At 43.4% G+C, this 72089-nt stretch overlaps 1 protein-coding gene and 2 long non-coding RNA genes across 4 annotated transcripts; 2 read left to right on the forward strand and 1 right to left on the reverse strand.

The window, feature by feature from the left end:
• Positions 1 to 4253: 4253 nt before the first annotated feature.
• LOC148139749 (uncharacterized) lies at positions 4254 to 33087 on the forward strand. 2 transcript variants are annotated; one of them, XR_015753423.1, is made up of 3 exons: positions 4254 to 4528; positions 7543 to 7663; positions 32503 to 33087. It is a non-coding gene; the product is annotated as an uncharacterized LOC148139749 (long non-coding RNA). The 2 variants fall into 2 exon arrangements; XR_015753424.1 differs by lacking the exon at positions 4254 to 4528 and adding an exon at positions 5003 to 5172.
• Positions 28869 to 32507, reverse strand: LOC148139750 (uncharacterized). The gene is made up of 2 exons (XR_015753425.1): positions 31572 to 32507; positions 28869 to 31351 (listed from the first exon to the last, which is right to left on the reverse strand). It is a non-coding gene; the product is annotated as an uncharacterized LOC148139750 (long non-coding RNA).
• Positions 33088 to 58401: 25314 nt separating the features above from the next.
• On the forward strand, positions 58402 to 61947 carry LOC148139751 (uncharacterized). The gene has a single exon (XM_087980252.1). The coding sequence runs from the start codon at positions 59414 to 59416 to the stop codon at positions 60173 to 60175; it is 762 nt and encodes a 253-aa protein (XP_087836378.1). The 5' UTR covers positions 58402 to 59413; the 3' UTR covers positions 60176 to 61947.
• The last annotated feature ends 10142 nt before the right edge of the window (positions 61948 to 72089 follow it).

Consider the following 72089-nt stretch of genomic DNA (forward strand, 5'->3'; position numbering starts at 1 on the left):
GTCTAACGGAAACAACTTCCCTGCGTCCACCCTTTCTAAGCCATGCAGTATCTTGTAAGTTTCTATTAGGTCTCCCCATAACCATCTAAACTCTAATGAATACAATCCCAGGATCCTCAGCCATTCATTGTATGTTAGGCTCACCTTTCTAGAGATCATCTGTATGAATCTCCGCTAGACACGCTCCAGTGACATTAAGTCCTTCCTGAAGTGTGGACCCAAACTGGATACAGTATCGCAAATGGGGCCTAACTAGAGCTTTATAAAGTCTCAGAAGCATGTCGTTGCTTTTATATTCCAACCCTCTTGAGATAAATGACAACATTACATTTGCTTTCTTAATCACAGACTCAATCTGCAAGTTAACCTTTAGACTAGAGACTACAGACAGATGGACAGAACTCCACTTTCCTGTATCCCCCTATAAACATTGACTCCCCTGAAGTCAATTTTTAAATGAATCAGCCTCCAGAGTTTTCAGGGCAAGAGAATATCATAGACTAATAATGCTTACAGAGAAAAATATCCTCTTCATCTCCATCTTAAAAATGAAACCTCTTTTTCTTAAACTGCATCCCTAATTCTAGCCTCTTCTACAAGGTGAATTGTCCTTTCAGAATCCACTCTGTTACGTCTCCTCAGGACCTTACATTTTCGATTCTTCTTTCTCATTTGTCTAAACTCCATCAGATAAAGGCCCAACCTGCTTAGCCTTTTCTCATAAGGTAAGTAATTCATCCAAGGAATGAATCAAATCAACTTTCTTTGATTCCTTCTAATGCAATCATATCATTTTTCAAATTGGGAGACCAAAACTGTACATAGTATTTCCAGATTTGACCTCACAAAAGCTCAGTATAGCTGCAATAAAAGTTTGCTACCTTATATTCCATACCCCGTGTTATAAGCACCAAAATTGCCCTTGTCTTTCCAACCATGTGCTGGACCTGAAAACTAACTTTTTGAGATTTGTGTACCAGGAAACATAGATCACTCCAGATTGCACAGTTCTGCAATCTCCTCCCTTTAAACAGCATACTGTTTTCTATTCTTCTGGTTAAAGTTGACAAGTTCATATTTTCCTACATTAAACTCTATCCGTCAATTTTTTTCCCTACTCACCTACTCTGTCCATATCCTTCTGCAGGGTTCTCTATCTCCTCTTAATTATTACCCATCTTAGTGTCATTGGAAAATGTAACCACCATACATCCAAAACAATAAGATGGACTGTAAACTGTTGAGGCCCCAATTCTGATCCATGTGGTACTGCATTAGTTGCAGCTTGCCTTCCTGAAAAAGACACATTTATCCCTACTTTCCTACACTTATTTGGCATTCCACCCATAGCAGTCTCCCACCTCTAGCTGATGCCACTCCCAGCTGGCATCATACTTCACTGGAACCCAATTCTCCAATCTGCACCTTATCATACTTACCTTGTGTAAGGTTTCATGGCAACTGTCAAAATGGCTGTCAGGGCCCTTTATTTTCAGGATATGGCAGCTGAATATTGTGAAAAAGGGACATGGTTTGCTTTCTTCAGACAGTTCGGTGTGACAAAAGAACTGTCAGAATGGAAGTATGAGTCCAGCTTTCTGTGGGAACTCTGAAAGGAAACTCCAGACAGAAATGCGACCGCTCCCTTATTTCATAAAAAAAGACCAGAATGGTAATCTGCAGAGATTGCCAATCATCAGAAAATTCAGCCATAGATAAGTGATTTGGCTCTGTGAGGAATGACTGTAAGATTTCCAAAGTTGCTGATTACAAAACTGGGTCGGAATGTAGTAGCATTAAGGGAGATACAAGGAAGCTTCAAAATATTTTGAGAAGCCAAGTGAATAGGATGTAGCAGCTAGAACATTGTATGATTAAATATCAAGTTATCTACTTTAGTAGAAAAAAAACAGAAAGACAAAAATTTTCTTAAAATGTAAGAGATTGGGAAGTATGGGCATTCAAAGGACCCTTGTGTCCTCCGTCGTAACGTGCCAAAAGCTGGCATGCAAGCAATGAGGAAGGCAAATGTATGTTGGCACTCATTTTGAGAGTATATGGGTACAGGAGTTAAGATGTGTTGTTCCAGTTGTATAAAACCCTGTTGAAACAAATGGTGTGCAATTTTGCTCTCCTCAGGAAGAGACAGCGACGTAACTGAAATATCATGAGGCAAACAATCCAGAGGCCCACACTTGTCAAGCCTTTTTTTGTTGATTTTATTTCCCCTTTATTCTTTCATTGCATGTGGACATCACTGGCCAGAGTTGTCTGCCCAGGGTATTTAAGAGTCAAACACTTTGCTATGGATCTGGACCAGGCTAGGATAGCAGATTTCCTACTCTAAAGGACATCAGGGAACCAGTAGGGTTTTTACAACAATTGGCAACGTTTGCATGGTTACCATTAGACCAGCTATTTTTTAATTCCAGATCTTCACTGAAGTCTAATTCCATCAGCTGCCATGGTCGGATACAAACCCATATCCACAGAACATTATTTTGGGATTCTCGTAATAGTCCAGTGACATCAGAACTATGCCATTGACTCCTTAGATGTGACTCTGCATTCACAGCATAGTGATTGAACCTGTAAACAATGGTGCACTTGGCTAACTACAAGTTAAATAAAACTGAAGTCGCCAAGGAAATAAATTACTTACATATTAATGGGTTGTGTTTGGCTTATATCTACCTACATTCAGTAGCTTAATGGGCAAGTACATAGTGGATGCTACTGCACAAACATTGTATCGACTATTAAATTTTAAAAATCAGAGATTGAAGTCATGTTGCAGTTAAAAGGGTAGTAATGTATTGATTAAAATATTCCAACATCATGAATATGTCATGGGAAATGTATTAGCTTTGATCTTACCATACAAACATAGGAGCAGTACTGGACTATTAAGCTCAAAGAGCATGTTCTGTCATTCAGTTAGCTTGTGGCTGATCATCTAACTCAAGGGCAATTTCCTGAACGACCTCCGTATCTCTTGATGTCTTGAGTATTTAGAAGTCGAGTGGTTTCTGTCTCAACAGATTTAATGACCAATCTTTCATATCCCGCTGGAATGGACAATTCCAAAGTCTCACCACCCTCTTCAGCAGGCAATATTGCTGAGAGTCTGGACGCATATGTAAACCTGACAATGTAAAGATGATAGATTCCTTTCTTTCGTTAAGATTAGTAATGAAACAGGTGGTTAATTGTAAAAATTGATGATAGTTCAATGGTCATCATTAAGATTAGCTTTTATTTCTGGATTTATTAATTGAATTCAAATTCTACGAGCTGCCAGGTGAACCCTTACCCCCACAACATTTGTAGTGTACCTCTGCATTACTAATCCATTAACATCACCTTGACAGTCAAAAATTGATTATATTTCAGGGAGAGAGAAAACAATGGGACAATCATTGCAGAACTATAGAGAGTGGAGCTAGATGACAGCCAGCACGGACATAACAGCATAAAGAGTCTCTCTTTGCTGTTACCATTCTCTGATTCTTTTTTTCATCCTAATGCTGTTAAATCATTAAATATTTTCACAGCTCTCTATAATGTTTTAGATTTATACAGCATCCCTTGTATTTTGTCAGCACAGATGCAATTTCGCCAAATGCGAGGACTGCAGATGCTGTCTGCAGATGACGGGCAAAAGCCTGATGAAGTAGCGGCGCTCCAAAAGTTAGTGTTTCCAAATAAACCTGTTGGACTATAACCTGGTGTTTTGTGATTTTTAAAGTTAAGGTGTGTTTGTTGCTCTTGATGCAGTCGCCTCTACATTAGGGAGGCAGGACACTAACTTGTGAAATGTTTCAGAGAACATCTCTGGGACAGACGCACCAAACATACCCACTGTCCTGTTGCCAACCACTTCAACTCCCACTCCACCTCCCCCTCCAACTCCACCAAGGACGTGCAAGTCCTGGGCCTCCTCCACCGCCAAATCCTAACTACCCAACACCTGGAGGAAGAACTTCTCATCTTCCGCCTTGGAACCCTCCAACCACAGAGCATCAACGCCAATTTCATCTGTTTCCTCATCCACCCTCCCCCATCCCCATCCCCATCCCCATCCCCATCCCAAATCCAACCAAACTCAGCACCGCCCCCTTGAACTGTCCTACCTGTCCATCTTCCCTCCCATCTATCTGCTCCAACCTCCGCTCTGACCAATCACCATCACCCCAACCACCCCCGCCCCCCCCATTCTACCTATTGCTTTTCCCTTGACATTTGACCTCATCTGCAGACAAGATTTGAATATTTGAATTTAAACCGCCATCAGCAAACGGCAGTTTCGTGACTTCCAGCAGGAGGCAGACGTTTATTTCTAATCTTCAGCATTTCTGTGTTCTCTTCAAAGTTCGTTTGGTATACATTCCTCATCGTTTTTATGCTCATATATTAATACCACCGAGGTTACTGGAAACGTGAAATAAAAACAAAATACTGGAGAAACCCAGCGGGTCGCCGTTTCTGTCGATGTTAAAGCTCCCAGAGCCGCACCCAAGACGTTCATGTACGCTTTCTCTCTCTCTCTCCACAGAAACCTCAGAGACGCTGAGCTTCCCCAACATTTTCTGGTTTTGTTCCGTTTGTTAAACTCGGATCAAATAATAACGTTTCCTCCGCATTTCCCTCTATCTCGCTCACCTCCATCTCTATATAAAAACAAAGTAAACTATTCGTCTCCTTCGCCCTGCGCCACTTCGTGCGGACGGACGGGCCTGAAGATCCCGCTCAAACGCCAGGGGGCCCCGGATGACCCCCCGCTCGAGCTCCGGGAGCCGGGCTCACACACAGTTACTCACCGGAGACATGGACAATCCCCGAGGGGCCGGCAACCCCCTCAACAAACTGCGATTTAAACCACCCCAGATCCGCAACCGGTGGCCTTCGATCCACGTCAAGGATCAGAAGAACCTTTCACTTTCATTTCCGCCTTCAGTCATAGGACACGCCTTCCACCGCGGATTAAAGTTTAATCGTTGAAAATTGCTGCTGTTTTAAACAAAATAACCTTGCTCTCCTGCAGCCTCCCAGTTGCGCAGGGGGTACATGAAATGGGTGTTTAAAACAAAATCTTAAACGTGTTCAGTGGGTGTTTCCTCACTGCTTTGTCTTTTAATAAGTTTCCATCCCCGATAATGATCAAGTCTGAAGGTAAAGTGGGGGTTTGACACGCTGTGGTTTCCTAATTTTGGGCTTTCAGTTTGTGAGGAGCCTATCAAGAATACCCACAGTTTAGGGTGTAGGTTTGCTCACTGAGCTGTAGGTTTGATATCCAGACGTTTCATTAACTAGTTTTTTTTAATTTCAAAAATATACTTTGTTCATAAAATATTTTAGTACAGTTGGACATACCATACATTTGTAAACATTCCATTTGTTTGCATACCGAAAACAGAGTAATCATTCCTATTTACAGGTCTGTACGATTTCATTTTTTTAAATTTCAAAAATATACTTTATTCATATATAATTTAATCTACACAATTGGACATGTCATCATTCTGTAAACATTCCATTTCTTTGCGTATCGAAACAGGGTAATCATTCCTATTCACAGGTTGGTGCGATTACATTGAGCTGAGGCACCAGCGGAGCCCAAATGACTGCGTGGGCCCCCTGTTCTTCTTAGGCAGGTAGATGTTAGACGGTGGTCTTTCCCCACCGCGCCTTGGCGGCAGCTGCCCCAAGCTTCAGCGCGTCCCTCAACATGTAGTCCTGGACCTTGGAATGTGCCAGTCTGCAACACTCAGTCGGGGTCAACTCCTTCAGCTGGAAGATCAACAGGTTTTGGACCACCCAGAGAGCGTCCTTCACCGAGTTGATGATCCTCCAGGCACAGTTGATGTTCGTCTCGGTGTGCGTCCCGGGGAACAGGCCGTAGAGCACGGAGTCCCGCGTCACGGCGCTGCTCGGGACGAACCTCGACAAACACCACTGCATTCCTCTCCAGACTTCCTCTGCCTAGGCACATTCCAGAAGGAGGTGGGTGACAGTCTCGTCCCCCCCGCAGCCGCTTCGAGGGCAGCGTGCGGTGCAGCTGAGAGTCCGGGCGTGCATAAATGATCTCACAGGCAGAGCCCTTCTCACCACCAGCCAAGCCATGTCTTGGTGCTTGTTGGAAAGTTCTGGCGATGAGGCATTCTGCCAAATGGCTTTGACAGTCTGCTCAGGGAACCGCTCGACAGGATCTGCCCTCTCCTTTTCCCGAAGGGTCTCAAGGACACTATGTGCTGACCACTTCCTGATGGACTTGTGGTCAAAGGTGTTTTTCTTGATAAATTTCTCCATGAAGGACAGGTGGTACGGAATGGTCCAACTACTCGGAGCGTTCCGCGGCAGCGAGGCCAGGCCCATCCTTCGCAACACCGGGGACAGGTAGAACCTCAGTACGTAGTGACACTTGATGTTTGCGTACCGGGGATCCATGCACAGCTTGATACAGCCACAAAGGTGGCCATCAGGGTGAGGGTTACATTGGGTGTGTTTTTTCCCCCATTGCACCGGTCTTTGTACATTACATCTCTTCGGACCCGGTCCATCTTTGATCGCCACACGAAGTGGAAGATGGCCCAGGTGACTGCGGCGGCACAGGTTCTGGGGATAGGCCAGACCTGTGCCACGTATAACAATACTGAGAGTACCTCACACCTGATGACCAGGTTTTTACCCGCGATGGAGAGCGACCGTTGCTCCCATCTGCCCAGTTTCTGTCTCACCTTCCTGATCCGCTCCTCCCAGGTCTTGGCGCACGCCCCAGCCCCACCGAACCAAATACCCAGCACCTTCAGGTGGTCAGTCCTGACGGTGAAGGGGATAGAGGATTGGTCGGCCCAGTTCCCGAAGAGCATGGCTTCGCTCTTGCCTCGGTTAACCTTGGCCCCCGAGGCCCGTTCGAACTGGTCACAGATGCACATGAGTCTGTGCACGGACAGCGGATCCGAGCAGAAAACGGCGACGACATCCATGTACAGGGAGGCCTTAACCTGCAGACCCCCGCTGCCAGGAATAGTCACCCCTCTCAGGCTCGCATCCTTCCTGATGGACTCGGCAAATGGCTCTATGCAACACACAAACAAGGCAGGCGAGAGAGGGCAGCCCTGCCTGACTCCAGATCTGACTGGGAAGCTATCTGATTCCCACCCATTGATTGAGACTGCACTGACAATGTTGGTGTAGAGCAGTCTGATCCAATTAGCGATTCCCTCCCCGAAGCCCATTTTGGAGAGGACATCCCTCATATATGTATGCGATATCCTGTCAAAGGCTTTCTCCTGGTCCAGGCTGATGAGGCAGGTGTCCACCCCCCTGTCCTGCACGTAGGCAATCGTATCTCTGAGGAGTGCGAGACTCTCAGCGATCTTCCTGCCCGGTACAGCACAGGTTTGGTCAGGGTGAATCACCGATCCCAGAGCAGACCTGACCCGGTTGGCGATGACCTTTGACAAGATTTTGTAGTCTGTGTTTAACAGTGAGATCGGTCTCCAATTTCTAATTTCTTCCCTCTCCCCCTTCTGCTTGTAGATGAGGGTGATGATGCCTTTCCTCATGGATTCACTCATGGTACCTGCCCGAAGCATACTGACATACACCTCCAGCAGGTCCCGACCAATCAAGTCCCAAAGAGCGGAATAGAGCTCGACCGGTAAGTCGTCGCTTCCGGGAGTTTTATTCTTTTTGAAGGACTCGAGGGCCTTGGTCAGCTCATCCAGAGATAGCGGCTGGTCCAGCCTCTCTCGTGTTCCGTCGTCTAGGACCTCCGTGATAGAGGACAGGAACAACTTGGAGGCCGCGCTGTCGGTTGGCTTCGAGTCATACAGACTGGCATAGAAGGATTTGCTGATCCTCATGATGTCAGCCTGAGATGACGTTACCGAGCCATCTTCTTCCTTCAGGCTGCTGAGCACAGAGCTCTCCTGTACGATTTCATTTTTAGCTGAGGCGTCAGTGGCGACCTCCAAGTGAAGTGAAGCTGTTGTCTCCTGCTTTCTATTTATGTATTTGTCCTGGATCGGGTTTGTGGTGATGTCATTTCCTGTTCATTGCCAGGCCTCTAGGAATTCTCTGGCATGTCCTTGCTTAGTCTGTCCCAGGATAGATGTGTTGTCCCAGTTGAAATGGTGGGGTTTTTTTATCCGTGTGTAGGGATATGAGGGAGAGAGGGTCGTGTCTTTTTGTGGCTATCTGGTGTTCGTGTATCCTGGTGGCTAACTTTCTTCCTGTTTGTCCTACGTAGTGTTTGTGGCAGTCCTTGTATGGAATTTTATAGATGATGTTGGTCCTGGTGTGGAGTTTGCACATTCTCCCCTTGTCTGCGTGGGTTTCCTCCGGGTGCTCCGGTTTCCTCCCACTGCCCACAAATGTGCAAATTAGGTGAATTGGCCGTGCTAAAATGCCCATATTGTTTGGTGAAGGGGTAAATGTAGGAGAATGGGTCTGGGTGGGTTGCTCTTCGGAGGGTCGGTGTGGACTTGTTGGGCCGAAGGGCCTGTTTCCACACTGTAAGTAATCTAATCTCAAATATTTACCCCTGACTAATGCAGCTAACCTACACATCCCTTAACACGACAGGCTGACTGACCTGCAGTGCTTTCCCAGCACCACTCTAATCTAGACTCTGGTTTCCAGCATCTGCAGTCCTTGTTTTTACCCTGCTGTGAGGGAGCAGTGTTAACCACTGAGCCACCATATGGCTAGGTTGAGGCAGAAACTGTGCGTGAGGGACTCCATTGCAGGTAAAAACCTGGTCATCAGGTGTGAGGTGCTCTTGGCGTTGTTACATGTGATGTAGGTCTGGCCCATACCCTGAACCTGCATCGCAGTATTCATCCAAGCTATCTTCAACTTCGCCTAGAACTCAAATTGTTTCGCATCAGCAGGACATCACATAGAGCAGATGGAAGAACATAACCAATATTGCACTCATCCCGATGGCTACATTTGTACTTGATTGATGGCTGTACCAAACTCTGTATAGACCCTTTGCTGCACAAATACCAAGTGGCACTCCATGCTGACACCTCCACCAGTCCCTGTGATTGTGAAGGATGGGACCGGCCATGTTGCCACGGAACATTCATGTCGTTGGACTATACTGTACCTCTACCATTTGTGGAAAAGCTTGTACTTTCAAATAAACCTGTTGGACCATAACAGGCAGTGTTCAACACATAAAGACTTTGAGCCTATGAAGAAAGGAAACGTTTGATCAGACTTGGAGCACACTGTCAAGGTTGTTTGGCAGAATGCCTCATCACCACAAGTTACCAACAAGCACCAAGATGTAATGTGGCTGGTAGAGAGAAGGGCAAAACCCGTGAGATCTTTCATCCACAACTGGACTTTGCGTGTCACTGCATTCTGCTCCTGAAATGGCTGCAGTGGTAAAGAAACCTTAGCATAGCCGATTCTAGAATGTGTCTTGCAACGAAGGTTTGGTGAGAGATGCATTGATTTTTGTTGAAGCCCATCGCGAGCAGCTCCATGATACAGGACCCTGTGCAATACAAGCTGATCCCTGGGATGCAGACCGAGCCAAACATACAACTATGCCTGGAGCACCTTCAACTTGGTGAAAATGCTGTTACATCTGTCTGAAACTTATTGATCTTCCAGAGCAAACTGTTGCCCTCAACCAAGTGTGAGACACAAACAAACTGCAGATGCTGGAATCCAAAGTAGACAAACAGGGGACCAGAAGAGCATCGCAAGACGGGCAGCATCAGGAGGTGGAGCAGTCAACGTTTTGGATATAATCCTTCTTTCAGACTGCTGTATTTCAAGGTCCAGAAATATGTGATAAGGGACACACTTTGTCAGTGGACTGGTCAGACCTTTCCTGGGGCTATCTGTTAAAGTCAGTCATGGCAGATGATGTTTGATATGACAATTGTGATATTATCCATTTTGGTCAGAAGAATTGAAATGCAACGTTTTATCAAAATGGAGAGAAATTTCTTGCAGAGAGATATGGGTGTCCTTGTGAATGAATTGCAGAAAACTAATATAGAAGTACAGCAGCTAAAGGAGAAGGCATGAAAGTAGGGAAGTGTTGCTGCAAGTGTTTCTTTACTTGAGGAGAGATATTGTTGTTTTGGAGGCAGTTCAGAGGAAGTTAACTAGTTTGGTTTCAGAGATAAGGGGTTTGCCTATACTCTGGATTTAGAAGAAGGGGAGGAGATCTAATTGAGGTAAATAAGATGGTGTAGGGGATTGGCAATGTTGACCAAGAGAGAATATTTCATCATGTGGGGCTATCTAGAATGAGAGGTCATTGTTTTAGGATAAGGGGTAGCAGATTTAAAACAGAGATGAGGAGAAATTATTTCTCTCAAAAGGGCATGAATCTGTGGAATTCACTATCCTGAAGTATGGTGGCTGCTGGGAGATTAAGTACATTTAAGAAGGATATAAATTTTTAATTAGTAATGGGTTCAAGAGTTTTGGAGAGTGGGCAGGAAAGTGGAGTCTGAGATTAACCATAATCCTATAAAATGGTGGAGCATACTCGTGGGCTGAATTGCCTACTCCTAATCCTAGTCCCTATGTTCTAATGGGGCTGGAAAGCTCTAAGTCCTGGGGAGTCCATATGTTGACCAGTGGAGAGGGGGGAAAGACGTTTGGGATTGGGTGCTGTGCAGCAATAGTGGTGGGCTTATTCAAGGCCTGATAGGCATGTTGGGAAGCAGAAGCAGAAATGTATTGAGGTATGGGCAAGGAAGTCTGGGGGAAAATTGAATTATAAGGGGAATAGTGGTTCATAATGGAAGGTCAAGAATAGCTTTAGGGGATCTATTGACAGTGACCATGCTGTGGTCTCCAAGAGGGAAAGCATGCAGGACCATGGTGGGCATCATTAAAGTATAATGTCAGATCTCAGGGGACAAGGAGGAATATTGATGGGCAATATGGAAGATTTACACATCCAATGTTGGGGAGACAGAATTTGTCAAAATGGACTGTCCAGGTACACCAAGAAAAATGTGTACATGCAGATTCTTTATTCGGTGATGGATGCCTGACAACAACGTGGAACTCAATGCTGAGGGTGTCCATTACAAGCTGCATCCCTGCCATCTCTTGATGTTTGCGAAATGTGACCTACAAATGCTGCACTTGAAAAATACAGCCACACTTCATTTGCAGCTATATCAACTGAATTGCATGCAGTGTTAAAGTGTTTGTGGTTCAAATGCTGCTCACAGATGATGGTCCACCATGTCATTGGCTCATGCAAATGAAGCACATTTCATCGCTTCTGACTTTAAACAAAGTAATTCTGGTCATAACCAACACAAAATTTGCAAGACTTCCAAGGATGGTATGGAGCATCCCCTCTAAGTGAAGCTGGGATAAAAAGGACTTAGAGCACATGGAACACTCCAAATGTACTGTTATGTGTTGATCAATCAGTCGGTGCAGCACGTCAGCCAAGTAGATGGCTATTCCCAAAGAGCCATGAGAAGTCCCTGCATGCCATAGCGTTGGGGCAGTACATGTCTCATTGTATTGAGGAGTGTTTGCAGCTGTCATAGAATCCCTACAGTGTGGAAAGAGGCCATTCAGCCCATTGAATCCACACTGATCCTCCAAAGAGCATCCCACCCAGACCCCCACCCCACCTATTTTTACCATGGTCAACCCAACTAGCCTGCATAGCCCTGGACACTATGGAAAATTTAGCATGGCCAATCCCCCTAATCTGCACATTGGAAACTAGAGCACCCAGAGGAAACCCCCCAAGCAGACATGGGGAGAATATGCAAACTCCACACAGGACTGGAATTGAACCTGGGTCCCTTGCACTGTGAGGCAGCAATGCAAACAACTGAGCCACCATACCAACCTAAATTTCTTTCTCCTTGCTGCCTTTGTGGGAGGAGGAAGCGCTGGATGTCCTGAAACGCATAAAGGTGGATAATCCCTAGGACCTGATCAGGTATACCCTAGAACTCTGTGGGAAGCTAGAGAAGTGATTGCTGGGCCTCTTGCTGAGATATTTGTATCAGCACAGGTGAGGTGCCGGAAGACTGGAGGTTGGCTAACGTGGTGCCAGTCTTTAAGAAGGATAGTAAGGAGAAGCCAGGGAACTATAGACCAGTGAGCTTGTCGTCGCTGGTGGACAAGTTGTTGGAGGGAATCCTGAGCGACAAGATGTACATGTATTTGGAAAGGTAAGGACTGATTAGGGATAGTCAACATGGCTTTGTGCGTGGGAAATCATGTCTCACAAACTTGATTGAGGTTTTTGAAGAAGTAACAAAGAGGATTGATGATGGCAGAGCGGTAGATGTGATCTATATGGACTTTAGTAAGGCGTTCGACAAAGTTCCCCATGGGAGACTGGTTAGCAAGGTTAGATCTCACGAAATAAAGGGAGAACTAACCATTTGGATACAGAACTGGCTCAAAGGTAGAAAACAGAGGGTGGTGATGGAGGGTTGTTTTTCAGACTGGAGGCCTGTGACCAGTGGAGTGCCACAAGGATCGGTACTCTACTTTTTGTCATTTACATAAATGATTTGGATGCAATCATAAGAGGTCCAGTTAATAAGTTTGTAGATGACACCAAAATTGGAAGTGAAGTGGACAGCGAAGAAGGTTACCCCAGATTACAACAGGATCTTGATCAGATGGGCCAATGGGCCGACAAGTGGCAGTTGGAATTTAATTCAGATAAATGCGAGGTGCTGCATTTTGGAAAAGCAAATCTTAGCAGGATTTACACACATGGTAAGATCCTAGAGAGTGTTGCTGAACAAAGAGACCTTGGAGTGCAGGTTCATAGCTCCTTGAAAGTGGAGTCGCAGGTAGATAGGATAGTGAAGAAGACGTTTGGTATGCTTTCTTTTATTGGTCAGAGTATTGAGTACAGGAGTTGGGAGGTCATGTTGCAGCTGTACAGGACATTGGTTCGGCCGCTATTGGAATATTGCGTGCAATTCTGGTCTCCTTCCTATCAGAAAGATGTTGTGAAACTTGAAAGGGCTCAAAAAAGATTTACAACGATGTTGCCAGGGTTAGTGGATTTGAGCTATAGGGAGAGGCTGAACAGGCTGGGGCTGTTTTCCCTGGAGCGTCGGAGGCTGTGGTTATAGAGGTTTACAAAATTATGAGGGGTATGGGTAGGATAAATAGACAAAGTCTTTTCCCTGGGGTGGGGAGTCCAGAACTAGAGGGCATAGGTTTAGGGTGAGAGGGGAAAGATATCACGCAGAGGGTGGTACGTGTATGAAATGAGCTGCCAGAGGAAGTGGTGGAGGCTGATACAATTGCAACATTTAAAAGGCATTTGGATGGGTATATGAATAGGAAGGGTTTGGAGGGATATGGGCCGGATGTTGGCAGGTGGGACTAGATTGAGTTGGGATATCTGTTAAGCATGGATGGGTTAGACCGAAGAGTCTGTTTCCATGCTGTACATCTCTTTGACTCTGACTTTGACCATATTTGCTTTAATAATACGTTTATACATTGTGTCACTTCCTGTTCCACTCTCTATTATCACCTAAATAGCTGCCTTGCAATGCCTGATGAAGGGCTTTTGCTCGAAACATCGATTTTCCTGCTGTTCGGATACTGCCTGACTTTCTGTGCTTTTGCAGCACCACTCTAATTTAGAGTCTGGTTTCCAGCATCTGCAGTCTTTGTTTTTGCCTTGCAATGCTGTCATGTCCTTCTGTTTCGGAAGCCAGCGTGTCCCTCTCCACAATTTCATAACTATTTGGCAGTTGCAGTGGCCAAGGCTCATTGAATTTTACCTCCAGGTCTCCATATCAGCCTCACTTGCTGACACTCTTTCCTGTCCATGACCACAGACCAAATTTGAATGATCCAGCTTGAGGGATGTTGGAGCAAAATGTCCAGATAACTATCGCCTTCAGTGAGTGATACAATGTCTACCACTTAAGAGTCCAGCTCATCAACTCAGATTCAAAGTTCTTTAAACTGCACACACTTGCTATACATATGTTCACTTAGGATCACCTTCATGTCCAAGAGCTTCCCATATGCTGCATGACTCATCCTGCTTTAGCTCCCCCACCACCACCCCACCCCCATAACAGTTGCTATATGTAGGACAAAGATTAAATCAGGAGAGAATGAGGACATGTTTAAAAAAAGCACAGTGTATTAATTATGGATGACTTTTAATCTTGATGTAGATTGGGAAAATTGAATTGGCAGAGATAGCCATGAGGAAAGATTCATAGGGTATTTTTAGGACAGTTTCCTAGAACCTGTGTGAAATATATTGTGGATCCAGTAAGAGATCAGGAGAAAGTGAGGACTGCAGATGCTGGAGATCAGAGTTGAGAATGTGGTGCTAGAAAAGCACAGCAGGTCAGGCAGCATCCGAGGAGCAGAAGAATCAACATTTCGGGCATAAGCCTTTCATCAGGAAGGTTGCTGCCTGACCTGCTGTGCTTTTCCAGCAATGCTCTCTTGACTTCAATCGGAGATCGGGCTATTTTGAATCTGGCAATGTGTAATGAGGTTTAATGTATCATCTCAGTGTAAATGATCGCAAAGGAAACAATGGTGTTAAATTTAAATAAAGGGAATGCAAAGGAATGAGGGTAACATCGACTGGAATGGACTGGAAACGGAGTTTATCAGAAAAGACAATTGATTAACAATGGCAGAAGTTTAAGAAACTAATTCATAATTGATAACTCAAAAACATCACCAGTAAGAAGGAATTTAGGAAAGGGATAAACTGACAATTAACCACAGGAATTAAGGATAGCACCAAACTGAAAGAAAAATAAATACATAATATTGCAAAGATCAGTGGTAAGCTAAAGGATTGGAAAAATTTTAAAAATGAACAGAAGATGACCAAAAATATAACAAAGAGGGGGAAAATAGACTTTGAGGGTAAACTTGGGAGTAATATAAAAGTGGACAAGAAGTTGTTCTCTACAATATATAAAAAGGAAAGGAAACACCAAAGTGAACATAGGCCCCTTAGAGAATGAGGATGGGAAATAATGAATTGGATCCAGGAACCTAGCAGCACTGAAGTGTCAGCACAGACCCTTCTCCAAGACAAGAATGTCTTCTGTTCATTATGATCCCAATTTAGGTTTCTGCCAGTAGAAGCAATGAAGTCATCCACAGATTGCATATTGGTTCAAAGTTTGGGAGAAGATTTGTAGCTCGGGTGCTCGTTGTTGTGGTTCTGTTCGCCGAGCTGGGAATTTTTGTTGCAAACGTTTCGTCCCCTGTCTAGGTGACATCAGGTGACTGAGGATGTCACCTAGACAGGGGACGAAACGTTTGCAACAAAAATTGCATATTGGTTGCAGTGGCTGACTTGTGAAGAAGATGAAAGTGGATGGTGTAAGAACAGGTCCAACGGCAAGTCCAGCGGTAGCAGCAAGCCGTCAAGTAGGCCAAAGAGCGCCAAGCTCGGGCAGAGGCCAAAGCTACAAGGCACCTCAAGATGCATTGGGAACACATGAAGGTCAGAGTCTTTCACCCATGAATTAGTTCCTTTTGGATCAGCAAGGCACAGTGTCAATGCAGGCTCCTTGTGACCCAGAGCACTGTGACAGAACTGTGCCAGTTGCTAGTTTGGGACCTGACATCTGTAGGAGTGGGATCTCATCATTCCCCTTGGCTTCAAAGGTGACACATCCCTTAACGCAATTCATTGAAAATGCATAATTAAATGACTTTCATTGGCAAAAATAAAGATGCATCATCCTTTTACTGGAAATAAGAACAAACTGTCTTCTGCAAACTTCCTGCCATTCTACTAGTTCTGGTAATCAGACTGTAGAAAATTTGGGGAAGGGATGAATTTCTAAAGGAATTTTGCAAACTTTTGCTAAAATATCATTGCAACCCCGAAGACACAGGGCCATTTAGGTTATTGCTCTGGGGATTCCTTCAGTGTTATGCTAAAGTTCAGTCAAGAAATTGTGGAAACCCTTGGGAATATCAGTCTGGGTCTTCAGAGGATACATTAAACTGAACCAACTGTTATTATTTTTTCAAGTATTTGTGCTATCATTATCAGCTTCATGCTTCCTTCCAGGTGACAAGATATCCTGGCTTATAGATGTGTAAACATCATTGCAATGTTGCTGGATCAAACATTTTGGAATTCTGCACTTAACAACACTTGGCAGTACATTCTGCACATAGTGCAGCAGTTCAAGATGGCTATTTGCAGTCTCCTCTCAAGGGTGTGAGTAAATAGCACAAATTCTCACCTTGCTAATAACATCCATGACAGATAAATCAACTATTTATCCTCCTATGTCATATCATTGAGTGATATGTCACAGAAGAAAGTCATTGTTACTCCTTTGGATAGTCACGCATATTCAAAATGTGTTGCCTGTTTTCTTTAATTTCTTGACTCTATTTTTGTTATAGTCAATAGTAATGTGAGACTTTGAAGTGCTTCCATTTCATGTGGTAAGCTGAGCCTGAGGGCCTGAAGCGTCTTGGTATGGTCCAGTAAAATTCAATAAAGCTTACTGTTCCTTTAAAACTTCTACTAACAAAGCTTTTTAAACAACTTTGGGCATCAGCTACATCATGTGAGATTTTCTAACTGTCTACGTCAGTCCAGATAAAAACTCTGTCTCAAAGCATTTTGTATTCTGCTAACAATATCATATTAATATCAGTTGTTGTTAAGGTACTAAATAAGTGCAAGTTCTTGGAAAAAGAAGTTAAGGTAATTCTCTGAGTGGGAGTGAGAAAATTGAGAAGTGTTTTAGGATGCGAAGGTATACTAGAAGGGGAAATGTTTGTCTCCAGCACTGGGGAAATGATGCTGAGGACACATGAACTGTGTGGATAATGGCATGCAAATTAGAGTGCATCAGAAGCAGAACATTACATTTTTCATATATTTGTGATTGAGCACATGGAGAAACTGAAGTTGTTGTTCATTCCTGTCTGGCACAAAAATACATCAGGAAAGATGGCCTGACCATGACTAACAAGGGAAATTAGGGAAGGTAGAAGATACAAGGAAAGTGCAGACAAATTGACCAGAAAAAGTAGCATACCTGAGGATTGAGAGCAGTTTAGATGTCAGTGAAGGAGGACAAAGATTGATTAAGAGGGAGAAATGGAGTACATGAGGAGAATATGAGGAGTATTGGACAAGCTATGATCTTAGTGAATGGTAGAGGGAGTTTAAGGAGCCGAATCGCCTCCACCTGTTCCTGTTTCTTATGGTCTTATGGAATGTATAAACTGGTTGTAAAACTTCTATAGGTATGAAAGAGGAAAAGATTATTTACAACAAATGTAGGTCCCTTCCAGTCAGAAACAGGGAAGTTATAATGGGAACAAAGAGATGCCAGACCAATTAAATACATATTTTGGTTCTGGTTTCAAGAGACGAACACAAATAACATCTCAAAACAATTGGGGAACACAAGGTCTCATGAAGGGAGGAACTGAAGGAAATCGGTGTTAGGGAAATAATGTTGTGGAACGTGATGAAATTAAAGGCCTCCAAAACCCCCGGGATCCAATTAATCTACATCTCAGAGTACTGAACAAAATGGTCATGAAAATATTCGAAGCATTGGTGGCCATCTTTCACGATTCTATAGATTCTGACTTTGATGGGAAAGTAGCTACTGTAACACCACTATTTAAATACAGAGAGAAAATGGAATTATAGACTGGTTAGTCTGATATCTGTAGTGGGGAACATTTTGGAATCCATTATAAAAGATTTATAAGCAGAACACTTGGAAAACAATGGTGGGATCAGACAACATAGCATGGATTTGTGAAAGCAAATCATATTTAACAAATCCACTGGGATTTTTCTTGGAGCTAGTAGAGTTGATAAGGGGAAGCCAGTGAATAGGGTTTACTTGGGCTTTCAGAAGGCTTTCAATAAATACCCTTCATGCAAGATTAACATCTAAAATTAAAGCACATGTGATTGGGGTAAGTGCACTGACATGAATAGAGAACTAGTTGGCAGACAGGAAACAAATTATAAGAAAAAAGAACAGGTCTTTTTCAAAGTGGCAGGCCGCAACTAGCAAAATACCACAGGGATCAGTGCCTGGTTTCTAGTTATTCACAATATATGTTAGTAGTTTAGATGAGGGAACGAAATGTAAAAGCTGGGTGGGAAGGTGAACTGTGAAGACAATGCAGAGATGTTTCAATATGGTTTGAAGAGATTGAGTATTAGACAAATGCATGGCACAGAGGATAACGTGGACAAAATGTAGGTTTATCCACTTCGGTGGCTAAAGCAAGACAGTAAATTATTATCTGCATGGCAATAGATTGGGAAAGGAAGAGGTGCAAGACCTTGCCATTGTATGCCAATCACTGGAAGTAAGCATGCAGGTGCAGAAGTGGTGAAGAAGGCAAATGATGTTTTGGCCTTCATAGCAAAAAGGTTTGAGTACAGGGGCAGGGCTATCTTGCAGCAATTATACAGGGCCTTGGTAAGACCATACCTGGAGTATTGTGTGCAGTTTAGGTCTCCTTATCTGAGGAAGAGTATTCTGGCTATAGAGAGAATGCAATAAACATTTACCAAACTGACTCCAAGGATGGCAAGACTGATGTAAGAATTGAGACTGGATTGGTTAGCACTATGGAGTGTAGAAGAATGAAGGGGGACTTCATAGAAACCCATTAAAATTCTAATAGTCCTTTTTAGGTAAACACAGAAAATTGTTCCTGATGGCAGAGAAGTCCAGAACTGGGGTTTAAGGTTTAAGGATAGGAAATAGGACTGATTTGGACTGCGATGAGGAGAAATTTCTTAACCCAGAGAGTAGTAAGCCTGGGTAATTCTCTGCCACAGGAAATCATTGCAGCCAGACATTGAATGTTTTCAAAAAGGAGTTATATATAGTCCTTTTGCTAAAGGGATAAAGGATAAAGCAAGTGGGAAAAGGATACTAAATTGAATGATTAGCCATGGTCATATTGAATGGCAGAGCAAGCTCAAAGTTACAAATGGATTACCCTGCTCCTATTTTCTATAATTTGAGGATGGTCGTAACACAGTTATAAACAAAAGTTACAGGTTACCATGTGCTCCTGCCACATAGATTACCGCAGTCTCAAAGTCAGAGAGATCTACAGCAAATAAAAAGGCCTTTCAGCCCTTCCCATCCAAGCCAGTCAAAAACAACAACTGAAGTATTCTAAACCCAATTTCCAGCACATGGCCCTTAGCCTTGTGTGGCTTGGCATCGCAAGTGCACATCTAAATACTGAGGAGAAAGTGAGGTCTGCAGATGCTGGAGATCAGAGCTGAAAATGTGTTGTTGGAAAAGCGCAGCAGGTCAGGCAGCATCCAGGGAACAGGAGAATCGACGTTTCAGGCATAAGCCCATCTTCAGGAATCCTGAAGAAGGGCTTATGCCCGAAACGTCGATTTCCTGTTCCCTGGATGCTGCCTGACCTGCTGCGTTTTTCCAGCAACACATTTTCAGCGCACATCTCAATACTATTTAAATGTTATGAGGATTTCTGCCTACACCATGCTTATAGGCGGAGAGTTCCAGATTCCAACCTTGGTATTTAAATTCTGGCTAAAAAAGTATTTCTCACATTTCCTTTAAATCTTCTGCCCCTTGTGTCAATCTAACTCAGTACTGTTGGCCAAAGGGAAAGATTTCATCTTCTCTACCCTATCTATGCCCCTAGTAATTTTATACATCTCAATCATATCCCCTCTCATCTCCTCTGCTCTAAGGAAAGCAACCCCAGTGTGTCCAATCGCTCTTCATAACCAAAACTGTACAGCCCAGGCAACATCCTGATAAACCTTCTCTGCATCCTGTACAGTGCTATCATATCCTTCCTACAATTTGGATTCCAGAACTGCAACAATACTCTTACCTGGGGACGAACTAATACTTTACATAGTTCCAGCATAACCTCTGTGCTCTTAAATTCTATGCTTCAGCTAATAAAGTCAGGTACACTGTATGCCACCTTAACTACTTTCTCCACCTGCCCTGATACCTTAAAGGACTGATGTACATGCACAGCAGGGTCCCTCTAATTGACGGTGCTTCCCAGAGTCACACTGTTCATCATGTATTCCCTTGTCTTGTTTGAATGTGAAGAGATTAGAAAAAGAATTAATGCACCTATTATACTTCATTTCTTTTAAGGTCAGGAGAGAATATTGAATGATATGATAGTTGTGATAGATTTGGATTTCTGGTTGCATATGCATGGACCAATGCCCTGGAAGTTTTGAATAGAACTATATTTGAGTTAGCTCCAAGAAGACTATCTGTATTATTCATACAAGTAGTGAATGTGGGGGGAAAAAGTGTTGTTAAGTTCAGCAGGATGGATGGTGGTGGGATCTCATGGTGATTAAATTTGCAGGAAGACAGAGTTGGCAATCATGTACATACTTATTTTGTAATTTGCCCTAAGATATCTGTTCAGCTTCAGGTGTGGAGATGTTGAACTGATCATAATTCTGCCTCCATTCAATGCTTGGGATAGGAGAAATATTAGGGCACACAGAAACACCTCTGAAAAGGAGAGAATGACTTCAGCAGAGGGGGAGGTAGAAATCCTTTCTGAATTACTATGTCTTTCCACCCTGTATATGCAAATGTCTTTGGCTGGAGCCTTACTTTAAACTCCTACTATTTTCCGACAAATGCTTTCATTTATGGTTTCAAGAAAAATAAAGATAAAGGAACTTGAGAATGACACCTGATGCTTACAGCATTGACGTTTTCATGACTTAATTTTGCAGTCTTTATTTGAGGTGCAGATATTGCAAGGTGGCCGCAACTGCAAATGTGAATTCATTCTTAAATATATTCAAAAGCTTTTGTGTTCAGAGATCATTTCATTGTATGTTTTGCCCTGCTACCTGGAGTGTGACTGACCAGGATTACCCCCTCAATAGCAAGTTTAAAAAAAAGAACATATTATTCCTCTTAATTGTTACCTGATGACAATTTAGAAAGTGCATGAAGATGGGGATGGGATTTGCAAAGAATCACACTGTCGATAAAGTGTGACGTTGGAAAAGGCACAGCAGGTCAGTTAGCATTTGAGGAGCAAGAGTGTTGACATTTTGGGCATAACCCTTCCTCAGGACAGTACTGATTAATGTCCTGTGTTTCAGAATCTGGAATTATTGGCCAGAACTGTACTTCAGGTTGTCCCTCATCATCCACTTGTGGAGTTGGTGGTTACATTGTCTATGCTGTGTGTGGATTTGGTGCCTACTAAGTTCCTTCTTTGTGGAAGATTGAAGCCAGGATGTCTGTTGTTGGATTGTTGTTGAAGTGGTGGTTTTTACACTGCATGTATTCAACAAATCCACTGCCCCCCCCCTCAAAAAATCAAGATAGTATGTTGATTGCAGCTGAATGAATATTAGTTGATATTTCACAGATCAGTTAGTGTTCTTTTGAGGCTTTCTTGGCAGCTCTTTCAAATATTAGAAAATGGGAAGGTTGCTGTTGTTCGTTAGTCCTTCTGTCCCACAACATTCTTATGTCACTGTGAATGGCAGTTTGGGTAATATGGAACAGCATCAAGTGCCAATGTCCTGATTGGTGTCAGTCTGGGGTTTTTGATTTTTGGTTAGTGTTGATGAGATGAGGACCAGAGAAGAGAGCCCTGTCAAGGTGACACTGTGTTGGTTATGAGAGAGGATCTGGTAAGAACAGCAACTTCCTTCTCAGACATTTGCCTGTTGTTAATGATAATATGGTCATCTTGTGCAATTCATCTGGAATTTGTGAATTGATGGTGTTTAGAAGACAATTGAATAAACAATGTGCCTTCCCTACCAGAACAATGTGAAAGCATAATTTGAATGAACCAACCAGTTGCCCCTAAATTGGTGTGCTCCTTTGGTTGCAGTATATCTTTCATTATAAAGAGTGTCAACAAGACTGTCGCACTCTCACCTCAGATTCAGAAGTTGGGGATTTGAGTTCCATTCCAAGACTTAATCACAAAAATCTAGTCTGACATTCTGTGCAATACTGAAGGATTGCTGTGTTATTTGATTAATAATCTCACGGATGGGAGATTAATCCACTGCCTCTTCTGCTCCTTGAGTGGAGAATTTTGAAGAAAAGCAGAAGAGTTGTCCTTAATATCCCTCTCGACAATGCAAAAAAGAATTTTCTGGACATTATGATGTGAAGTTGAAAGCTTGCTATGTGCAAATTGGCTCCTGTGTTTCCTACATCACTGCAGTGATTACATTTCAAACATATTTCATTGGCTATAAAACACCTTGCTACATCTGATGATTTTGAAAAGTGCTATATAAGTGCAGCCTTTCTTTCATTTGCCTCTGAAATATATGTCTTCACAAATGTATGAGGTAATGCATTCCAAGGCAAGAGATTACACTTAATGTACAGAAGACCAGAACAATTTTGATGTGCATATCCACAGATCCTTGAAGATAGCAGGGTAGGTGGTAAGGTGGTTAATAAAGTATATGGGATTTTTAAAAAATGTAAAAGTACACTTTATTTTTACGAAATCTTTATATGCAAAAATAGTCACTACAGCAAATCAGTTTTGAACAGTCTTTGCTTATGGAGAACAGGCAAAGATTGGAGTTTGACTTTCCCAACAGTTTCAATAAACCAAAAAATTTCTTACATGTGCAAGATACTATTTACACATATTTCAGGCACCAGTAGGGCTCAATGCTAGTGTTTATTAGTTGAGGCTTAGAATACAAGACCAGACATATTATGCTGAAAATGTATAAAACAATGGTCACCTCATCATAGGAAGGATATGATTGCACTAAAGAAGGTGCAGGGGAGATTTACCAGATGCTACCTGGGCTGGAGGGTTTGACCAATGAGGAACAATTGGATAGGCTGAGGTTATTCTGCTTGGCACAGCGAAGGTTGAGACAGGAATTAATAGAGGTGTATAAAATAATGAGGGCAGAGATGGTGTAGATGGGAAGGCACTTTAGCCAGAGGATATAAGACTTCAGTAAGGCATTCGACAAGGTTCCTCATGAGAGATTGGTTAGCAAGGTTAGATCTTATGGAATACAGGGAGAACCAGCCACTTGGATACAGAACTGGCTCGAAGGTAGAAGACAGAAGGTGGTGGTGGAAGGTTGCTTTTCAGACTGGAGCCCTGTGACTAGTGGTGTGCCAAAAGGGTCGATGCTGGGTCCACTACTATTTGTCATTTTTATATACTGCATTTGAACATAGAAAGTATACTTACTAAGTTTGGAGATGACACCAAAACTGGAGGTGTAGTGGACAGCGAAAAATGTTAACTCAGATTACAAAGGGATCTTGATCAGGTGGGCCAGTGGGCTGAGGAGTGGCAGAGTTTAATTTAGCTAAATGCAAGGTGCTGCATTTTGGAAAAACAAATCAGAGCAGGACTTAAACACTTAATGATAAGGTCTTGGGGAGTGCTGCTGAACAAAGTACAGGTTCATATTTGCTTGAAAGTAGAATTGGAAAGAGAAGGCATTTGATATGCTTTCCTTTATTGGTCTGAATATCGGAGTAGAGACGTTATGTTGCAGCTGTACAAGACCTTGGTTAAGCGACTTTTGGAATATTGTGTGCAGTCCTGGTTTTCTTCCTATCGGAAGAATGTTGTGAAACTTCAAAGAGTTCAGAAAAGATTTACAAGAATGTTGCCAGGGTTTGAGGACTTGAGCTATAGGAAGAGGCTGGATAGGCGGGGCTGTTTTCCTTGGAGCAAGGGAGGCTGAGCAGTGACCTTATAGAAGTTATTAAAATCATGAGGGGCATGGATAAGGTAAACAGGCAAGGTCTTTTCCCTGATTTGGGGGAGTCCAGAACTAGAGGGTATAGGTTTAGAGTGAGAGGGGAAAGGTACAAAAGAGTCCTAAGGGGCAACTTTTTCCACGCAGAGGGTGGTGTGTGTATGGAATGAGCTGCCAGGGGAAGTGGTGGAGGCTGGTACAATTACAGCATTTAAAAGGCATCTGGATGTGTATACGAATAGAAAAGGTTTAGAGGGATTATGGGCTAAGTGTTGGCAAATGGGATAGATTGGGATATCTAGTCAGCATGGATGAGTTGGACCAAACGGTCTGTTTCCGTGGTGTACATCTCTATGACTCTGATTTTATAAGTGGTAACAAGTTAAGAGGAGAATGGAAGAAAGACGTTTTTTACCAAGAGGGTGATGGGAGTCAGCACCTCACGGCCTGAAAAGGTAGTTGAGTCATAAACTCCTGGAACACTTAAGCAGCATTTAGATATTCATCTGTATTGCCACAGTCTCTATGGCTGTGGTACAAGAACTCAAAAATAGAATTAGTGTGGTCAGACATTTTTTGATTAGCTCAGACCCGATGAGCTCAATGACCTCCTTCTGCTTATGTCTATAAGCATACTGAACTAATTCAATGGTGTGTAGGATGGAAAATATACTTAGAAAGGTCATTTAAAATGTGGTCAGATATCTCGGGCCGCTTTAAATAACATAGGTGTTTTTAAAAAGCGTGTACTTTTGGGGTCTTGTCAATTGCCTTTCAAGGTGCCTTTTATGTCTATACTTTGCAAAAGTGCTGCTTTTGTCAGTGTCGCTGGTTTAGTTTAGTCACAAAATGGGAGTCATTTTAGCCACTATGTTGTATAGTACATTAGCTAGTTCTTTTGTGGACTTTCTTTGAACAGTTTTTTAAGGTATTCAAACCATCTCATGTACTAGAATTAAAAGTAAAGCCCTGTAAATGCAGTACTTTGAAATACAACAGAATAATTGAAAATGCCTTGTTGTCAACCTCACCATTTGCTAGCAGAACAACAACAGGTCATGTGGGCATTTGAGAATGTGCTAAATACATGTGCAGTTGCAGGGAATATGGGGAAATCCTAAATCCATATTAACAAAAGTTTACATAGCTGCTTGAGTTAACCCACAGTCACTATGAAGATCAAGCAACTTAGAAGGCCAGCTTTTCTGGAACTTTTCATTGACTGGGATCTAGATCAGTCATACTTTCCATTACAAATGCAGTTCAATCTGTGGCAGTATTGCTCACCTGGATTCACCACACTGAGGTACAAAGTAGAGGAAGATTAAACTAATCACAAAACTGCTGACCAACCCACATATAAAACTTTGACCATATTATGGGTGTAGCCAGCAGCATCAGAATAGCAGAACCTGACTTAAATAAAAGAAGGTTCAGCATGACGCTAACCCCTTATCCCTCAAGACCTGCTTGTAAGTGATGCACAGGCCTAGAGATTGATAACATGGCGTGTCTGGTTCTAGGAACCGCTGCTGATGCAGGTTAATGGATTACCTCCTTTATTAGAGGTGGAGATTAGCGTACTGTGTAACTTTCTCATTTCTTCTTGCCACTAGTGAACTATTTAAAATGAACTTATATTAGCAAGTAATTATGCAAAATGAAGGAACCAAGTTAAAATAAACTGAATAAATCTGCACCCTATATTGTTGAAGCAAATAAAATTCAATTTAAACATGATGTCAGCTGGAAATTAAGTTTGACATGTGGACAAATCTCATTCTCCATGCAGTCGTTCTGAAGTTCTCTACTAGTACTAGTGAAGTAGTTACAAATACAGAAATTGCTGGAAAAACTCAGTAGGTTTGGCAGCATCTGTGGAAAGAAATCAAAGTTAATGTTTTGGGCCCAGTGACCCTTCCTCAGAACTAGTAGAAGTAGTTTATCTGCAACATGTAAATAGCCTCAAATTGTATTTCTTCAATGTTCCCTGTGTAGGCTTATATATAAAATGTGTGTGTGTATCCTTGGTTGGTATTAATTGGTCTTTCATGCCAGTCAGCACCAAACAACAATTAGCCTTACCTTCCTTTATAGTCAAATGATTCTTTGACCTACTTTAGGTTTTTCTGAGAAGCAGGAAAGTACATAAGTGGATAGAGTTGAGCTGGAAGTACAGCAGGTCAGGCAGCATCAGAGGAGGAGGGGGGTCGACATGTCAGGTTGGAATGTTTCACCTGGACCATGGAGGGGAAAGGGGCTGTAAAATAAATAGAGGGAGGAGGGAGGGGCTGGGGGAAAGGTGCATGGGGTAGCAATAGATGGATGCAGGTAGGAGTTTGCTGTGATAGGTCAGTGGGATGGGTGGAACATATAGGTGGGAAAGAAGATGGTTAGGTAGGATCAGGTTAAGCGGGCTGGGTGGAGAGGGAGGGCTGGGCCTGGGAATGAGGAGATTTGGAAGCTGGTGAATCCTATGTTAAGCGTGTGTGGTTGTTAGTTTCCGAGGTGGAAGATGAGGTGTTCTTCCTCCAGTTTGCACGTAGCCTTGTGTTAACGGTGGAGGAAGCCCAAGAAGGACATGCTGTTGGGGCAGTGGGAGGGAGAGTTGAAATGGATGGCAACCAGAAGGTGGGGTTATTGGAGCGTATGGACTATAAATGTTCCCTGAACTGCTCCTCGTGCTTGCGTTCAGTCTCTCTGATGTAGACGAGACCACATTGCGAGCAACGGGTGCAATAAATCATGTCTAGCAAATATTCAAGCATATTTCCCTCCACCAAGCAAAGTGCCGAACAATGTCCTTTTATTTTGTGCAGACATATGTTTGGTCATTTTAAAGGAATTGGCAATTTAGCATGAACAGAGATCCCTGTAGCCACAAAAAATACATTTCAAACCAGAATTATCTCTAACGGACCCTTTATTCCATGTCACTTTTTTCTTTTCCTCACAGTTATAGAGTCCTTGCTGAGAGATATGTCCCTTGACATGACATACTTCCTGGTTTTAAGTAGAGCATTTCAGGTCTGAAGGCCTCACAGCTGAACTGGAACTTGCTCTTGATCAGTATCTATACATTTATACTGTGATCAAGTATTAGGATAATGTGGTACTGAGATCAGTGGTGCTACCCACAGTATACCCCTGTCTGGGAGAGCCAAATTCAGCAAGGAATATGTAGAACTTTGTACCTGTAAGACTCAAATTACTCAGTTGTCACACCAGCTCGGACACTGAGGAGCTAATCCTTTAAATATGGTCATTATGCTACGTGTCCAGACAAAACCACAAAATTTATGTTACATTATATTTAAGGACCAGTAGCTTTTTTTGTTGAGTAGATAAAATTTTAGATTCCAGTAACCCAGAAGAGAACAAAGCCACAAGATTCCATGATTATTAGCAATCAAAATAATCTTCATGATATAGTGTTATAGAAGGAAACTAATATATAAAACGCAATGTGTAAAATCCAGAATTCATATGAATTTGAGCCATAAATATGGGTCAACAGACAAATTGTGGTCAAATACTTCATAGAGCAAATTGAATAGCAGATCTTTTTGAGATAGATTCCATCAATGTCTCAGTTATCCACCCAGACATTAACAATGCTTTGGATCACCAAATTGCACTAAAGATTTGTCTCTTTTATAAGAGATAGCAAATTTTTACTTTCAAAGATTCAGCCTCTGAATTTTCTTTAAGAAAACCCCTCACATTTTGACAGTTTTGGGTTACCGTTACCGGACCCAAAACATTAACTCTGATTTTTCTTCACAGATGCTGCTAGACCGCCTGTGCTTTTCCAGCAATTTCTGTTTTTGTTTCTGATTTATATCATCCACAGTTCATTGAATTGTCAAAACAAAAACTCAATCTCTTTTCCTGAGACCACCTTTATCAGGATTACAGAATCTATTCACAAGCACCTCAGTACTAGCATCATTTCAGCTTTTTGTCAACATCTCACTTCACCAAACTGCTGCTCCTTCCAAATTTTCCTGAGCACCCAGACCTAGCAATCTCGATCATTGTTTCCAGTTGAGCTGACCTATATCTGAGACAGCAGACTCCTACCCTCCAGCATCTGAACACGAGTACAGTTGCAACTTTCTAGCTGCTGTGGGTAGAACCCTATTGCTCCTTGAACATTTCTTTCCTGAACAGCCAACTGTAGCATTCTAGTAACATGGAATAATCTTCTCTGACTCTTTCACATTGGTGAATTGATGGTGTTAACTGCTGCAAACTGAGTCTTGAACTGATTTGAGCGATACTAAACGAGTTTTTTGCATCAGTGTTTAATGTGGAGAAGGACATGGAATTAATAGAATGTGGGGAAATAGATGGTGACATCTTGAAAAATGTCCGTATTACAGAGGTGAAGATGCTGGATGTCTTAAACACAAAGGTGGCTAAATCCCCAGGGCTTGATCAAGTGTAACCTAGAACTCTGTGGAAAGCTAGGGAAATGATTGCTGAGTCCCTTGCTGAGATATTTGTCACAGGTGAGGTTCCAGAAGACTGAAGGTTGGCTAACATGGTGCCACTGTTTAAGAAGGGTGGTACGGTAAAGCCAGGGCACTGTAGACCAATGAGCCTGACATCGGTGTTGGACAAGTTTTAGATTTAGATTAGATTTTAGATTAGATTACAGTGTGGAAACAGGCCCTTCGGCCCAACAAGTCCACACCGACCCGCCAAAGCGAAACCCACCCATACCCCTACATTTACCCCTTACCTAACACTACAGTGCAATTTAGTATGGCCAATTCACCTGACCCTGCACATCTTTGGATGGTGGGAGGAAACCGGAGCACCCGGAGGAAACCCACGCAGATACGGGGAGAACGTGCAAACTCCACACAGTCAGTCGCCTGAGGCGGGAATTGAACCCGGGTCTCTGGCGCTGTGAGGCAACAGTGCTAACCACTGTGCCACCGTGCTGCCCACAAAGTTGTTGGAGAGAATCCTGAAGGACAGGATTTACATGTATTTGGATAGGCAGGGACTGATTAGGGATGGTCAACATGGCTTTGTGTGTGGGAAATCATGTTTTTTGAAGAAGAAACTGTTGTGGGAAAAATCACCAGTCTCAGAGTCAGAATCAGGATTGAACGACAGAGTTTGCTGTGCAAAGAAACCGGAGTTCCTGGGGGAGAGAGAGACAACCGGCAGCACAGCTGTCAGCGACGAGCCTTCTCTCACCCTCGGAGCACGTCACAATATTTTATACATTTCATAGTATGATGGTCCAGATATCAAGTCTTCGTTTGTGCAGCATGGTTTGTTTACAGAAAATATTACAGAGTCATTGTCAGTTTCAGCAGCTACACAGAAGTTCATTACCACAATAATTGGTCGTGATCATTCTTCCTGAGAAGGAAGATTGTTTTCCATTACTGCAAATCTAAGATATTAACACTTGTATACAACCAGTCTCAGGTAGTTAACATTTCTATTGAAGGTGGTGGCTGGACTCAGACACTTGGGCAGGCAGTAGACATTACTGATGTGTATTCTCTCACCCACCCACTTTAAATTGTGTTTTGTGTCTACTTAGCTGGTATCCTGTTGGCCTCAGGCAGTAGCTGTGTTTGCTTCGCTGTACTTTTCCATGTAATGGCTCAGCGGCCATCTTGTGTGCTAAGTGACCAACTTATGGCTCAGTGACCATCTTGTGTTTGTGTGCCCCATGTCAGCATGCCCCGAGTCAACTCCCCCTTCAAAACAAAGAGGATTCATGAGAACAGAGTGGTGGATGTGATCTGTATGGACTTCTGCAAGACATTCGACAAAGTTTTTCATGGTCGACTGGTGAGCAAGGTTAGATCACATAGAATACAGGGAGAACTAGCCATTTGGATGCATAACTGACTCGAAGGACAATGAAATATTGGAAGAAATTAGGATCGTGAGTGAGGAGATACTAGCGGCTTAAGCAGAGTTATAAGTGGATAGATCTGCAGGTCCAGATGAGGTTTCTTTTTTATTTAATCATGGGACATGGGCTTTACTGGCTAGCGAGCATTTATTGCCCATCCCTAGTTACCCTTGAAAAAGTGATGGTGAGCTGCCTTCTTGAACTGTTATATTTAATCATTATTTATATACTCAATATGTTGACATAGCTTCCATGACTATGGTCAAGAGCTGCCAAATAGGCTTAGTGTAGTCAGGTATCTATTGGCCAGGGCAGATTTCTGTGCTGAAAGTATCTATTAATCTGAGTTTGGAATGTTGAAAATTAAAGTTTTATGAAGTTTGTAATTTAACGTTTGGAGGGCTTACTGGATTTCATAAGATTACATTTCAGTGTTAAAGAGGAACTTGCTATCATGAGATTTTGGGTTGGGGATTTCCAACATTCATTCCAAATTTATAATAGGAAAAGAGAAAGTAAACGTGAATCAAAATTTATTTTAGATTTGGATTTTTGTTTCCTTGCAGCAGAAACCACAAATTTTGTAAACGTTTAAACTTTCAACATTCCAATCTCATAGATTCATAGACATCTAATCATCAAGTGAGGCCAATAAGTCATCTTTAGAGCTTTGACTGTAATTAGCGATTTACTTTCATTCTAGATTTCTTTATAGATTTTATCGTCTTCGTTTCTTACTTTATTTCTTCCATTCACATTACCTATTTATAAATCCTTAGTAACGAGGGAGAAAATAAAGTGACCCAGAAGAAATGCTAACAAAACTAATCTACATAAATCTAATTGTACGTGTTAATAAGAAATATCATAGAAATCCAAAAGGGCAGCATGGTGGCTCAGTGGTTAGCACATCTGCCTCACAGCGCCAGGGGCTGGGTTCAATTCCTGTTTCGGGCAACTGTCTGTGTGGAGTTTGCACATTCTCCCCGTGTCTGTGTCGGATTCCTCTGGGTGCTCCGGTTTCCTCTCTCAGTCCAAAGATATGCAGGTTAGGTGAATTGACCATGATAAATTGCCCGTAGTGTTAGGTGTAGGGGAATCGGTCTGGATGGGTTGCTCTTCGGAGGGTCGGTGTGGACTTGTTGGGCCGAAGGGCCTGTTTCCACACTGTAGGGAATCTAATCTAATCTAATCTAATATTTTGGCAGTGTTGACTTTGGAGAAGGAAATGACTGCAGCAATTCATGAAATAAAAAATGCTGACAATTAATAGTTTTGGAAAGGCAGAAAGAAAGTTAAAATGAGGATTGTACAAAATTTCAATCTGTCTCTTCATTCTATGACAATGACATAAGTGGCTAAAGTTTGATTTTACATTACTCATTAACACCCAACTTTTGACCAATCAGCAGCCATCATATTTATAAATATTTGAGCATATTCATTAAAATCCATACAGAATTAATGTTTTTTCAGGAAATAACAATTTTTGTGCAAGTATTATCATTCAATTAAATTAAAAATTCTGCTCCATTTGGATAAATGTCCGCAGGTCTAGCTCCACTCCTCCCTGTTAAGGTTGACACTAAACAGCATTACATCAAACAGCCGTGCAAGATTCCAAACTTCTTTCTTACTCTGGCTTTCAAGCTGTCCATAACCAGAACCCTGTTATTCAGTGTCTGTTCTCTTCAACTGAGTTGCATCTGTAATTTGGAAATGAGATTATAATGATTTGCATTGTAGGCTTTTAAACTTTTGTGACAGGAATAAATTTAAAAGAAAAAGGTGAAACTAAATGTAGCTAAACGAGAAATCAATACTGATGTAATTTAAGTGAAAGTATAAAGTGGAGCCTTTGAGAAGAATCTTAACCCAAAGACAGAGTGGTGGATGGAAAGATGGAAACATTTTAAATTGTCAAACCTGAACCCCAACGCACATCCAATCAGCTCACTTCCAGTTTTAATGGAGGCTGAAACGGGAGAGTGATTGTTTGTGACCAATACCGCCCTCACAAGCTCAATCATTGAAATAATGTCCTCCAAGCCTGACAAGCTTATCCCTGTAATGTTCTGACATGTTCCTCTCCTCTCAACATCCCCATCTTATTGCCAGGAGGTGACTGATATCCAGTGTTGTTCTGTCGGTTTGTGGCGTCATTTAAATGAATTCGCTTATCTAATTCCTGTGAAGTATCTAGACTTGTGGTGTTAGGATCTCAAGTGCTTGACAAGAATTGGGGTTATTTCCTCTTTCTTCTTCTTAGTACAGGTTGAGAAATGAACATAGTCTGGTTTTTTAAAATCATCTCGTGACAAATTACATCCTAGCTGAACAGAAATGAAAGTAAGACTCACTTCTGAAGTTCAGAGTCAGAGACTTGTACGTTCAATTTCCCATCAATGTCATGTGAACAAATTAATTGGATCATTCTATTTATATTTTTGTGACTGTACTCTGTATAACTTGACTGTTGCGTTTATCTACATTTCAACAGTTATTGCTCATGGGAAACACTGTGACAATGTTATTTAAAGGAAACTTCTTTCTGTTGACTGTTCACTTTTGCAAACATACAGCTCTGTCCCAAACGTATCTAACCAACATAACAGTTTATTTGAGCTCAGCAATTCAATCTGGACCAGAAATAAAGTCTTGGTAACTTGTTGACTGGAACTTCAAACAAATTAAAATTGGAAATGTAACTCCATCCAAATGAATAGTTATTTTGTGTAAAAATACAAACGCATTTACAGCTTGCATTTGGGACTATTTCATATTTGAACATAGTTTATGAGAAAAACATTAAATAATTATTTTACTTCCACTGACTTTTTTTCTTTCTAAAAGATAGGATCTGCTTGGGAATTGCATTTCAAGAGATCTGATTGGGCCTTGGAATAGCCCTACTTCCCTGCAATCAGTCTATCCTTCAAAGGATCAATGGCATTCAACTTTGGGAGCCACCAATCCGATATCCTTTTCAGTAGGTACATCCATTGTGAGGGTGTGGAGTATTTGTCCTCTGACTATGGCACAGAACTGTTGGCCACACATGCCATTTTTCGCTGCTTTTATTGTTTGTTCCCTAATGCAAACTTTTAACTTTGTGTACAGTGATTTTACTGCATTGTTTACTGTATCTGTGACATGACATGAGTGGGTTTATGGGGTTGCTTGGTAATCCTGGCTCTGTCACGTCTGGCAACCCAACCTCAAACTGCTGACAAAGCAGTAGAATTTCAGGTAAAGTTTCTATTTGCCTGGTGCAGAATGCACACCTTCTGTCACGTCAAACATGGTTCAGTTCTCATCTCTATATGAAAGTAAATTGTTGTAAAATTTCAGGCTGAACCTGCCATGCAGTACAGAGATTATGCTGTATCTCATTATTGAATGAGAAACATCAAGGCACCTTTTGTCCTTTGATAGATGTAAAAAGTCCCATCACCATTTTGAAGAGGCGTTCAGAGGTTCTGCCTCGTGTCCTGGTCAACATTTATCGCTGAATCAACATTGGAAAATTAACAGATTTCTAATTGTAGAAGCTTGCCTTGTGCGATGCCTCACTTTCTGCCTTATAACAGTGACAATACTTCAAAACTACTTTTTCAGCAATGAGGTCATGAATATGAATGCAAGTGTTTTTTTCCTGGGGTCATCCCACTTAGCTAAGTGTCAATCTCTGCCTAAAAGATAAATGTTAAATTTGGAGGAGCATGTGCATTTGGGAGTGGGGTGGATGAACTGGTTTAACTTGGAGAAATTGGCTTACTGAAGCCAGTTCCAAACCTACTTGCATGAACAGCATATCAGGCACAGTGTGAACAATTCCATTCTGAAAAGGGGTCATACTGGACTCAAAATGTTATCTTCTGTTTCTCTCCTTGGATGCTGCTAGACCTGCTGAGTTTCTCCAGGACTTCTGTTTTCGTTAGGAGAGATTGACATTTCAATGTATTACTTTCTCATTTGCAATGGTGGAGTGAGGGGTGACCTTATTAAAATTTGTTAAATCATGAGGAGCATAGATAAGGTGAATGACCAGGGTCTTTTCCCTCAGGTGAGAGAATTCAAACTAGGGAGGAGGGGCAACATTTTTTGACACAGCAGATGGTTCATGTGTGAAACAAACTGCCAGAGAAACTGGTGAATACAGGTACAGTTAGAATGCTTAAAACACATTTGGATAAACTCATGAATCGGAAAGATTTAGAGGGATATGGGTGAAGTGCAGGCATGTGGGACTCTTTTAGTTTGAGAACATGGCTGGCATGGACTGGTGGGACTGAAGAGTCTGATGTATGACTCTTAAGAGTTGTGTTGGGAAAGAAAAATGAGATCCTGGTAAGCTCAAACAGTGTTTTCTTACAAGATTAAATGTACTTCTACAAAGTATTACAAGTTTTAACCGCAGAGTACACGTCAACCAATGTGAAAAGAAGTTCCATAATAAGCAGTGTTTGGTACTTAAATTTGATGTGGAGGAGCCATCAGGACAGAATTTGGTCTTTTCTTAGATTGCTTAATAATGTATCTGTGATGTGGAGATGTCAGTGTTGGACTGGGATGGACAAAATCAGAAGTCACACCACACCAGGTTATAGTCCAACAGGTTTATTTGAAATCACAAGCTATTGGAGCAGCACTTTGAATGTTTGTGATTTCAAACAAACCTGTTGGACTATAACCTCATGTCATGTGACTTCTGAATAATTATCAGGTTGAACTTTTTTTTGTTAGCTCGTTTCCTGATGCAACAAATTACTAACTTTTCAGGAGCAAGATTTAAAACAACAATATAAGTTGCTAAAGAAACTCTGCTTTCTCTCCACAGACGCTGCCTGATGTGCTGAGTTTCTCCAGCGATTTCTGTTTTTGTTTTAGATTTCCAGCATCTGTAGTTGTTTGTTTTAAGCAAAATTCAAATGCAGCCTTCACCAGTTTCTTCTTTCAAGGTCAATTGACGCACCATAATTTGTTCACAAGATAATACATTTCCTACAGTATTCGCTGTGGAGAGTAGTGTTTTTTTTATTTGTTCAATGGTTGTGTGAATTCCTAGTGAGGCAGTGTTTATTGCCCATCCTTCACTACCCTGGAGAAGGTGTGATGAGATAAGCTGTTTTCAGAACTGCTGCAGAACTTGAGGTGTAGATTCATGCACAGTACTGTTTAAACTGAGTTCCTGGACTTTGAACAGGAACACTGTGGGATGTGGGAAAAATAGTGTTACTTCTGCAATTCCATTTACTTATACAAAGTAAATGAACTCACACCAGTGTGTAATTCTTATAGCCAAGAGCTGAATCAACAAGAATGGAAACTATGTGGAGGAAATACATAATTGTTTTTGTATTAGCTAAAATTGTATGCCAGAATGAAACGTGACAGCAAAACAATGGTAGATATTTACAGGCGAATAGATAAGATGCTGTGAGGGGAGGAAGTTAAGCTAGATACGCCTGTACAAACAGTAGGTATAAACATCTGTTTCCCACTTTTACAGAGGCACAGGAACAAACTCCAATAAAAAGGGTCATAAGGATCAGTATGGTAGGGGAAGGCACAGATGGAGGGAGTAGATAATGATGAAGTAAGAATATGCCTAACAATGACCTACAGCGGGATGAGGTCAAACGGCCTTGTGAGGCCAGAAATAAGCATTTTGTCACAGACAAGGCCGGATAAGGCAAGAGATAAACAGGAGTAATGGGTGCCGGTCTCAGAGAAGTGGAAGATGTAAACAGGGGAGGAGCAATGTAAAACAAAAGAAACCAAATTATATAAATGTTGTGTATTAATTGAATTTGGGGTGTGTATGTCTCTGGACATCACACCCTCTTGCAAGAATAAAATAAAGGACGCTACTGATTCAGATTTTGTCTCGGACTGCAATTATTGAAGTGTGTGAGCTTTGTTTCTCACAATTGGGGGCTTGTCCGGGATATTCTTCCATCGCCGGGTGGAGTGGCTGGCCTTGGACACTGGGAAGGCGCGTCCCATTCCCAATTGAGGAGCGGTCTCGTGTCCCGGTTTAGTCCGCTCCCTTGGGCGACTGGTACGGATCCCACAAGAGAGACATCTGAATCAGACAGTGATAGGAGTTCGATAGAAAATACGGCGAAAAGGGGCCCAGGCAACTCTGTGCACAGACCAAGGTAAGAAACCTGACTTTTAAGTATTGCCTTGGTGGCCGGGAAAAGGGGTATTTACTCGCTGAGGGACTGGCGAGGGCCCCGCGAAATGGGGGGGTAGGCAGTGTAGCTGTCACGGAGTAAAGGAAGAAGAAAAAGTCCCTGGTAACATTCCTCCTGAAAGTCCGTTGGGGAGGATGTTGCGAGAATGGACAAGCAATACTTGTACAAGGGCAAAAGATAAAAAGAAAATGATTAAATATTGTTGTTTAGTATGGACCAAAGACCCAATCCTTCGTCCGGCTGTCTTCTGGCCAAAGTATGGTTCGGACGAGGAGTGGGTCTGTCAGTATTTAGATTTGTATGTGAATAAAAAACAACCTTTTAGTCAAGAGGAGGCGGACAATGCGTCCTGTTGGAAGGGCAGTTTGGGAATGATGGTAGTAAAGACAAAGGATTCCCCCTCTGCCCCACCTAGTCCCTGGGATCCTCTTGGCTGTTTGCTTCCCCCCCCCCCGTAATATAAAATCAGGTTAGGTGAGCATGGAGGAGGAGGAGAGACAGACAGACAGGGACAGGGAACAGATGACTCACAAGAGGAGGATGAAGGTGGGGTGGACGGGGATGTTGTTGTTCCTGACCCTCAATCCTCAGCAAAAGAAAGGAAAGCTACAGTAGATGTAGAGGAGGCCTCCGGAGGATCTAAATCAAAGCCTAAGGGGAGAAAAAAGGGAAGAACGTAACGACTTATCCCCTTCGGGAGGTACCAATAGGGGTCAAAAAGATTGGGTTTGTAGGTGCCCCCCTCACCAGTGGGGAGGTCAGAACATTTAAAAAGGAAATGAAGGTCCTGGTTGAGGATCCGGTGGGGTTGTCTGAACAAATTGATCAATTTTTGGGGCCCAGTCTGTATACCTGGGCTGAGTTAATGTCTATTTTGAATATACTATTTACTGGGGAAGAAAGGGGACTTATACGAGGAGCAGCCATTAAAATATGGGACAGGGAACACCCGATTGGAGATGGGGATGCTGGACAGGGAAAGGTGAAGTTTCCCCTCAGAGACCCCTCAGTTGGAAAACCAAAACCCGGAGAATTGAGAAGAAATGAGGGAATTGAAAGACCTGATTCTAAAAGGAATAAGAGAGGCAGTTCCGAAGTCACAGAATTTGACTAAAGCCGTTGAAGTTAGACAGGAGAAAGATGAGACTCCCTCAGCTTTCTTGCAAAGATTAAGAGACTCAATGCGGAAATATTCTGGAATAAACCCTGAGGACCCAGTGGCACAGGGTCTTTTGAAAGTACATTTTGTGACAAAGGCATGGCCAGACATACAGAGAAGATAGAAGGGTGGAGTGAAAAACCATTAGATGAATTGTTTAGAGAGGCACAGAAAGTGTTTGTAAAGAGAGAGGATGAGAGACAAAAACAGAAAGGTGAAAATGATGGTAGCTACGGTTGATGAGGTAGATAAGACAAGAATGGAACCAATAGTGAGCAACCGGAGCGGCGGGTGGCAGCATGTAGGACAGAGAGGGAGAGGGAGAGGACAAGGGGGAGCATTTGATAGAGGGTTCGAGCGACAGGGGCAGAGATGGAGGTCTCCACAGGCAGGATGCTATTATTGCGGAAAGATAGGGCATTTTAAGCGGGACTGTCCTGATCTACAAAGGGAAGAAAGGGCAATTCCGCTTATGAATGTTGATGAAGAATAGGGGTGTCAGGGGTTCCTGCCCTCGGGGGCCCGAGGAAAGGAAAGGGGACGTTGTCTGTGAGCGACAATATCCCATTTCCATAGAAGGTAAATGAGGATTGCAGCCAGTAATTGAAGGACTGATTAGAGATGGACTGTTGGAGCAATGTATGTCTCCTTATAATACCCCAATTCTACCAGTGCGGAAATCTGATGGAACTTATCGATTGGTGCAGGATTTGAGAACATTAAATCAAATAGTACAGATCAGGCACCCAGTGGTGCCAAACCCCTATACGTTATTAAGTAAGATCCCTCATGACCACAAATGGGTTAGTGTGATAGATTTAAAGGATGCCTTTTGGGCTTGTCCCTTGGCGGAGGAAAGTAGGAATTTGTTCGCCTTTGAATGGGAAGACCCCAAGACAGGACGGAAACAACAATACCGGTGGACTGTGCTCCCCCAGGGGTTCACGGAATCCCCGAATATATTTGGACAGATGTTAGAACAAATATTGGAGAAATTTAGCAGCCCCAAGGGGACTACACTGTTGCATTATGTAGACGACCTCTTAGTAACAGGAAAAAGAAGAGAAAGAGTAGTAGAAGCCACTAACAAATTATTGAATTTCCTGGGCCAGCAAGGACTGCGAGTAACTAAAAACAAACTACAATATGTGGAGCAAGAAGTGAAATACTTGGGACATTTAGTTAGTGAGGGAAAGCAAAAGATAAGCCCGGAACGGATAGAGGGAATAGTGGGGATGCCACTGCCCAGCACTAAACGGGAGTTACGCAAATGTTTGGGTCTAACGGGATATTGCAGATTGTGGATTGATTCCTGTGCTCAGAAGACTAAGAAATTATATCTCAAACTATTAGAGGGGGAACCAAAGTGTCTAAGTTGGGATGATGAGGAAAAAGAACTAGTTGAGGAACTCAAAAGAGATCTGATCCATGCCCCCGTGTTAGCCTTACCTTCCCTAGATAAACCTTTCCACCTCTTTGCTACCATAGATAAGGGAGCAGCTTTAGGAGTATTAACCCAGAGGTGGGGAGGAATGAAACAGCCAGTAGCATATCTTTCAAAGCTATTGGATCCAGTATCCCGGGGATGGCCCGAGTGTGTGCAGGCTGTGGCGCCACTGCACTGTTGGTGGAGGAAAGCAGAAAGCTTACATTTGGGGGAGCCCTAATAGTAAGCACCCCACACCAAGTGAAAACGATCCTAAACCAAAAAGCTGGGCGATGGTTGACAGACTCGCGGATTCTGAAATATGAGGCAATATTAATAGAAAAGGATGATCTAGAGTTGGTCACGGACAATTGTTTAAATCCAGCTGCCTTTCTTTGGAAAGGGGAAGGAGACTCTCCTCAGAATCCAGGGCACGACTGCCTTGACATTATAGAATACCAAACTAAGGTCTGCATGGACCGGAGAGATGTTCCACTTCATGCAGGGGCTAGACTTTTTAGACGGATCATCCCGGGTGACTGAAGGGAAAAGACATAATGGGTATGCAGTCGTAGACGGGACGAACGGTAGTGTGGTGGAGGCAGGAAGGTTGCCAAATGGGTGGTCAGCTCAGACCTGCGAACTCTATGCATTGGAAAGAGCCCTTAGGGCATTAGAAAATAAAGAGGGAACAGTATACACTGACTCTAAATATGCATTTGGTGTTGTGCACACTTTTGGAAAGATATGGCAGGAAAGAGGACTGATCAATAGCCGGGGGAAGGAATTAGTACATGAAGAATTGATTAGACGGGTCTTGGAATCCCTATTACCTCCCCAAGAAATAGCAGTAGTGCATGTAAATGGTCATCAGAAAGGAAATGAACCAGAAGTTAGGGGGAATAGATTAGCCGATGAAGTGGCTAGGGAAGCCGCCCTGAACCCACAAGAAATGGTGATTCATTCCCTAATACCTACTGTCCCAGGTCCTAGGGAAGCTCCTATATTTACTGAAAGTGAAGAAAAAGAATTGAGAGATTTATGGGCTGCAAAAACAGCAGACGGGCATTGGAGGTTACCTGATGGAAGGGAAATGTTAAACAAAATGATGATGCGAGAGATTATGGCCGTCCTACACCAAGGCAGCCATTGGGGAGTACAAGCAATGTGTGATTTAGTTCTTAGGGAATATGGATGTAAAGGAATATATACAATTGCTAAACAAATATGTGAGGGATGTATAATATGCAGAAAGGTAAATAAGAAAGTCTTGAGAAAACAGACCCCGGGAGGAAGAGACACGGGATTGAGACCCTTCCAGAGTATACAAGTAGATTTCACTGAACTACCCAGAGTAGGAAGACTAAAATATATGCTGGTCATAGTAGATCATTTATCTGGTTGGGTTGAGGCATACCCCCTAGCTACTGCCACTGCGAGTGGGGTGTCTAAAACAATATTGGAGCACATAATTCCCCGATATGGGCTAGTGAACCGTATAGATTCCGACCAAGGAACTCATTTTACCTCTAAAGTGTTATGGGGGAAATGAAGGGGTTGGGAATATCCTGGGAGTTCCATACTCCATGGCACCCGCCATCATCGGGAAGGGTTGAGAGAATGAACCAAACACTCAAACGACAACTCTCTAAATTGATAATAGAAACCAGATTCCTTTGGACCAAATGTTTACCTCTAGCTCTCTTACGAGTACGAACAGCCCCAAGGAAAGATTTGGGACTATCCCCCTATGAAATCTTATTTGGATTACCTTACTTGGGAACGAATGGAGAATTGCCAATTCCCGAAACTAAAGATTTGTTTTTAAAGAAGTATATACTGGGCTTGTCCTCCTCTTTGTCTTTACTCAGGAAACAGGGTTTATTGGCATAGACTCCACCCCTTGAATTCACCGTTCATCCCATCCGGCCGGGCGATTGAATCTTAGTAAAATCATGGATAGAGACTAAATTGCAGCCGGACTGGAAAGGGCCGTACCAGGCTCTTTTGACTACCGAAACGGCAATAAGGATGGCGGAGAAAGGCTGGACTCATTACACTCGGATCAAAGGGCCAGTGGACCCTCCAATTGAGGAAGAAGTCTAGACAGCCGAATCAACGCAAGAACCACTGAAACTCAGACTAAAGAGACTTTGAGTAACTGACTATTCAGTGGCGACGCGAGCGCCGGATTATTTCTGTAAGATTGTATATTAAGTCTTTTTGTGCTTCAGCATGATGTTTAGAATACTGGGAATGCTTAGAGTTATGATGCTAGCCCTCTTAGTATTGGGATTTTGTCAAATATCATTTTCATATGTGTTATTAACAGTTCCTGTGTCTGATAATCCACAAGTAATAGACGCTGATGCATGCAGCTTAGTAAATTGTGGGGATGTAGATAATCAGAGACAGTACCGCAGCTCTGAGATACATCTTAAGTCCTATGGGGATGGCCTCGGGGATGGTACTTGGTATAATGGTCTCGTCACAGCACACCGGGCCCCCTTCCGACCAGCTCGAGATTGTCCCGATAAAAAGTGTAACCCAATATACCTAACAATAAAGAAAACCACATGGCATATTCTGGGGGGGTTGCTTCTGGAGGGGGGGGGCGGGGCACGTATGACATACAATTAAATGAAACATTTGGGATAGAAATGAAAGCAATTGGGAAGGATTTCTTGGGCTGTTGTTTTCGAATTAGCGTAGGACAGGGAAAACGGGTAGAACTACTGGGTAGCGCTGAAAATGTGTTGCTGGAAAAGCGCAGCAGGTCAGGCAGCATCCAAGGAACAGGAGAATCGACGTTTCGGGCATAAGCCCTTCTTCAGGAATCTACTGGGTAATAAGATACAACCTTTCACCCCTCCCGATGATCCTAAAGTAGTAAAAATTATAGAGGTAAAGGACTTGAAACAGACTATCGAAATAGAAACTGGGTACGGGGATGCAAATGCCTGGGTTGAATGGGTAAAGTATACTGTAAAAAGTCTGAACAAGAGCAATTGCTATGCATGTGCCTCCGGTAGGCCAGTGGCCCAGGTGGTTCCCTTTCCGCTCAGGTGGAAGCGAGATAGGAAGGGCATGAAATGTATGATAGCCCTGTATCAGGATGAGACTGCATGGAATGATAGGAATTGTACCTCCCTATCTCTGATGTTCCCTCCCTTGGAGAAGAAAGATGCAAAAGTCCCCCCAACATTTTCCGTCGCAGGTGGAAATCACACGTCGTGTGTGCGTAGACGAGGTACAAGGAGCTGAAATTATGTACAGAGATTAAGAATGTTACCGAAACGGAGAAGGGAGGGAACTACTTATCACTAAAGGTTCCCCGAGCAGATCTGTGGTGGTACTGTGGAGGCAAAATATTGAGACCCACGCTACCTCCGGATTGGAGAGGGATATGTGCAATTGTACAATTGGCAATTCCATTTACCCTGGCATTTGAGAAGGAAAAGATAGTAGGGAAAAAGGGAAGGGGTAAGAGATTACTGTTAGACACTTCTTGACAGGATTTATCTCGATTCGGTAGGAGTCCCTAGGAGAGTACCTGATGAATTCAAGGCTCGTAACCAGATTGCAGCAGGCTTTGAGTCAGCTCTCTTTTGGTGGGTAACAATTCATAAAAATGCAGATTGGATAAATTACATTTTCTATAATCAACAGCGATTTATAAATTATACAAGAGATGCGGTTAAAGGAATATCAGAACAGCTTGATGCGACAAGTAGGATGGCATGGGAAAACAGAATGGCCCTTGATATGATTTTAGCAGAAAAAGGGTGTGTGTGTGTGATGTTAGGAGGAAGCTGTTGTGCCATTATTCCTAATAACACTGCACCTGATGGTTCAATTACTCGGGCCTTAAGGGGATTGACTACCTTAGCAGAGGAACTGGCTGAGAATTCAGGAGTAGACACATCTCTCACGGGATGGCTTGAATCATGGTTTGGAAGATGGAAGGGGGTGGTGGTTTCTATCCTTACTTCCCTGAGAGTAGTAGTCGGGGTATTGGTGGCCATTGGCTGTTGTGTCATACCCTGTATACGAGGGCTCACCCAAAGACTGATTGAAACAGCCTTGATGAAACAGATGCCCCTAAAAGGGAATCAGGCAGAGGAACTTTATCGACTAAATAATGAGTGAGACCAAGATGGATGAAATCTCCGGAATGATGCTTGTGAATTTCGGGGACGATGCTTAAAAGAAAAATGGCAGAAAATAACAAATGGTAATTAAAGAAAAAGGGGAAATTGTGGGATGTGGGAAAAATAGTGTTACTTCTGCAATTCCATTTACTTTTCCAAAGTACTTATACCAGTGTGTAATTCTTATAGCCAAGAGCTGAGTCAACAAGAATGGAAACTATGTGGAGGAAATACATAATTGTTTTTGTATTAGCTAAAATTGTATGCCAGAATGAAACGTGACAGCAAAACAATGGTAGATATTTACAGGCGAATAGATAAGATGCTGTGAGGGGAGGAAGTTAAGCTAGATACACCTGTACAAACAGTAGGTATAAACATCTGTTTCCCACTTTTACAGAGACACAGGAACAAACCCCAATAAAAAGGGTCATAAGGATCAGTATGGTAGGGGAAGGCACAGACGGAGGGAGTAGATAATGATGAAGAAAGAATATGCCTAACAATGACCTACAGCGGGATGAGGTCAAACGGCCTTGTGAGGCCAGAATAAAGCATTTTGTCACAGACAAGGCCGGATAAGGCAAGAGATAAACAGGAGTAATGGGTGCCGGTCTTAGGGAAGTGGAAGATGTAAACAGGGGAGGAGCAATGTAGAACAAAAGAAACCAAATTATATAAATGTTGTGTATTAATTGAATTTGGGGTGTGTATGTCTCTGGACATCACACCCTCTTGCAAGAGTAAAATAAAGGACACAACTGATTCAGATTTTGTCTCGGACTGCAATTATTGAAGTGTGTGAGCTTTGTTTCTCACAAACACAGTTGTCTCTTGCATAGCATTGAGCTGAGTGCTCTGATAATCCAGGCCCTTGTAAAAATGAACTAAGTTCATTCACTGCAGCCTTTGACCCCCCCGAATCAGCCTGAATACATACTTGGACAGTTTCTGTTGCAATCTGTACGTTTTAATTCTTGCTCAATCTTGCTGGAATAGCAGTGCAGCCAGCCCTGTTTACTTAAACACAGATGTTTGATTCCCAAGGGGTTATGATGCATACCAATCCCATCATGCATTGCCATATTAGTCCACCAATTCTGATGATCAGGTTATTCTTGCTGCTTATTCTTAACTTCCTCCAAGTGTATAATATTATTTCTTAAATGATTTAATAACAGCTTGCATTTATATAACGCCTTAAAGGTAATGAAACATCCCAAGGCACTTTGAATGTCACCAGATCAAGATTTGACATAAAGTGCCTTTGGAACAGATGACTGAGATCTGAATCAAGGAAATGGGTTTGCAAGAATGATGTAAAACATTTTGGAGTTTTATTCTCTTGTTCTATTTTAGTAATTGTCCCATGATTTGTACACAGTGTGAAGAGGAATTTCATGATATTTCTCCTAAAGTTATCGTGTACTAGTTTGCTTTCTGTGCTGTCAATCCAGCATATCTCCAGTCTCTCCTCATACCTGACCCTGACATTCATTCTGACTCATCATTAATCTGCATTGCCCAGAAACTGCACTATGGGAGTCAATAAATTAATAAAATTAGTTTTTGGATGTATTTACTATTTTTGTAACTTTTGTTTTGTAAGGAAGTCCTAAACTTTTGCAAGAAAATACATTGAAAGTGACTGAAATTACAGTCATAGAGTTGAAGAGGTCGACAGCATAGAAAAAACCCTTCTGCTCAGGACGACAGTCAAAAACAACCACGTAACAATTCTAATCCCATTTTCCAGCACCTGGCCTATAGCCTTGGCATTGCAAGTGCTCATCTAAACAGTTCTTAAGTGTTGTGAGGGTTTCAGCCTCCACACCCTTACAGGCATTGTGTTTCAGATTTCCATCATCATCTGGAGGGAAACACTATTCCTCACATCCCCTGTAAATCTTCTGCCCTTTACCTTAAAGTTGTGCCCCCTTCCACAGATCCCTCGACCAAAGGGGAAAGGTCTCTATGTCTACCCTTTCTATGCGCCCCATAATTTGATATATCTCAATTATGTCCCCTCCCTCCTCAATTTCTTCTGTTGCAAGGCAAAAAAAACCTATCCAATCTCTCTCCGCAACTGAAACTTTACAGCCCGGCAACAACTTGTTGAATTTCTTCTCCAGTGCTATCACATCCCTCACATAAAATGTGGATTCCAGAATAGCCCATAACAGTGTAGCTGTGACCAAATGGACATTTAATACAGTTCCATCATTACCCCCCTGCTTTTAAATTCTGTACCTCAGCTAATAAAGCGAATTATCCCATGTCTTCTTAACCACTTTATCTACCTGTTTCACTCCTTTAAGAGACTGGTGCACACCAAGCTCCCTCTGAAAGGAGAAAGTGAAGACTGCAGATGCTGGCGATCAGAGTCAAAAAGCATGGTGCTAGAAAAGCACAGCCGGTCAGACAGCAGATTCTGAAGAGCAGGAAAGTCGATGTTTTGAGCATAAGGTCTTCTGACATTCCTGAAGAAGAGCTTTTGCTCAAAACATTGACTGTCCTGCTCCTTAGATGCTGCCTGACCAGCTGTGCTTTTCCAGCACCACACTTTTTGATTCTGAAGCTTCCTCTGATTCTTGGTGCTTCCCAGCATCCTACTGTTCATCATATATTCCCTTGCATGTTTGTCCTGCCCAAGTGCATCACTTCACATTTATCTAGATTGAATTGAATTTGTCACTAATCAGTCCATCTGACCAGCGCAACTATATCCTCCTGTAATCAAAGGTTACCCTCCTCACTATTTGCCACTTCCCAATATTCATATTGTCCACAAACTAATTAACCCTTCTACATTCAAATCTAAATCACTTATATATATTGTAAACAGCAACTGCCTCAACACTGATTCCCGTGGAACACCACTAGACAAAAGGCTTCCAGTCACAAAAATATCCCCAACCATTAACGCCTGCTTCCTGCCACTTGACCAATTCTGGATCCAATTTGCCAACTCTCCTTGGACATTGTGAGCTCTTTCTTTGGCTATCAGTCTCCAGTGTGGTTGCTCTGCTATAGGATTTATTAAATTGGAAAGCGTTCAGAAATGATTTAGCAGGATATTGCCAGCAGATGGAGGGTTCGAGTTATAGAAATGGCTGGGACTTCTTTCACTGGATTGTAGGAGGTTGAGGGGTGACCTTATAGAGGTTTAGAAAATCATGAGGGCATAGATAATGTGAATAGCAAAGGGTCTTTTCCCTGGAGGTGGTGAGGTGTGGCGGATATCAAAAGTAGGAGGCATACTTTTCAAATCAGAGGATAAAGATTTAAAAAGGACACGAGAGACAACTTTTTTTAAACAGTGATGTGTGTCTGGAATGAACTGTCAGAGGAAGTGGTGGATGCAGGTACAGTTACAACATTTATAAGACATTTGGATAAGTACAAATGGTTTAGGGTTTAGGGGGATAAATTACTGCAGATGCTGGAATCTGTACAGAAAACAAATGCTGGAGATCATTGTGGGTCAGACAGCATCCATGGAGAGAGAGAGAGCAAGCAAATGTTTTGCGTCTAGATGACTCTTCATCAGAGGTTTGGGATATATGGCCCAAACGCAGGTAGATGGGACTAGTTTAGTTTGGTAACATGGTCGGTGTGGACAGGTTTGACTGAAGGGTCTGTTTCTGTGCTGTATGACTCTACATGGGTCTTCATCAAAATTGATGGGGTTTTTTTCTAGAATCAGTGGAAATTAGTGTTCTTCATTTCAGTCAATATTCTATAATGAACAGTAATTTATATTTAGACATAATTCACTTAAATCTTTTATATTATTTTCTGTTTCTCCTTTGATTTGTAAATTATATGTTGTGATTCATTCGCTGAAAACTTTGTATGCTGCAAAAAAGACAATGTCTTATTCTGAAGAAGGGTCACTGGACCCAAAATGTTAATTGCTTTCTCTCCACAATGCTGCCAGACCTGCTGAGTTTTCCCAGCAATTTTGGATTTTGTTTCAATAATTTGTGGGACACTCAACTGGACTAAACTTAACTTAAGCAAGAAACTTAACTTAACTTAAACTTAACTTAACAAAACTTAAGCAAGAATTAAATATTACCAACTACTACATGGTCGGAATGAAGTATTTTCCAACAGTGTTAATATTTATCAGATATTGTATTTGTGTTCATATGACAGAATTACCAAACAGAAAATTACCAGAATGGATGGTCAATTCTGATGAAATTTGTCCCGATGAAAGTCATCTTTCTGAGAGATTAATTCTGACATTCTCCCTTCATTGAAGCTGCTCGAGCTGTTGTGTTTTCTGACATATCTTTTAATTTCAGATTTTCAGGCAGTGTAATATTTGCTTTTGCATAGTTCCTGGGCACTGGTTCTGGTGACTCAGGAGAAATACTGCTTTAACTCTTGATTCTCAGGTGCAAAGTGCCCTGGTTTACTTTTTTTTGCAATCAAACAACATGTCTAAACTCCATTGCTGATGGAGGGTCTATGAGACCCAACCAAGGAGAGTGACAGAAAATCACAACTTGGAGAGGGAAGGAAGAGAGAAGAAACAGAAACTGGAGAGAAGGAGCATGGTAGTAGGTCTGTGATATATATTGACTGTTGCATAATGTATTTTATCCCAGGGTTGGGACAGCTTTGGTGCTCCTCCAAAAGGATACCGAGACACTTCTAAAGGTAATGCAAAACACAGGAAATATGGCATAATTACATATCATATGATTAAACATTTCATGAGCAGTGTGACTTGGTCACAAACATATAATGTAATGAAAAGATATGACCATGGATAAATAATTGGTCAGCTAACATGAAGCAGAGAGTAGGGGTAAATGAACCTTTTTTGGGTTGACAAGCTGTAACCATTGGAGTACCACAATGATTAGTGTAAAGGTTTTAGTTATTTACAATCTATATCAGTGATGTAGATGAATGAACTGAAAATACAGTAGCTACATTTGGCAATTGACACCAAGAGAGGTAGAAATATTGTCAAGAGGAGGTAAAGAGCCTACAAAGCAAAATAGATAGGTTTAGTTAGTGGGGAAATTATCTGTGAAGTTGTTAACCTTGGCAAGAGGAATAGAAAATCAACATATCATTTAAATGAAGAGAGGTCGTAACCTCGGTGGTACAGAGGGATCTGGGTGTCCTGATACGTGCAGGTACAGCATGTGATTCAGAAGGCAAGTGGAATGTTGGTGTTTATTGCAAGAAATAGAATATAAAAGTAGGCAAGTTTTACTGCAGCTGTAGAGCCTTCAGTACAATGTACAATTGAGGTCTCTTTTTTAAAAATGGATATGATTGCATTAAATGCAGTTCAAGAAAAGATTAACTCCACTTATTACTGGGATGAAATGCTTATTTTATTATGAAAGACCTAACAGGTTGGGTCTGGACACATTGAGTTTAGAAGGAGAATTGGTGATCTTATGGAAACATACAAGATCTGGAGAGGACTTGACAGGATATAAACATACGAGCTAAAAATAAAACTATGAAGGAAGGTTATTCCCTACTAGTAAATATCACTGGACTAGTGACCCAAACCCCAGGCTAATATTCTGGAGACATAGGTGATGAAATTTGAATTCAATAATAATCTGGAATCAAAAGTTAACCAAATGATGACCATGTAACTGCTGTTGATTGTTGTAAAAATCCATTTGGTTCTCAGCTGTCCTTTGTGGAAGGAAAACTGGCATCCTTACCTACTCTGGCTGACATGTGGTTCCAGACCCACAGCAAGGTGATTGATTCTTCATTGCCTTCTGGGCAATTAGAAATGGACAATAAATAATGGCATCGCCAGCAGGAACCACATCCCAAGAATGAATAAAAAATGGATTTCACCTCTTGAGTTTACACTGATGTGTGTTTTGAGGGGGAGACTAGATTAGGGGACACAGTTTAAGAACAAGTGACCCCCTATTAAAACAGAGATGAAAGAATTTTTTTTCTCTCAGTGGTCATTCATCTGTGGAACTCTCCAATGGAGTGGAGTCACAGAATTTATTCAATGCTGAATTGGATCAAAAAATGGTGGACAAGGGTGTCACAGGTTATGGGAGATGGACAGGAAGGTAGAGTTGAGACCAGAAAAAGTTCTCTTATCAAATAGGGGAGCAGGCTCGTAGGGTGGGATGGGCTACTCCTGCTTTAAAGTTCTGATGTTCTAAGTACTGGGTAACCACATGGGTTCATGACAGGAACTTGAAGACAATATTAGGTCTGAGTCCAATAAGGTAAAGCTGTATAGTCACAGAGAGCCATAGGGCTGCTCTCTCACTAGAGAAAAATGATTAATCATGGTTTAATTTTAGAGATACCATACCTCAGGTGAGGGGTTAGGTTAAGAACATGGAATCTTCCAGAATACTCAGGGAGTACTGCACTGCTGGAGGTTCAGGGGAAATAATAAATGGAGAACCCTCTGTCTGCAGATGCAAAAGATCCTATTGCACCATTTTTGAGCAGAGCAGGGGACTTGCCCTTCCCCAATGGCCTATCCAATATTTGTCACTCAACCAATAGCCATTAAAACATAGTATCCTCCCAGGTACTTAAAAGATGCCAATGCAATATTCAGAGACAAAAAGAGGTGTGCTCCCTTGTTCTGAATAATATTTATACCACAACAAACATCACTATCCAGTTTATCTGGCTCATATCACAGTGTTGTGGGAACTTCCTATATTATAACAGTGACAACAAAGTATTTTATTAGTTGTAAAGTCCTTTTGCCTTACAACCTGAGGTTGTGAAGAGTGATGCGTAAATGCAGGAAATTATTTTTTTCTTCAGATCAGACATGGAATGTGATAGGTGTCCTGGTCACACGAACAATTCGTGAATATTTACATGACATTCTGCAAATTAGCTTTAGGGACAACTTTATTCCAGGGTGGGAGCTTAGGTCATAATATATAGGAGCAGAGTTGGCCATTCTGCCCATTGAGACTTCTCTACCATTCAAGAGACCATGGCTGATCTGATAATCCCCCAACTGATTAAAATCTGCCCATCACAGCCTTGAATATAAATAACAATGTAGCGTCGACAGCCCTCTGCAGTAAAACATTTCACAGATTCATTAACCTCTGAGAGAAGAAATGTTGTCTCATTTCTGTCTGGCAACTATTAACCAGAAATCTGGTGCCTCTTTGTTTAACATTCTCTCTCAATTGATCTTCCCCTAAAGTGGGTAAACATGATCCTGCTCAGGTTAAAGAGCAGGTTTTGTAGTTGGTACGGTTAGAATTTGTACTGCAGAGCTGTGAACAAAATTTGAAATTGGCATAATAAATGTTGCAAGACTTTTCCTAAGAGCAGATTAAATCAAACACCTAAGGAGGTATTGGATCAGGTTATCAAAAGTTTGGTCGAAGAGATCTTATGGATAAGAGGGGGAATAATTTCAGAGTTTCGAGCAAGAACAGGAAATATTAAGAAATGAGATTTGTGACAAATAAGAGTAAATATACAATAAAAGAAGTTAAACTATGACTGCTTGTGAGGAAACACATTAGACAACTTCCACAGGGTATCTCCTGATAACTCCAATAATTCTAGTGAGAAGCATGAACCTCTGAATAAAATGGCTGAGAGATGAGTACACAATTACACTGCTTTCTTTTAGACCCTTGTCAGAAGCTTGATGAACTGAGGAAAGCCCCTTGGAATGTCAGGCATGGACATTTATCAAACCCTGTAAGTGAGATTTGACTGGTCAGTTTTACATGTGTGTGTTTGGGGAACTGGGCAGTTGCTGAGGCTCATCTCCATTGTGGTTACAATCTCTGAATGTCATGCATTGATTAGAGATTTCCTGCAGTGTGTTTGCACCATATCTGATTGAGCAAGAATAAAAACTTCACTCCAACAGTTTACGAAACTGCAGATGGTGATATTCATTACATTTTAAATAGGTTATAAAGGTGTTAGGTGTTAAACAGCTTGTGGGCGGCACGGTGGCACAGTGGTTAGCACTGTTGCCTCACAGCGCCAGAGACCCAGGTTCCATTCCCACCTCAGGCGACTGACTGTGTGGAGTTTGCACATTCTCCCCGTGTCTGCGTGGGTTTCTTCCGGGTGCTCCGGTTTCCTCCTGCAATCCAAAAATGTGCAGGTTAGGTGAATTGGCCATGCTAAATTGCCCGTAGTGTTAGGTGAAGGGGTAAATGTAGGGGAATGAGTCTGGGTGGGTTGTGCTTCGGTGGGTCGGTGTGGACTTGTTGGGCCGAAGGGCCTGTTTCCATGCTGTAAGTAATCTAATCTTAATCCTTCAGGCAGTAGAAAACAAAAGCATTCATTGTGGTAGTCTCTGTTTGTCTGTCCCAGCTGTGGGAGTGTCATCCTCTTATGAATCGTCCTCTACACCCACAATAGAGAAGTGATATATATCCGAGGCACAGTCTATAATCTCCCAAGACAGATGGGTGCTGCCTGTTAGCAACAAGTGGGATTTCATGGAATCTTTTTGAATTGATGTCCAAGTGCCTGAATCTAACAAGGGCACAACAGTGAATTGAAACAGTGCTCTCAGAATATTCAAATTGATCACAGTTAGTTTTGAATTGTGTTTGAACTACTAAACCTCTAAGATCGAGCAAATATCTTCCAAAGCCAGTCAAGGTTCAGTAATATTGGATATGCTGTAACAACAGCTTCCTCATAGACTCTTTACATCTTTTCTATCCAGAGATTTATTTTCATCTGTTTGTGTCAATTAACAAACTTGAATAATTTAGGAAAAAGGGCAAGAGAAGAAAACAAACTTTCGACTTTCCGTTTATGAAGATATTCTGGGGTGTGTTAGCCTTTCTGTCCTCCTGGGCAAAATGCAATATCCCCACTGTCCTATGGGAACTTCATGCTCTTGACTGTTGAAACTGGAGAAGCAGCAACCAGGAAGGTGCCAATCAATTTGTGAGCGGCACGGTGGCACAGTGGTTAGCACTGCTGCCTCACAGCGCCAGAGACCTGGGTTCAATTCCCGCCTCAGGCGACTGACTGTGTGGAGTTTGCACATTCTCCCTGTGTCTGCGTGCGTTTCCTCCGGTTTCCTCCCACAGTCCAAAGATGTGCAGGGTCAGGTGAATTGGCCATACTAAATTGCCCGTAGTGTTAGGTAAGGGATAAATGTAGGGGTATGGGTGGGTTTCGCTTCGGGGGGTCGGTGTGGACTTGTTGGGCCAAAGGGCCTGTTTCCACACTGTAATCTAATCTAATCTAATCTAATCTATTTCAAGCATCTGTGACAGGTGCTTGAAATAGATTACTGTTTAGCACCTCAGCACCCACAACTCTGGAGTGGAAAATTGGTCTGAAAGAGGAGAAATTGTATTCCCATCCCCGATGCCTGTGATTTAACCATTGCAGTTGGATGGTCACTGCCATTCTCCCCAAGCCAGGAATGTGCTGTACAATTGATCAAGAAGTTGTCCTCAAAAGTCACATTTTCTGATATTCCTGCCCTCTAATGTGAGATTCTGGATCAGTGGTGCTGGAAGAGCACAGCAATTCAGGCAGCATCCGAAGACAGGCAAAATCGACGTTTTGGGCAAAAGCCCTTCATCAGGAATAAAGGCAGAGAGCCTGAAGCGTGGAGAGATAAGCTAGAGGAGGGTGGGGGTGGGGAGAGAGTGGCATAGAGTACAATAGGTCAGTGGGGAAGGAGATGAAGGTGATAGGTCAGGGAGGAGAGGGTGGAATGGATAGGTGGAAAAGGAGCTGGGCAGGTCGGACAAGTCCGGACAGGTCAGGGGATCGAGTTGCTGGAGGTTAGAAGCTAGGATGAGGTGGGGGAAGGGGAAATGAGGAAACTGTTGAAATCCACATTGATGCCCTGGGGTTGAAGTGTTCCAAGGCGGAAGATGAGGCGTTCTTCCTCCAGGCGTCTGGTGGTGAGGGAGGCCCAGCACCTCCATATCCTCGGCAGAGTGGGAGGGGGAGTTGAAATGTTGAGCCACTGGGCGATTTGGTTGATTGGTGCGGGTGTCTCGGAGATATTCCCTAAAGCGCTCTGCTAGGAGGCGCCCAGTCTCCCCAATGTAGAGGAGACCGCATCGGGAGCAACGGATACAATAGATGATATTAGTGGATGTGAAGGTAAAACTTTGATGGATGTGGAAAGCTCCTTTGGGGCCTTGGATAGAGGTGAGGGAGGAGGTGTGGGCGCAGGTTTTACAGTTCCTGCGGTGGCAGGGGAAAGTGCCAGGATGGGAGGGTGGGTCGTAGGGGGGCGTGGACCTGACCAGGTAGTCACAGAGGGAACGGTCTTTGCGGAAGGCGGAGAGGGGTGGGGAGGGAAATATATCCCTTGTGGTGGGGTCTGTTTGGAGGTGGCGGAAATGTCGGCGGATGATTTGGTTTCTGTTTGGAGGTGGCGGAAATGTCGGCGGATGAGGTGCTGGGCCTCCTCCATCGCCGCTCCCTCACCACCAGACGCCTGGAGGAAGAACGCCTCATCTTCCGCCTCGGAACACTTCAACCCCAGGGCATCAATGTGGATTTCAACAGTTTCCTCATTTCCCCTTCCCCCACCTCATCCTAGCTTCTAATCTCCAGCAACTCGATCCCCTGACCTGTCCGGACTTGTCTGACCTGCCCAGTTCCTTTTCCACCTATCCACTCCACCCTCTCCTCCCTGACCTATCACCTTCATCTCCTTCCCCACTGACCTATTGTACTCTATGCCACTCTCTCCCCACCCCCACCCTCCTCTAGCTTATCTCTCCACGCTTCAGGCTCTCTGCCTTTATTCCTGATGAAGGGCTTTTGCCCGAAACGTCGATTTTGCCTGTCTTCGGATGCTGCCTGAATTGCTGTGCTCTTCCAGCACCACTGATCCAGAATCTGGTTTCCAGCATCTGCAGTCATTGTTTTTACCTCTAATGTGAGATATCAGTCTTCATGTAACTCCATCCTGCTCAGCTGGAGATAAGGATCTAATCGGTGTGAAACCCAAAACTGCATCTGGTTCTGCTCAGTAGCGTTTTAATACATTTTTATTCCCATTTCTTTTAGTTCTCCCTGGACAACATGCCCTAACCATCTTTCTATTGCTTCACCTGATGTTATTTCAAAATATGTTTAGCTTGTTGCTTTGCCTGGAATTCCCCATTCAAGTGATGAATTATTTTGCAATGATGTGGGAGGAGCTATTCTCACAGGCCTCCCACTCCAGTGTGGGGCTGGACTGGAGGACAGGGAGATGCGTGGGAGAGTGTGGGGTGACACCTTGTGAAGAAACTGGGCCTACAAATCACAAAACCCCATGACGTACCTGAGATGGGGAATTAATGAGGCGGGGGTGATTTTCTTGTAACAATGTCTGTGCTCTGAATGCAAATATACTGTCATTGAATCACTAAACGTTTGCTGTGCAAAGTGATCTGCAACTAATTGGTCAGATTTTTGTTCACAGCTGTAAAACACATCCAGAAACATAATTTATGCAAATTTTAGTTTTGCTTAATGTTCATAATCTCATTTACTTTAACTCCAATGAAAATAAGGTTCCACAAGAGTATGTATTCTATCAGATACTGACTGTACAACTTCATTTCACAAAGGTCGGTTTGTATGAAAATGGTGATATCATTTGTTCTGTATTAACAGTGAGTTTTGTCCATTGGGTTTTTAAACTGGCTTCTTTGTAAACACAAGGGTCACTGACAGATTTCAGAGATAAAGTTTAAAAATAAGTCACAATGGACCCACACTCGTGAGAGAGAAAAAGTGGAAGGGGAGGGGGAGGGATGGAACAAGGGAGAGAGAGCTGATGAGTTTAACCTGAAGGTCATTGTGCTTCAGACAAAGGACAAGACTGAGAAAGCAAGACCTTCATGATGATCTCATCCAGTACACAGATTGAACTGATAATAGGCTTGTGTCACTCTAAAACTCAAGCAAGTCACCCAGCCAACTGAGCTAACCAACAATTCAGAAATAGAATACAAGCTGGATATCAAAAAGACTCTAAAGCAGGTTTAACCAATATCTGTGGTAACCATCTTACTTTTCTGTTCAGTTTGGAAATGAGAGGCAATTTTGGCAAAACATACTTCAAAACAGTTGCACACAAAAGTTTCCTTTATATTTTTAAAAGAAGTGCAGTCATAAAGTCAGAGAGTGAGAATGTTAAACTTGCCTGAGTGGACGTGAACTGACACAGTTCAGAAAGCAGTACTTAGCTGCTGTCACAGAGAAGTGTCTTATGATTAATTTGGTTAGGGGGTTTCCAATGTGGAGTCAAGTTTCTGTTTTCACTTTGTATACTGACAAAGGTCAAGAACTTCACAATACAGCTTCGAGTTGAAGTGAGAAATAAATTCTCAGCAACAATCTCTGTATTCTGCATTAGTTTATGGAAAATGAAATGACATTGGCAAAACTTTGAAAAGGAGATATGGTTTTTGGGCTGAAAAGCTGTTGATTTGGTATGAGTATGTGAGTTTGTGTAACACTCTGGCGGTAACGTCTTTAAACCTGTGGGCACAAAGCTGTAGTTTCAGTACTTCTGAGATCAATTGCCTTTTCTTTATTTGCCCTCAGGTGAGGGCTGGAGGATTCTCAAGAAGCTGACTACAGGATCTATTCCTGCTCTCAACAAACAAGGGTCCTTCATGGTCTTAGGGAGAACTGGGCTAAATTCCCAGATTTCCTCAGGAAGTCTTCCTGTTTGAATTCAGTCCCAAGGAATGCAGAAAGAGCGAGTGAGAGAGCAATGTTGGTGGAATTTTTGAATTAATGAAATTAGAAACTGATTCTGGTGAATCAACCTACACATTATGGGTTGTTTCAGCAAAGATGATTGGTGAGTCATTACTATTGGGTTGAGAAGTGTAAGAGGAGGAGATCAGGTCAACCTAAAGGCAGATAGACACTGATGTGTCATACAATGTCATGACCTTTATAGACTTGTGCAAAGTGGCTCCATATGGTGATTCCAAAATGAACCTTATTTTAAAATAAGACCATTACTATATGATGGAACTGTACTTGTGTCAGGAGGAAGGATACTCAGGGAACACAACATAGAACAATAGAGTGTAGAACAGGCCCTTCGGCCCTCAATGTTGCACCGACCTGTGAACTATTCTCAGCTCGACCGCCTACACTATCTCATCATCATCCACTTGCTTATCCAAGGATTGTTTAAATCGCCCTAATGTAGCTGAGTTAACTACATTGGCAGGTAGGGCATTCCAGACCCTTACCACTCTCTGAGTAAAGAACCCACCTCTGACATCTGTCTTAAATCTATCTCACCTCAATTTGTAGTTATGCCCCCTTGTACAAGCTGACGTCACCCTCCTAGGAAAAAGACTCTCACTGTCTACCCTATCTAATCCCTGATCATCTTGTATGTCTCTATCAAATCCCCTCTTAGTCTTCTTCTTTCCAATGAGAACAGACCCAAAGCTCACAGCCTTTTCTCATAAGACCTACACTCCAGACCAGGCAACATTCTGATAAATTTCCTCTGCACCTTTTTCAATGCTTCCACATCCTTCTTGCAATGGGGCGACCAGAACTGTACACAATATTCCAAGTGAGGTCGCACTAGCATTTTGTACAGTTGCAGCATGATATCACCGGATCACAATCCCTCTACTAATAAAATCTAACATACTGGATGCCTTAACAGCACTATCAACCTGGGTGGCAATTATCCGGGATCAATGTACATAGATCCCTCTGCACATCCACACTACCAAGAATCTTTCCATTGACCCAATATTCGGCCTTCCTGTTGTTATTCTTCCCAAAGTGAATCACCTTACATTTATCTGCATTGAACTCCATTTGCCGCCTGTCAGCCCAACTCTGCAGTTTATTCAAGTCCCCCGGCAGCACTGCCCATCACACCACTGATGATTTCGAGGTAGGGACACTACCATTGTGCTACTTTCCCAGCTATTTTCCCTTTCGTAAATACTATATCCAGAACTGCTCTTAGACACAACTGAACTGGGTTCTCCCCCATTGCCAAATCCCTGGTGCTTTTTTTCTATTAACCCCCCCACCAGTAAATTGCTGTTTCCAATTGAATAACTCACGTGCAAAGCCTTTTAAGGGCAAGAACCCAGCTCTTAAATATAATCTCCAAGGAGTATTGTCCAGATTAAATCAACTCAGGAGTGGTTCTGTTTGAAAAAGACCTGCATTTCTAACACTGACATCTCTCATTAACACCTTCTCACCCTCTCTATCTCCATCCACTTGCTATTTCCCTCACACTTCCTTACTGTTTCAGTCATATACACACTCGCTTGTTTCGCAGTTAATTTATTATTGTTGCATGTACCTAAATACAGTGGAAAGTTTTGTTTTGTATGCAGTACAGGCAGACCATAACATACAAGGACACAAAGATCATAGGTTGATTGAACAAAGTGAGGAATACAAAGTTCATACTTTAAAAAAAAACACAAAACCCCAGGTTATAGTCCAACAGGTTTAATTGGAAGCACTAGCTTTTGGAGCGCTGCTCCTTCATCAGGTGGTTGTGGAGGTCACAACTCACAACCTCCACAACCACCTGATGAAGGAGCAGAGCTCCGAGAGCTAGTGCTTCCAATTAAACCTGTTGGACTACAGCCTGGTGTTGTGTGATTTTTAACTTTGTACACCCCAGTCCAACACCTGCATCTCCAAATCAAATGTTCATACTTATATTCATAAGTGTATTCCATATTTTCACTTTCTCTTTGTACTTCACTCTCTTGCCCACTTCTCCTTCTCTCTCACACTCTCTAACCCCTTTCTAAAAGCACTAACGTCTTCCCTGGATCTGTTTCCAGGATCTGTAACTGGGACAACCCCACTGCACTGAACCTCGGTACCTGACTGATATTCAGTTTGCTCAGGGCACAGTGGGTGTGTGTAGAAGGATTTCCAGTTTATGAAGCCACTTAAGACCATAAGAACTGCCTCTATTTCCCCTCATTTAACCTTAACATCAAGCTGCCTGAGAAAATGAACTTGTAATAAAACCTCAGCACTGCCAGATCTTTCTCTATTCCTGCACTTACCAATCTGGGGACCTCTCCATGCCATGCTCCCACTCTCAGAGAAATTCAAGATCTTCAAGACAGAAGAGAACAAACCATCAACAGTGAGCACTGCACGAGGCTGAACATGATGACCAACAGAGAAACGGCTGCAAATCGAATTGACAGGGGGCCTTCCTGGACTACAGTTCACAGAATAAAGCGCTGTACTCTGAAAGCTTACGATTTCAAATAAACCTGTTGGACTATAACCTGGTGTGGTGTGACTTCTGACTTTGTCCACCCCAGTCCAACACCGGCACCTCTACATCAGAATTACCACAACAGCGAAAGAAACTATTGGTCTCATCGTGTCTGCACCGACTCTCGGAGTAAGCAATTCACTGAATATGAACAAAGCACTTAACGACTCCTATCCTCCCCCATAACTGAAAGGAACGTTGACTTACTTGATAAAAACAGGAGAACAAAAAGTACTGTGACTTCTCCAGCTCCTGAAACTGCTCGGGCTTGCTGTTTTTCCAGCCTCCTGCTTGTTGTCCCATAACCCTGCACATTGTTCATTTTCAGACAACAGTGTAATTCTCTAATGAAAACGTTGATTAAATCTGCTTCCACCATCGTCGGAGGCAGCCAATCGCTACTTCGCTATTTACAGACTGATAGAATCTGTTGAGAGTCGAGTCGGAACTGGAATTATTACTGTATTTTTAAACTATAAGGTAGAGGCAGAAGGGAAATACTTTGCTCGTTTCTAATCCCCACCCATGAGAGATCTGGTGTATTTTTTGTGGCTTTTGTTTTATCAGATTGTTCAGGATTGGGTGCGATCAGTATCTACTGAATACAGCTTTGCTCAGTTTTTAACTGAATGTTTTCATTTTCTCTCCCCTCCACCTTACCTCAGCTCCAACCTTCCAGCTCAGCACTGTCCTCATGACTTGTCCTACCTGCCTATCTTCCCTCCCACCTATCCACTCCACCCTCCTCTCTGACCTATCACCTCCATCCCCACCCCCACTCACCTATTGTACTCTATGCTACTTTCTCCCTGCCCCCACACCCCTCTCATTTATCTCTCCACTCTGCAAGCTCCCTGCCTCTATTCCTGATGAAGGGCTTTTGCCCGAAACGTCAATTTTCCTGCTCCTGCTCTACACCAACATTGTCAGTGCAGTCTCAGTCAATGGGTGGGAATCAGATAGCTTCCCAGTCAGATCTGGAGTCAGGCAGGGCGCCCTCTCTCTCCTGCCTTGTTTGTGTGCTGCATAGAGCCATTTGCCGAGTCCATCAGGAAGGATGCGAGCCTGAGAGGGGTGACTATTCCTGGCAGCGGGGGCCTGCAGGTTAAGACCTCCCTGTACATGGATGACGTCACCGTTTTCTGCTTGGATCTGCCGTCTGTGCACAGACTCTTATGCATATGTGACCAATTTGAACGGGCCTCGGGGGCCAAGGTAAACCGAAGCAAGAGCGAGGCCATGCTCTTCGGGAACTGGGTCGACCAATCCTTCATCCCCTTCACCGTCAGGACTGACCACCTGAAGGTGCTGGGTATTTGGTTCGGAGAGGCTGGGGCATGTGTGCAGTCTTGGGAGGAGCGTATCAGCAAAGTGAGACAGAATCTGGGCAGATGGAAGCTACGGTCACTCTCCTTCGCGGGTAAAACCTGATCATCAGGTGTGAGGCACTGTCAGTGTTGTTATATACGGACAGGTCTGGCCTATTCCCAGGACCTGTCCCATCGCAGTCACCCAGACCATCTTCCTGTTTATATGGAGATCAAAGATGGCCAGGGTCTGAAGGGACTCGATGTTCAAAGCTCTGGGCAACGGAGCAAAAAACACACGAAATGCCACCCTCACGCTGATGGCCACCTTTGTGTGTGGCTGCATCAAGCTGTGCGTGGATCTCCAGTACGCAAACACCAAGTGTCACTACGTACTGAGGTTCTACCTGTCCCCGGTGTTGCGATGGATGGGCCTGGCCTCGTTGCTGCGGAACACTCCGAGTAGTTGGACCATTCCGTATCACCTGTCCTTCGTAAAGAAATTTATGAAGAAAAACACCTTTGACCACAAGTCCATCGGGAAGTGGTCAGCATGTAGTGTCCTTGAGACCCTTCGGGAAAAGGAGAAGGTGGATCCTGTTGAGCGGTTCCCTGAGCAAACTGTCAAAGTCATTTGGCAGAATGCCTCATCGCCAGGACTTTCCAATAAGCACCAAGACATGGCTTGGCTGGTGGTGAGAAGGGCTCTGCCTGTGAGATCATTTATGCATGCCCGGACTCTCTGCCTCACCGCATGCTGTCCTCGAAGCGCCTGCGGGGTGGACGAGACTGTAACACACCTCCTCCTACGCAAAGGAAGTCTGGAGATGAATGCAGTGGTGTTTGTCGAGGTTCGTCCCGAGCAGCGCCGTGACGCGGGGTTCCGTGCTCTACGGCCTGTTCCCCGGGACGCACACCGAGACGAACATCAACTGTGCCTGGAGGATCATCAACTCGGTGAAAGGCGCTCTTTGGTCTGTCCGAAACCTGTTGATCTTCCAGCTGAAGGAGCTGACCCCGACTGAGTGTTGCAGACTGGCACATTCCAAGGTCCAGGACTACGTGCTGAGGGACGCACTGAAGCTTGGGGCAGCTGCCGCCAAGGCGCGGTGGGGAAAGACCACCGTCTAACATCTGCCTGACTAAGCACAGGGGGCCAACACAGTAAGTGGGCTCCGCTGACGCCTCAGCTAAATATGTGGATATTTAGCCTGCCTGAATGTTTTTATTGGAGAAAGTGAGGACTGCAGATGCTGGAGATCAGAGCTGAAAATGTGTTGCTGGAAAAGCGCAGCAGGTCAGGCAGCATCCAAGGAGCAGGAGAATCGACGTTTCGGGCATGAGCCCTTCTTCAGGAATGTTTTTATAGGTTGCTCACATTTCTGTGAAGTGGGAATAAGCCTGTGTTTATATCCACGATATGACATTACATTTTATATTAGCATTGGCTCCCTGTTGTCAGGGCGCAGTTTCTGTTGTAACCCGGAAACATGATTCATTCAACAATAAGTGAAACAAACAGCAAAATAATTTGACCCGAACAAGAAACTACTGTCAGGTTGACACGGAAACGCTTGTGATTCATGTGTCTCTGCATTATTTTGTCTGCCCCGAGTTGTTTTTCGCATAAAACGGAAACAATTGCAGGAAGGAAGGTCTCCGCCCAAAACCCGAAATGTTGAAATAGCTTAATGGCGCCTCCCGTTGGTCACAATGCCACAGTGCATTGCAATATCTGCACCATCCGACAGGGGGCACATTTCTCATCAATAATGCTTGACCATTGATCAGTCTGCAGCGTCCTCAGCTGTTGCTTATTGATATTACAGTTAGACGAATGGTAATTCATTGGAGTTTCGAACAATGACAGGTATTCTCATTGAAACGCAAGCGCTTGTCAGGGTAAAGCTGAAAGGATGTTTTTTTTTCGAGCACACTGGATGTGGGGCAGCTGGTCCAGAGACAGTCCCCTTCCCCTCTGACACAGTCAAGGAGGAGAGTCCTTGCAATGCACACACACTGGTCCAGCTCCCTCAAGAGCCAGCTCTCAGAGTCAGCAGGATGTCTGACTCTCCTGTTTCCCCGCCCCCCCCCCCTATTTTTTAACCCCCACACTACCGCCTAACTGCGGTAGCTGAAAGGACGTTTCCCCTCATGGACCATAGGGCATTGGCTCAGAATAAAGGGGAGTCAATTTAAAATTGAAATGAGGAAGAATTTCTTCTCTGAGAGGCATGACTTGGAGATGCCTGTGTTGGACAAACTTAAAAATCATACAACACCAGGTTATAGTCCAACAGGTTTAATTGGAAGCACTAGCTTTCAGAGCGCTGCACCTTCATCAGGTGGTAGTGGAGGTTAAGATCTTGGAGATCACAATGTATAGCCAAAAGAGTCCAGTGTCATGGAGATGTGATACAGTAAACAATTTTAGATTAAAACTTTCATCGTATACAATGGGATATGCTAGTTTCTGTTCTTTTATATGTAAATCCCAGAACTCCTTTTAAATTACATTCTCAAGACAGCTCAGCTTTTTAACCAATAGGTGTGAAGTCTGTCTGTGTCCCAATGCTATGCCAGACTGACAAATCCTCTGTAAAACTATACAGAGTTTAACTTAGATTCATGCAGTTTTTGAGCAAAATAAAATGTAACTCTGCAAAATAAAATGTTTATTTTGCTTAGAAACTGCATGAATCCATGGAAAACTCTGAAACTATACAGAGGGTTTGTCCATGCTTAAATTGCTTGTAGTGTCCAGGGCTGAGCAGGCTAGTTGCATTGGCCATGGGAGATGCAGGATTGAGGGGTGGGGTGGGTGATGCTCTTTGGAGGGTTGGTGTGAACTTTTCCGGCCTGTTTCCATGCTGTTCGGATTTAAAAAAAGAAAATTGATCACCATCTGATGAAAGCAAAATATTTTGGAGGCTGGAAGCCTGAAATAAAATCAAAGTCCTAGACAAACTCATCAGGTCTGGAAGCATCTATGGAGAGAGTGATTCTTTATTTACCAGCTTTTATCAATTTGAAAGAAATTTGAAATGTTGACACTGCAGTGTTACCAAGTGGGAAGGTGTAGGTTCTGAAGGACATGGGGAAAGGGTGTTTTGTTGAGATGCTGTGAATTTCTATGAATGGAGCTGCAACCAAAACTTTCATGAAGTGAATGATAAAGTCATGATTGCTAAAACTCAGAACCCTTTGTTCTGCTTTTCCAATCCACATAGGCACCTGAAGCAATGCTCAAAGGGCATGGGCGTGGGTGAACACGCCCTCGAAATCCCCAAATCACCCAGAAAATCCTCTCCAAGGGTTAGCTTCGGGGTTTGGCCTCCAGGGGCTGGGGATTGGGCACCAAAGGCTGGGAACTGGGAGATGGTCCATCGTGTGGGAGGAGAGAGAGGTGGGCAGCGGGAGGGGTGTGGAATGATGGCTGGAGTGAAGTCTGGGAATTGGGAGGGACGGGCAAGTGGGAGTTCGGATTGCTGGGTGCTGGGGGTCTGCCAAGAAGTAACATTGGTTGAGATGCAAATCTTTGTGCCAGTATAGCTTTGAGAAGTGGGGCTTCTGCCAGTAGAGGGCAGGAGTGAGAGAAGGAGGTGATTTCAGAATGGTTTAGGGAGAGATCAGGCAGACTTCAAGGGAGGGAGGAAAGAGGGCTGTGGTGTGTGGGGGGAAGAGGGAAAGTTGGAAAGGAGAGGAAATAGTTTTAAACCTGCCAGCAAAGGAATATTCAGCTCAGTGGGTTCCAAAAAAAATCACCCATTGTTCCTGGCACATTAATATGGATTTAGGGCTGTGTAAGTTCAGGAGCTATTAAGAAAAATAACTCAGTATGTGCTCTTGAACTGAACGCTGCATCAGTTGCTAAATTAAAACCCGAGATTGAGATCCGAGATACAGTAAATAGGACGGAACCACTGCCTGGTTAAAATGTTTCAGCTTTTCTGAATGTGTTTTGGAAATATACGAGGAGAAAGTGAGGTCTGCAGATGCTGGAGATCAAAGCTGAAACTTTATTGCTGGAACAGCACAGGAGGTCAGGCAGCATCCAGGGAACAGGAGATTCGACGTTTCGGGCACAGGCCCTTCTTCAGGAATGAGCAGAGAGTGTTCAGCAGGAGAAGATAAAAGGTAGGGAGGAGGGACTTGGAGGAGGGGAGTTGGAAATGTGATAGGTGGAAAGAGGTCAAGGTGAGGGTGATAGGTCGGAGTAGGATGGAGGCGGAGAGGTCAAGAAGAAGACTGCAGGTCAGGAAGGCGGTGCCGGGCTGGAGGGATCCGGCTGAGACAAGGTGGGGGGAGGGGGGATGAAGAAACTGGTGAAGTCCAAGTTCATCCCCTGCGGTTGGAGGGTTCCCAGTCGGAAGATAAGACGCTCCTCCTCCGACCGTCGGGTTGTTGTGGTTTGGCGGTGGATGAGTCCAATGACCTGCATATCCTCGGTGGAGTGGGAGGGGGAGTTGAAATGCTGTGCCACAGGTTGGTTGGGTTGGTTCGTCCGGGTGGCCCAGAGGTGCTCTCTGAATCGCTCCGCAAGTAGGCGGCCTGTCTCCCCAATATAGAGGAGGCCACACCGGCTGCAGCGGATGCAGTAGATGATGTGGGTGGAGGTGCAGGTGAATCTGTGGCGGATATGGAAGTTTCCCTTGGGGCCTTGGAGAGAAGTGAGGGGGGAGGTGTGGGCGCAAGTGTTGCCCCTCCTGCGGTTGCAAGGGAAGGTGCCGGGAGTGGAGGTTGTGTCGGTGGGGGGTGTGGATCTGACAAGGGAGTCGCGGAGGGAGTGGTCTCTACGGAAAGCTGATAGGGGAGGGGAGGGAAATATATCCTTGGTGCTGGGGTCTGTTTGGAGGTGGCGGAAGTGACGGCGGATGATGCGCTGTACATGGAGATTGGTGGGGTGGTAGGTGAGGACCAGTGGGGTTCTGTCCTGGTGGCGGTTGGAGGGGCGGGGCTCAAGGGCGGAGGAGCGGGAAGTGGAGGAGATGCGGTGGAGGGCACCGTCGACCACGTCGGGGGGGAAATTGCGGTCCTTGAAGAAGGAGGCCATCTGTGTTGTACGTATTTTGAACTGGATGGAACAATCCATCTTCCGCAACTACACTGGCCCCACCCCCCATCTTTTTCTTCGCTACATTGATGACTGTATCGGCGCTACCTCGTGCTCCCACGAGGAGATTGAACAGTTCATCCACTACACTAACACCTTCCACCCCGACCTCAAATTCACCTGGACAGTCTCGGACTCCTCCCTCCCCTTCCTAGACCTTTCTGTTTCTATCTCAGGCGACCGAATCAACACGGACATCTACTACAAACCAACCGACTCCCACAGCTACCTGGACTACACCTCCTCCCATCCTGCCCCCTGTAAAAACGCCATCCCATTCTCCCAATTCCTTCGTCTCCGCCGCATCTGCTCCCAGGAGGACCAGTTCAAAATACGTACAACACAGATGGCCTCCTTCTTCAAGGACCGCAATATCCCCCCCGACGTGGTCGACGGTGCCCTCCACCGCATCTCCTCCACTTCCCGCTCCTCCGCCCTTGAGCCCCGCCCCTCCAACCGCCACCAGGACAGAACCCCACTGATCCTCACCTACCACCCCACCAATCTCCATGTACAGCGCATCATCCGCCGTCACTTCCGCCACCTCCAAACAGACCCCAGCACCAAGGATATATTTCCCTCCCCTCCCCTATCAGCTTTCCGTAGAGACCACTCCCTCCGCGACTCCCTTGTCAGATCCACACTCCCCACCGACACAACCTCCACTCCCGGCACCTTCCCTTGCAACCGCAGGAGGTGCAACACTTGCGCCCACACCTCCCCCCTCACTTCTCTCCAAGGCCCCAAGGGAAACTTCCATATCCGCCACAGATTCACCTGCACCTCCACCCACATCATCTACTGCATCCGCTGCAGCCGGTGTGGCCTCCTCTATATTGGGGAGACAGGCCGCCTACTTGCGGAGCGATTCAGAGAGCACCTCTGGGCCACCCGGACGAACCAACCCAACCAACCTGTGGCACAGCATTTCAACTCCCCCTCCCACTCCACCGAGGATATGCAGGTCATTGGACTCATCCACCGCCAAACCACAACAACCCGACGGTCGGAGGAGGAGCGTCTTATCTTCCGACTGGGAACCCTCCAACCGCAGGGGATGAACTTGGACTTCACCAGTTTCTTCATCCCCCCTCCCCCCACCTTGTCTCAGCCGGATCCCTCCAGCCCGGCACTGCCTTCCTGACCTGCAGTCTTCTTCTTGACCTCTCCGCCTCCATCCTACTCCGACCTATCACCCTCACCTTGACCTCTTTCCACCTATCATATTTCCAACTCCCCTCCTCCAAGTCCCTCCTCCCTACCTTTTATCTTCTCCTGCTGAACACTCTCTGCTCATTCCTGAAGAAGGGCCTGTGCCCGAAACGTCGAATCTCCTGTTCCCTGGATGCTGCCTGACCTGCTGTGCTGTTCCAGCAATAAAGTTTCAGTTTTGGAAATATACCCAATGTGACCTGTGGCAAATATATGTTTAGGGTGATGGCTATTCATAAGTAGAAACGTGTCACTGTGACAATGCTGTAACTTTAAGAGGTTATTTTATCTTGCTTTCCTTTAAAAGAGAGATTTAACGAGAGGTGATGAGTTGGCTAGAGAAAGCCACTTGAGTAAACTGCTTGGGAAGCCTTGGGTTTTTTTTAAAAACTGCCTGTGACCAGCTCTCACAGGTTGGCAATCCTAGGTTTTGGTTTTAAAGACATCAGAAGCTGTTGGGGTCTCAACAGAGTTAGAAGCTTCAGTGACTGTCTCCTGGCTGCCACTTGCTCTGAATTTTCACTTGATGTTTGTTTTTCCCCAGATTGAAGAACTACATCTGTGTCTGAATTTTCTTTTATTTGCCAACAGCAGAAACAGCCCTCTCGCCCCTGCAGTGTCCTCCTCACTCACATGGGGGCTGGTGCCAAAACCGGTGAGGATCTCAAATTTGAATTGAGGCTGTTGTCAGTAATGTAGATTTTTATTAACCACAAAATGGCTTTTCAATTTAAAATAACATAACAAAATAGCTTTAGTTTTTTTTTGACACTGAACTTGAACTGATGCTTTACTGAGTTGCTAGCACTTAGAGAAAAGAGAAAACAATGGAGTTTTCATAATAGGAATCATAAGACAGTAATTTGGTATTCAAACTAACCTTGAACATTTTTGCAAGGTTTATGAAGGTTTGTAGCTCAAGTTGAGGTTTAGGATGTAGGTTTGCTCGCTGAGCTGTAGGTTTGATATCCAGACGTTTCATTACCTGGCTAGGTAACATCATCAGTGGCGACCTCCAAGTGAAGCGAAGCTATTGTCTCCTGCTTTCTATTTATATCTTTCTCCTGGATGGGGTTCCTGGGGTTTGTGGTGATGTAATTTCCTGTTTGTTTTCTGAGGGGTTGATGGATGGTACCTAGATCTATGTGTTTGTTTGGAGTGCCAGGCCTCTAGGAATTCTCTGGCATGTCTTTGCTTAGCCTGTGCTGAAAAATGTGTTGCTGGAAAAGCACAGCAGGTCAGGCAGCATCCAAGGAGCAGGAGAATCGACATTTCGGGCATAAGCCCTTCTTCAGGAATGTCGATTCTCCTGCTCCTGTGATGCTGCCTGACCTGCTGCGCTTTTCCAGCTACACATTTTTCAGCTCTGATCTCCAGCATCTGCAGTCCTCACTTTCTCCTCCTTTGCTTAGCCTGTCCCAGGATAGATGTGTTGTCCCAGTCGAAATAGTGGTTTGTGTTCCCTCTGTGTGACAGCCAGACTACTAAGACCTCTCAGAATCCTAGTAGCACACAAACCCACCAACACTCTCAAACAAAAACTAACAAACTTAAAAGACCCAGTACAACCCATGGACAAAACCAACATCGTCTACAAAATTCCATGCAAGGACTGCCACAAACACTACGTAGGACAAACAGGAAGAAGGTTAGCCACCAGGATACACGAACACCAGCTAGCCACAAAAAGACACGACCCTCTCTCCCTCGTAGCCCTACACACGGAGGAAAAAAAACACCATTTCGACTGGGACAACACATCTATCCTGGGACAGGCTAAGCAAAGACATGCCAGAGAATTCCTAGAGGCCTGGCACTCCAACCATAATGCAATAAACAAACACATAGATCTAGATGCCATCGATCAACCCCTCAGAAAATGAACAGAAAATGACATCACTACGCACCCCAGGAACCCCATCCAGGAGAAAGATATAAATAGAAAGCAGGAGACAACAGCTTCGCTTCACTTGGAGGTCGCCACTGATGATGTTACCTAGCCAGGTAATGAAACATCTGGATATCAAACCTACAGCTCAGCGAGCAAACCTACACCCTAACCTTGAACTAGCAAGCATGGGAAGATTTTGTGCGTCAAACAATCTGTTTCTCAGGAAATATCATTGGATTAACCTGCTGTCAATCATATCGCCTTGTTACATTTGATTGGTCTTTTCTTGTAATTAAGGTTGTGCTGTCTCAAAATACATATAAATAATGTGTAATCTTCAAATGTAATTGTGCCATTTCTCCACGGAACACAGAAGCTGTTAACCTCTGTGTTGCTGGATATATCTGTGCCAGGCAGCTTTAATTTATTAAACTGGTAACCTTGCTTTAAACAGACTGTACTCCGAGTGATTCTTTGACTGATCTCGAGCCAAGGGGCCCCTTGGGAAGGGGTCCATATCTTCACTGGAAGGACAGTTGCTACGTGTTGAGGGACACGCTGAAGCTTGGGGCAGCTGCTGCCAAGGCGCAGTGGGAAAAGACCATCGTGTAACACCTGCCTGACTAAGCACAGGGGGCCCATGCAGTAAGGGAGCTCTGCTGACCCCCCAGCTAAATATGTGGATAGTAAACGTACAGACCTGTATATATGAATGATTACTCTGTCTCTGTATGCAAAGAAATGGAATGTTTACGTATGTATGGCATGACTAATTGTACAGATCATCAAATATTTTATGAGTAAAGTATATTTTTGAAATAAAAGAAAAGGCAGTTGCATAGATTAGTCAAGCAACAGCCTGACATATTCGTACTCTTAAAGTCATACCTTACAGACCTGCTGGAATATGCCTTCATGAAGGAAGTCTGGGGAAAGATGCAGTGGTTTTTATTCAGTTTTGTCTCCAGCAGCTCTGTGACAGAGGACTCTGTGCTGAGGGATGCACTAAGCTTGGGCCAGTTGCTGCTAAGGCACAGTGGGGGAAAGACCAGTGTCTAAGGGCTTTCTGCCAAAGTACAACAGGTGTCCAGTTATTGGCCCCTCCCAATGTTTCAAATATATATAAATAAAATCTTGTACAAGAAAGAGATGCCTTTGGTTTATTTGCTGGATAGAGTCAAACAGAACCGAACAGCTTCAATAGCTGTGTACGTATCCAAAATACTGTTATGAATAATGTATATTTTTGAAATTAAAAAAAGGAAAGATAGCAGACATTATGTTCCGAAATGGTCCCCTGAGACTAAATAACATGTACACCCTGGGGTACAGAGTGAGTGACTGGGGGTCCTGCTGCAGTTCCCATTGCTGTTGGTGATGTCCAGGCTGGTCATTCTGGCCAGAGACTTCAGCTGCATCATTGATGAGGACGATCTGGAGGGGCTGACAATGATGTGGACTCCACAGCCAGATTCCTGATGGAAACGGTTAAAGTTGTCAAGCTGCATGACAGCTTCAGCCCCCTCTGCAGACGGAACGCAGAGGAGATACACCTGATCGCAGCCGGACAGGTCTATCCACTCAAGGATAGATTTCCTGTTTGTGTCCCGAACACTCTCGGTCAGATCCACCAACATCAGGCTGGTTCTCCTGTCTGACCACTGCCTCCTGCTGGCTGACTGTCACCTACAGGACAACCAGGGGGCGAGCAAGGGGATGTGGAAGCTGAACGTGAAATTATTGACCCCAGAAAACATTGGGGAGCTCAAAAGGGATTACACAGGTTGGAGAACCATAAAGCCTTTCTAAGAGACAGAGTCAAATCCAATGTTTGTTTGGTTCTGTTCAGTAAAATAAGAAAAAAGAAAGTGCTTCAGTGACTATATATGTATATAAAGATATTTTTATGAATAAAGTATGTTTTTGAAATAAAAAAGAAACTTAATTGAGGCTGAAGTAACTTAAATAATAACTGCCAAATGATATAATTTTATCTAAAAATATAGAATCACAAGAAGTAACTTTAAACCAGGTATTTAAAGTTTGACGAAGAAATAAGTTTAAATATTTCTTTTTTGCTTTAACATCTCTGATATGAACCAAAAAGCACCATCTGAAGCTGACATTGGCAGCAGTAATACCACATGGTTTAGTTCTTTGGGACAATCCTGCAAGATTCCGTGTAATTGTAAAACACATTTACAATTAAATTGCAGTTATAAATTCATTCCTCACATATTAATCAACTTGCTGAAGGGAGTAGGAAGTCTGCAGGGAATACTTTTTATTCAAACTACTCCCCACTTTGCAGAAGCATGTAATAAACTCAAATTTATTTGACCTTTTTCTTTAAAATGTCAATTCTCCTGGTTGGTGGGAGATGCAGCGTTCAGGACCCCTTGAGACAGTCTCCCTGGTGTTAAACTTTGGGGAAGGAGAGAAAGCTGCAGCACACAGCAGGATCCAGTGGGATTTCAGTCTGTATTGAGGGTCTCTCAATCTTGGGAAATCCATTCCCAGGGTAGCTACTCCCAGCTCTGTCTGCCATTAACACCCCAATCTCCCACTCTTCTCCTCAGATGTGACACAGGATCCTCCAGCCTGGTATTACTCAATAGTTCCACAATGAGGAGGAGGCTGTATCAATGAGGGTTTGCCATTGAGGGTTTACAGGCAAGGCCTAAGTGGGGCGAGAAGGTCACTGTCCATCATCCCCATGGTTCCAGATATCATTGGAGCATCTTTCAGCATCTTTTCCCAGCTGCTTATGTATTGTTGCCTACAAACTGGACAAGGTTGGGCACAGAAACCATGTAGGTGATCATTCGAATGGAATGGGTGAATCTTTAACAGTATATATAGGAACATAGGAACAGGAGCAGGCCTTTCATCCCCTCCAGCCTGTTCCAACATTCAATGAGATCATGGCTGATCTGTGACCTAACTCCATTTTTCTGCTTTTGGTCCATATCTCTCAATACCTTTGGTTATCAAAAAAAAATCTATCTCAGGTTTTAAATTAACAACTGAGCCTGCATTAACTGCCATTGGTGGAAGAGAGTTCCAAATCCCTACCACTGTGTGTGTAGACATGCTTCCTAACCCCTTAACATTCTAAATTCTAGAGAAAACAGGCCTAATTCGTATAATCTCTTGAAAGAGACATAAAAAGTGACAGGTGAGATAGTTGGTACATTGGTTTTAATTTTCTAAAACTCCTGAGACTTGAGGAAGGTCCCATTAGGTTGGAAGATAGTGAATGTAACTCCATAAATCAAAAAGTGTGGATGACAGACAGCAGGAAACTACAGGTACATGAGCTTAACATCTGTCACAGGGAAAATGTTAGAAGCTATTATTAAAGATGTTATATCAGGGCACTTTGATCAGTTCATGGTAATCAGTTAGTGTTCACATGGTTTTATGAAAGGGAAATCACGTTTAACCAATCTGTTGGAGATCTTTGAGGAAGCATCACCTGTGGATAATGGAGATAAAGTTGGATGTACTGTCCTTAGATTTCTAGAAAGCATTAGCTAACGTGCAACATCAAAAGGTATTGAGGAAACTGAAACTTCATGGTGGAGGGGAATATGTAGGTGTAGACAAAAGATTGGCTGACTAACAAGAAATAGAGAAGTAGGCATTCATAAGTATTTTTCAGGTTGGCAGATTATAAAGAGTGGTGCATCATTGGGATTGGTGTTGGGACCATAACTATTCACAACTTAGATAAATTATTTGGATGAAGGGACAGAAGGTATGGTTGCCTAACTTGCTGCTGACACAGGAATAGGGAAAAGTAAAGTGTGAAAAGGACATAAGGGGCCTACAAAAAAAAACAGATAGCTCAAGTGAATGGGCGAAGATCTGGCAAATGGAGTAGAATGTGGGGAATAATTAAATTATCCATAATGAAATAAAGAATAAAAGAAGCATATTATCTAAATGGGGAGAGATTGCAGAATTCTGTGATGCAGGGGGGAGTTGGGTGTCCTAGTGCATGAATCGTAAAAGAGTAGTATGCAGATACAGCAAGTAATTGGGAAGGATATGATTGCAAGGGGAATTAAATACAAAAGTAGCAAGGTTATACAGGAGACTAGTGAGACTGCATCTGAAGTTCTGTGTTTTTAACATTCTTGCATGAGATGTGGCCAGCAAGGCCAGCATTTGTTGCCCATCCCTAATTGCCCTTGAAGTGAATGGCTTTCTGGGACATTTCAGAGGAAATTTAAGAGTCAGCTACATTGGCCAAACTGGGTAAGGAAGCGTTAGAATGTTAATGAACCAGATGGACTTATGATAATTGCGACATAGCCACCATTAGGTTCGCTTTATTTTAATTCCAGATTTTATTCAATTCAAATTTCACTATCTGCTATGATTAGATTAGATTCCCTATAGTGTGGAAACAGGCCCTTCGGCCCAACAACTCCACACTTATCCTCCGAAGAGTAACACACCCAAATCCATTTCCCTCTAACTAATGGACCTAACCCTATGGGCAATTTAGTGTGGCTAATTCACCTGAATTGCACATGTTTGGACTGTGGGAGGAAACCGGAGCACCCGGAGGAAACCCACGCAGACACAGGGAGAATGTGCAAACTCCACTCAGGCAGTCACCCAAGGCTGGAATCGAACCTGGGACCCTGGTCCTGTGAGGCAGCAGTGCTAACCACTGAGCCATCGTGCCGCTCATGATGGTGGGTTTCAAACC

Source organism: Chiloscyllium plagiosum, unplaced genomic scaffold (assembly GCF_037043375.1).
Source record: "Chiloscyllium plagiosum isolate Xiang-an unplaced genomic scaffold, Cpla_swu_hap1 HiC_scaffold_37, whole genome shotgun sequence".
Taxonomy (NCBI): domain Eukaryota; kingdom Metazoa; phylum Chordata; class Chondrichthyes; order Orectolobiformes; family Hemiscylliidae; genus Chiloscyllium; species Chiloscyllium plagiosum.

Excerpts from the sequence above, each read along its gene's own strand:
- LOC148139751 (XM_087980252.1), top strand. The coding sequence starts at position 59,414 with ATGTTCAAAGCTCTGGGCAACGGAGCAAAAAACACACGAAATGCCACC.